The sequence below is a fragment of the Amphiura filiformis genome, chromosome 15 (assembly GCF_039555335.1).
Source record: "Amphiura filiformis chromosome 15, Afil_fr2py, whole genome shotgun sequence".
NCBI classification, from domain to species: domain Eukaryota; kingdom Metazoa; phylum Echinodermata; class Ophiuroidea; order Amphilepidida; family Amphiuridae; genus Amphiura; species Amphiura filiformis.
Window position 1 is genome coordinate 21,959,260 of NC_092642.1, and position 71,002 is coordinate 22,030,261.

The window sequence follows — 71,002 nt, forward strand, 5'->3', positions numbered from 1 at the left end:
CTCAGTGTCATGAAAATTCGGTTCAAGAAGGGTATTTTCAATAATTTTCTCGAAAAAGTAAAAATTTGCGAAAACTTTCAGTCCAAAAGTTGATACAATTTTGGGTCTGTTTTTTTCAAATTTGGTTTAAAATCGTACCGTAGTTTTTCGGAGTCACAGCCTCACATCCTTACCCAAACCAGCTTGAGAAGGTTCCCCAGGTGTGTGCAAATTTGTAATTTATAGGCCTACACTCGTTATTTAAGCCTAAAATCAAAGTGTTAATACCATTAACACTGCCATGGCCCGTTTTGTCGTGATGACTGGCTTCCAAAATGTAGGCCTATTTTAAATTATAAATCTGGTCCCGCTAGAGGTGTGTTTTTACCCGCGGAGGTCTCTCCCTCGGGTTCGTGGATGTGCCACAGTTTTGGGGTAGGCCTACCTTTTCAACGACTATGATGGGTGGGTTTACAGCGAAGACCAACTTTTGGGCGCATTTTGGCAAAAGTGCCCTTAAAAAAGCGTCAAATTAGGCCAAATTTGGATGACTTTGATCCCCGCGGTACAAATGTTATGAAGAGACCCGCCCGAGGTGTTTTTATTTAAAAAAATTGTCGGGCCTGCTAAAAACCTCCCGGAATCAAGCATGGGTAGGCCTACCAAAATGCCTTGAGACCCCCCCAACCCAGCGCCGGGACCTACATGACATGATATTCTCCGCGAGTCCACCAGAAAATATAAAAATACAACATTTTGATAGGCCTAGGCTACTATATTTGTCTGTATAAAGAGCTAGGCGTACCGGGATTTGCCGACTCCAATGTTCATTTTGAACCATTAATATTTGAGCCACGGCGCTCGGGAATGTGAAAAGAAAGCGGGGGGGGTAGGAGCAACAAATTATTCAGGACGATGAGATTTTACTCATTTTCCAGCTTTTTGCGTGAGATTTATTACCTAGGCGTGAGATTGTACTACCTTGGCGTGAGACCGTGAGAAAGTGACCCAATGCGTGAGACTCACGGCCAATGCGTGAGAGTTGACAGCCCTGCTTGTAGGCCTACCGCGTATGTCTACCGTGATGACAGTAGCGTAGCTGCCGGGGGGGCAATTGCAAAATTGCCTATTTGGGCCCCCGCCCCCTAGGGCAAGGAAAAAAAGAGGGGAAGGGGGGGGAAAGAGGGAAAAAGAGAGGAGAGGGTGAGAGGAGGGGCAGAGAGATGGGGAATCCAAACGATATGCAATACAGCTCAATAGGCCTACCATATACGATTATGATAAGCCTGGCAAAAATTGTCTATTTGGGCCCCCGCCCCCAGTGGGAAATTTGGTGGATTTGGGCCCCGCCCCATAGGGCCTACAGTCTTGCCCCTCCTGGAAAAAATCACAGCTACGCCGCTGCGTGATGATGTTGCAAAGTTGCGGAAGTTCATTCATAAATTTCCCATTTCCACTCGACAACAACAGACCAGCACGCAGCGCGCAGTAGCTAATCCCCGAGCTAATCAGAGACATGTGCGTTTCTCTTTCAACAGAAAATAATGTGACCATGTGACTGACACGATGTACGCTTCAAATAATTATGCTCTCGGCGTCAAAAGTATGATAATGGAAAATATTTATAATGAACACTCCTTATTTAGCCACACCTTTCTCGTGTTGCCTGGTATATCAGCAAAATCCTACACTATCGCCTTCCCTTGGTAAAATCCCTGATAAAAACTCGTGATATTGAAATTGAATTTCAGCGCCAGAACTTCCGTCATTCTAGCATCATGGATGGATATGCAGTGGCGCCGCTAGGGGGGCAGTATTTCCCCAATATTTTTTCTTTCTCATCCAGTTTTTAGGCAAAATCCCCACAATTATGTAATTTTCCACTTTTTGCGGCAATTTCAAGTGCAATAAGTGCCCCCGTCTCAAATTCACTTCCCCCCGGGCCCCATGCCCGGAAAAAATTCTGGTTCCGCCACTACGGGTATGGCTATAGCTAGGGGGCGCCCCCCGTTGCCCTTGGTTATGCTGGATGAGAAATTTAGAGCTTGTTCAATTCCGCCAATTTTAGAAATTTTAAAGGTAGGCCTATATACAGTGTAGGCATGTATATAGCCTATAGAAAAATGGATCACAGTCAAATAAAATATAAAAATCGTAGGCCCAATAATTTTACTAATGGCATTTATTGAGCTGCTCACTTCTTGAAAATCCTATGGTTGAATATTGATATTATATAATTGAGCTCCTTGTCAAGCTCCTCAGTAGGCCTACACATAGGAGAGTGACTAACTGAGCTCCCGCTATTTTCAGAAATGAAGGCCTGGCCTATTAAATGAATAATTAGGATTGAGGCAGCCTTTTGTTTCATTTTACAGAACTTTTTAATCCCCCAAAATTAGTGGGTTTTTTAATGGGGAGTAGGCTTTTTAAAACGAAATTCAAATTTGGCAATATTTTCCATTGCTTAATGAATTGATCTGCGTGAAAATGCCTAAACATGTGGCCAGAGCAGGATGACTGGTATAAAAATCTTAACTTGTGAGAAAGGACGTAGGCCTATGGGGTTGTATGAGGCTGTGGATCACGAAATGCCCCTTTAATGTGTGCTAGGTAAAGTCATTCTTCCTTTCGACCTGCCAAAATTTAATTTTATTCCCTCCCCCGGCCCCGGCTTGCCAAAAAATTGCTTTCTCGAAAGGCTGTGCAATCAGTACCGGTATTAGCCCACTAATTATATAATTTCCAAGCGACTCGCTAAAAATCGCTTGCCTCCCGTCTCGGCCAGCCGAAAATCGCTTGTCCGCACCCCCTGGACTGCCAAATTTTTGTGGCCCCTCCCCTTGGCCTGCCAAAATACCCCATCCCTTTGCATATAGCCTATATATAGGCATATGCCAATTTTTGGGATCCCCAATTTCCATACCCATACCCATACCTTAAATGGATTTCTAAATATCTACCTGTTGCAAGCGCAGCATTGGCGCTGGATTTTAAGCTAGAAAATACCTAAATATTTTAAAATCCAAACTCGGCAACACCACTTGCCCTCGGCAACACCACTTGGCAAATACAGCCCGTCGTAATGTCGTACGTAAACAACGTGTTTTAAAAAGAAATGAGAGTGTCACTTCTGTCCAAAAAATTTCGAATTTTGGCCTTGAGCAGCGACAATCAGAGGTAAGAAAAACACAGTATGACGCAGCTTGAAATATAGAATCACTATATCAATTTTGAAGTTTGTACTTCAAAGCACAAGCCGAAACGAGGTGAAATGGTTCGAAAAAAAATTGATTTCGCTGTATCTTTTTATCGCGAAACTAGACAATTTGGCAGCAGCGAGTCGGAAAAATAGCAAATATCTCAATTTTCTGCTATCGAAATGAAAATTTAAATAGCACCTGCATGCAGAAGAGGGTTTATAGAAATAATGTAGGTCAGAATTTTGTCTATGAAATCTTGCACGGAATTATTATTACTGGTTACAAAACGACATACAAGTGGAGGCCATTTTACTTCAAATTCGGCCAACATTTTAAGCTTACATAAAAAATCGAGACAACCAATATCAAGAATGAATATGCACATTCTTTTATTGACTTGTTTGTAATGTGCGTCGAAGTTCCCAACAAAATCGCCACTTCCAATGAGAAATTATGGCCGTGTTCCCAAAAATCTTGATGCTCCGGATATTGAAAAAAATTTGAAATGTTTGAAAAGTACATTTCATTTTGAGCCAAGTGGAAAATTCAAGCATAATAATGACCCTTACACTTTCAGCTTTTAGACGTAGTTTGCGTTTTCTCTCTCCGATATTTATTTCCAGAAATAGATAAGTTTAAAGGGGGCTACGTGCATCCCATTTTGCTTCTGAAAATGGCAAAATTGTGTATAACCTTAAGACATCCATTGGCAAAATTATAAAATTATGGAGTTTGAAGTATTGGCATATTTACGGCTGCTTCGTATTAGTTTAGCTTTCATCAAAACACTCTATATGCTTGTAGACGAGGTTTTACGGTATTATATTAAGTAAAAAAACATGTTTTCAAAGCCCGATAAAATGCAAATTTGTACCGCATATGCCTATGAAGCAACATATTAAGTCATGAAACTTACACCAAATTAAACATTGCGTTTTTCTTTACACCCATTACCAGCAAGTGCCTCTAAATACCATTGTATACTGTAAAATGTTCTTGGTAATATGAATTGTTTTAGAGCTTTTTAGAAAGCAGCAATTAAATATTACATTTTATTTGCAGTTTACGGAATTCATGTAGCAACTAAAAACTAATTTCACTTTAATAAAAGCGTTATTTCCAGCTCAACGAGTCGTTGATCTGTCCCAGGTGCTTCATAAATATTTTGCTTGCAAACAGTTCAAAGTACAATGTAATCTATGAAGGACATTGTGTGTGAATTGATATTAATATTTTATTAATTATATTAAAGGTGAGTAGTCCGATTATAACACATGATGTTTTGTACCTCGTATTTGAGGTCCATCACCCTAACATTATTAAACCAATTTTTGAGTTTAACCCATAATGTACTATTTCCATCTCATCAAATTTCAAATATATTATTCTTTACTCTCAAAATGCTGAAATAATATTATCCCCCCGGCTACGCTACGCTACTCCATTTTTTTTATAATTGATTCCGCGCAAAGTTTGACACGGCTTACAAAATTAGCCACCGAATCCTTATTAATGGTCACACTCCAGCGATTTTACAGTTGTGGGAGGACAAGAAGTTGATTCATCAAGCGTTCTTTGAAGAACACAATCACAAAGGTTCTTTATTGAACCTCTAAAGGTTCTCCAATTTTGTCCCGTATATGGAACCTTTCGGTTCTTCAAAGAACCTTCATGATAAGAGTTCTTTGAAAAACCCTATCAAAACGGAACTTTTTTGAACCTTTAAAGGTTCTTCGAGTTTGTCCCCATATATGGCTCCTATGGTTTTTCCAAAGAAGCTTAACAATAAGGTTCTTTGAAATATTGTGTGTATTTGCTTGAAAATATAAAATCCGTAGTGTTAAATAGCGTTTCAGTAGTATGTAATACGTGCACTAGGAACCCCCTTTCAAGTAAAACGGCGGTTCCTAAAGCTGTGAAGAACCTTATTTTCACTGCGATAACCCCATTGAGACTTTTAACGAACCTTTGAAGGTTCTTCAAGCGCATATGGTTCGTGAACGAACCCTATATTATTTTGAAGAACCTTTGAAGAACCCTTTTTTCTTAGAGTGTATATAGGCCTAGTCCTTAATAGTTTCTTAATGGTATAAAATCTTAATTTGTTTGGAGTAAGTGGGGGAAAAGCTACCCCTTTAACAGTTTAATCCTTGTAACGGTGATCAAACATGCAAACAGTTAGGGTGGTACAATAATTATGTGTACCCCAGGAGGTGAATTATGGGGGGAGGCAAAGATTTTTGGCAGGCCAAAATGGGGGGGCAAGCATTTTGGCAGGTCAAAGGGCGATTTTGGCAGGTCGAAGGGGGGGCAAGCGATTTTGGCACAGAAATGTTGGGCACCATTTCTATATTAGGCCCCTACACCCTAAAAAGGTTTAGGAAAACATTAGGAACACGTTCAAATATGTAACATTTCCTGTTCGCTACACTCGCATTATAAGAAAAGACAATTAAAGGGTTTAAATTCGGGTTCCCCAAATTCTTAGTGTATAATGGGGTCAAAGATTTTGGGCACGTCAAAAAGAGATGGGGGAGGTTTTTGGCAAGTCAATGGGGGAGCAAGCGATTTTGGCAGATCACTTTGAGAACTCACCAGTTACCACTTAACACAAAATTATTGCACAGCCCCTTAAGGGATCTAGAATGAGCGTTTATTGCGTTTCGACAGTATTTTTTGAGGGACATGAGAGCACCTCAGACCTATCGAATTGCATTCTGAATACGAAGCATGTCTTTCTGATATGAAATAATTTTCATTTTTTGAAAATCACAATATAATACAAATGTTATGACAAATTATAAAAATTTAATATTTTTCAAATTTTTGATATATAACAGTCCTCGAAGTAAATTATATAAATCTAATGATATATTCTTAAAGTGTATGTAGCTGGGAGGAAAAGCCGACGGTCAATTGAAAATTTTGACCTTTCATATTGAAGATACCTATGGATTTTTTTCCCAAAAAGACCTCTTTTTTTTTTGTTTTTTTTTTAAAAAATCCATATCTCCAATACGAAAGGTCAAAATTTTCAATTGATCGTCGGCTTTTCATCCCACCTACATACACTTTAAGTATAAATCATCAGATTTGTAAAGTTTACTTCGAGTACTGTTAAATATCAAAAATATCAATATAATGATTTGCCATAAAATGTGTATTAAATTGCGAATTTCAAAAATCAAAATTATTTGATATCAGAAGGACATTCTTCGTATTCAGAATGCAATTCGATATGTCTGATGTGCTCTAATGTCCCAAAATAAATACTGTCCAAACGTTCATACCCCAGCCCTTAACAAGCAAAAAATATTCAGAAGACTGTGCAAAAAATATTGAAAACACATAACATCGATTTAGATATACACGTACTTACCACACGATGCCGTTAATCACGTAGGCTACTAATAGAGTTTTATCAAAATAATATTCGACATATAGGCCTAGCTTTATTTATTTAAAAAGCAAGCCCCGGGTACATGTAGTATAATTCGTCTCTCCCATATCAAAGCTGAAAGTAAAACATACACCGTTTGGATTATATTTCCCTGGTTTAATATGAACGTGTTTACAGGCCGCGGAAAACCCCAGGTGGTGGCCGTATTGCATTCTCTAAATTCAGTAAATTTTCATCGTCAACCGTGTAATTGAATGGGATTAATTTGAAATTTTAAAACGCTTGAAATCTCACAAACAAATAGGCCTATGTTGATAAATAATATAAATACAAGCTAAAACCGTTGGGGTTCGATAATGAACCCCACAAAACTAACCGACTATATTGGAAAATGCCATACGACCGGGCGGTTTCACAAGTTGCCGGCTCGATCATGTCATCCGCCGCCTGGAAAAACCCGTCCATATTTGGCATATCGTGACAATATTGTCGTCCCCAGTTTATTTTCTTACGTTTTACACGGACTAAATCGTATACGATATGTGACGTCAGGTGTTTTATGAACGTGCCTGATAATACAGAAGTGTGTTACTATTTTTAACCAGTGGGAAAACTGTATTGCGACATAATGGGAAAAACCCATACGCACAGCTAATTTAAAGTGATACATTCCACATTTATTTGCAGTATGTATAACCTGTAGCCTATTTGGCATGGCAAAACTTGGAATAAAAACTGAAATTCAAAGCTATTCAACATTCCATACCCAGATAACATATACTTATTGGGCCAATATTGGCAAAAAGTTGTATTGGCATTACATCAGTATATAATATTGGGCCAATATTGGCTCACCATTCATTGGCAGCTGATCTCGGGCCAATAATAAACCAATCATTGGTTTAATGTTGGCCTTTTATATATCATTTGATTGGCATTACATCAGTATATAATATTGGGCCAATCTTGGCTTTCAATTGGCCATTTTTACATTGGCATCATGTTGGCAGCCAATATAGGTTATCACACCAATTTCGGTAACAAATTGGGTAACAATATGGTAATAAATAATTATTGTGATGAGTACTAGTGTTTGGAAGACCTTATTTAAATCCTAAATATTATACTAAGTTGAAATAATAGGAAACAAAACCACGGATGATAAAACGCAGGGCAAACGCTATTTAACACCACGGATTATTTATTTTAAAGAAAATACACAAGAATTTTCGGCAATTTCAATTCTAAGACCATACTTTTAAAGATAATTTCTAAAGTACGTGTCACCATGCTATCAAATACTCTTGATGGCTATTCAACACCACGGTGATGAGTCGTGTTCCTCTCTTACCGTGAAGCGGGCAAGAGATGATACATATCGTCCGAGCCAATAACATCCAATAATTAAAGTAATCCATTGCATCAATATTGGCCCAATACTAAAATTACATATTGTTAAAACATTGGCAGCCAATTGTTTGCCAATGAGAAATAGGTACAGGCCCAATGTTGGTTCAATAACTGTGACAAGGTTTGGGCCAAGCTGGGGCCAACATTGGCCCAAGCCCAATATTGAGCCAACCTTGGGCCCATGAGCAAAACATGATTGGCCCAATACTGTCAGCCAATGTTGGGCCAATTGAACTCAAACATTGGCCCTTCTTTGGGCCACCATTGCCATGCTATCTGGGTAGGTTGGAGATTAAAGTAAAAAGCAAACAAATATTTTCGCTAAATTCGAAAAATAGCCTAATTGTTTTAATAAAAAGTTTGTGCTCAATCTACAAATTTTTGACAATTTCGCTAACTCAAATATCTAACTGGTTAATAAAATTATAAGTGCCTCATATGAACAGGTTTGGCTACAAAAACGATTCTTTTATAAATGCAACTACGCACAGCTTCCACCTCGTTAAACGCCTCGTGGATTATTATTCAAGAATTGAGTGAATCATAATATAATATTAGAAGGGTATTATTTCTATTTTTTCCAAGAAATATATTTAATTATTGCATTTAAATTCAATTGTATATGTATTAATTGATATACTTGTTTTGAACATTGAAACCTGTTCAATTGACCTTTTCGGTAAATCCCATAAGCCTCTGCGGGTAGACCTGAGATGTCGTCATTTAATCCCATAAGCCTCTGCTGGTAGACCTCAGATGTCGTCATTTAACGTAACGAATTGCGCATTTCAAAGCCGTGAAATACGCAATGTGCGTATCAGCGTGAGTCTGCGTGACGACATTACAAGCCTTCCAGTAAAGTGTTATAGGATTTACCAACAAAGTCAAGTGCAAGATAACGTTATAGATTACGAGTTCTATAATTGCTTACAATTGTTGCACATAATAAATTGATATTGTTTTAAGCACAGATGCACACAAGAAAAGGTCGATTAAAAGAATAATTGCCTTTCTTGTTAAAAAGAAAAAGAAGCTTCAATTGATGGATTGTGTGGTTCCTTTACGTGTGAACTTACCGAGTTGTACGGGCAACGGTCCAAATGTTTTCTTAGCATATTGAGCTACTAACACCTCAGCTATTTGGTTGTCACATGGAAAGTAACGACCAAATGTTCCTCATTTCTCGCCATTTAGATTTTTTTGAAACGACAACAAAATGTGCATCACCTGATTCAACTCTTCCACACGTCAATCTCTTACACAAGACATACCACCACATTCTTGATTGCGCATTGAGTTTGTGACCAGTAAATATAAAATGTCTGCCGGCAGTTCTTTCAGATGAACAGATGATATTAAATATACGGCATGACCCGACTGACTAGTGTCAAAAAAGCCCTGTCCAGTGTATTGAGGTCCGAGAAAGGCACGGTTGTTTGATGTGATCATTTATTAAACAAAACATTATAAATGTCCAATTCTAGACCTGGAAAATACCAACAGGTGGTATCACAATAATATGTACATTATATTGCCAGCTCTTTTTAACATTATATTTTTTTTCCAACTTATTCATCTTTTTCTACTTTTTGTGGTATTTTCTATTCTATAAACTGTAAATTTGTGTGCAAATTGAGGGCGCTATTTACATATATTTTGAATTTAATTTAGCCAAATAATACAAGTTATTCCTAATATTTCAAGACAAAAAAAAGTCTTTTAAAAAATTTGTTGCTATTTGTTACTTTTTTCTGATGTTTTAATGCCATTATACCCATTCTAGAGATGAAAACATGCTTTAAGATCAATAGCGCCATCAGTGTTTACCATTTCTTAAAAATGATGTAGTTTAACATGGTATCAAACAACCATGAATAGGCCATACTTTGTATTGTGAAGGCAATATTTTAATTGTCTATATCTTAAAATGTTAAAAGAGTTAAACAACTCCCATGTATGAGAACTGATGTTTACCATGCGCCAGGGATTTAACCTATAGGGAGATTTCGTTTAGCTTAAAACATAGACGCAGGACGTCTCTTTTCCCAGTCACTTATTTTATCATTTTGGCCAACACGTCGTCTTAAACCACTTAATTTGGGAAATTTGGCGAAAATGTCCTTTCCGAGCATAGTTGCTATGTTGGTATATTGGTTGTAGAAATGGATATCGGCTAGAGTCATCTGCAAGGAAGAAAGACAAAAAGTATTTAACAGTAATATACAGCAATCCCGTGATTTCGGCACAACACCGTTGTTGACAGAACAAGGTAGCTTGGTTTTACCAGTTGCAGTTTTTGCTTTGTTAATAATTATTGTTCTATGGGCGGTACAAAATGAGATTTTTGAAATCTGTAACCCCTGGGCGATTCGAGATATCAAAGGTCAAAGTTTATACAGGGGTCAAAATTAAACACTGGTCCAATTTTGTCCAGAGGAGGCTTAAAGGCATTCCTACAATGCACTATGATTGGGAAATTTGATCAATATAACCTAATTTTAAAGGCAAAGTCCCCATTGCCACACACACAAAATGGTCATTTTAAAACTGCAGCCAACGAGCTAATAGTTGAGACTTAGGACTGATATTTGATTTTCTTACAGGAAACATTCATATTGTCCCACTGCATTAATTTTATTCCTAAGTCTCGATGTTATGAATGTTAAATAATAGGATGAAAACACCAGATATTTGCACACAATTCCAATGCAAGGCATGATCAACTGTACCATATGTGTACAAAAGCCAGACATACAAGGTCAGAAACCCCATTGGGTTGTGGGAATGTCTTTAAACATCCTCTGAATTTTGTCCAAACCTATGTCAAATTATTCCTCTTTTTTTTTTAAACGGATTAAAGTTTTGGTTTTTGGTAAAAATCGTTTTAATAACATTAAATGTCGGGTTATAATAAAGGTCATGAAAAGCTTTTTTAGAGTTCGTTGAATAAGTTCATCAGGTTTGTTGATTAAATAAAATAACTGACATTATGCTTGACAAAACCAAGTGAAATTATAACTCACTACAATATTTCGTCCTACGCATCGGAGGACTTCATCAGGCATGACTGATCTGGTCATCTGATCCACTTGAGACTGGTTTCCGGTGTTGTTTAACCTCTTTTCCAGTCTTTAAAAGTGGGTCGTAAACGTGGCTTAGGAAGTATCTGACCATCTTAACACTATTGATCAAACAGACAGTATCAAATTCACTTTCGAAGAAGAGAAAGAGGGCAAAATCCCTTTTTTGGACACTCTTATAATCAGAAAACCCGACGGATCCATAAAACTGCTTGTTTACAGAAAGCCCATACTGATCAGTACCTTGATTTTAGTTCAGAGCAATGGGAGTGATCAGAACCCTTTTTGATCGTATGAACTCTTTCGTCACAGAAACAGGTGATAAAATCAAAGAAGAAGAGCATATACGTACAGCCCTAAAAACTGTGGCTACCCGAAATGGACGATGGACAAAGTGAAAGATCAAATGCAAAACAAAATCCAAAACGCCAATAAACCAAACCCGAAGAAAAGTAAGACCACTGAAGATCGAAGCAAAGGTATGGTGGTTATCCCTTATGTGAATGGCTTATCAGAGCGGATACAAAGAATTTTCAAAAACATAAGGTAGATACAGCCATGAAACCCCACCAAACTCTTAGACGCATTTTAGTCCACCCAATGGATAAACGAGATAAGGAGAAAACAGGAAATTGCATCTACGAAATTGGATGCAAAATTTGTGATCAGTCTTTTTGGCGAAACTTCGCGCATGTTTGGAACTAGAATGGCAGAACACAAAGCTGAAGTCAATAAGGCCACCAACAAAAATACACCCGCTCAGAACGCAAGTTATCAGAAAAGGAACAGACTAAATCAGCAATATCTGATCATGTTGCACGGGCCAACCATGTAATAAATTGGGATGAATCAAAGATCCTTGGGCGGGAGCACGACAGGAGGTCTAGAGAGGTTCGAGAAGCCATGGAGATAAGAAGGGTGAGTAAGACCTTGAACAGAGAGTTCCTAAGCCACGTTTATGACCCACTTTTAAAGACTGGAAAAGAGGTTAAACAACACCGGAAACCAGTCTCAAGTGGATCAGATGACCAGATCAGTCATACCTGATGATGAAGTCCTCCGATGCGTATAGGACGAAATATTGTAGTGAGTTAAAATTTCACTTGGTTTTGTCAAGCATAATGTCAGTTATTTTTTTTTAGAGTTGAAAGGTATTTTGTCAACACTTTTACCATTATGTTATAATTTCTGCAGCAAGTTGTCAAAATGTTTTTGAATGTTATTTTACATGCTCTTTACAAAACCCGACATTTAAACGTTTTTCGGCAACATTTTCTAACATTTTGCGAATAATGTTGAGAACGTTTTTTGTTTGGAACTCCACAGGAGTTAAAAGAGAAAATTGCTCAAAGTTTGATAAAAAAAAATTGCCTCAAATTGTTCGTTCTTTGATAACAACTCTAAAGAGTTTAATGATGGATCATCAGTCCATCAGCAATCGGGCATTACCTAGCCGGGACACCGGCTAGGTCTTGAAATGCTACCGGATCTTTCTTTCTTCTGGCAACAAATTTCAAAATGCTTCTTCCCTTACATGTTACATCCTACAATGACGTCACTTGCACATATGCATCGTCTATATCCAGTGTCTATAGGGTGTTCACAGATTTGGGGTCAAAGGTCATTAAGGGGTCATTTCCGGTATAAAACCAAATATCTTCAAAATGCTTCTTCTTCCACAAATTACATGTGATGGTGACATGCTTAGATCATGTGACTTGACTTTGGTCGGTGTCTATAGGGTGTTCACAGATAAGGGGTCAAAGGTCATTAAGGGGATCATTTCCGGTTTTAAGCTAAATAACTTCAAGAATTTTTATCTCCATAATTAAGCATAGTAGATTTTTTAAATTTAAACTGTAACAATGCATTTTCTCGGTGTATATGAGGGTTTTTTTATATTGGGGTCAAAGGTCATTAAGGAGGTCAAAACGTCAAATTTGCAAAAAAAATATTTAAAATTACGGAAAAGTAGCTGTATCTCAGCCTATGGAAGACGGATAAAGCCCCTACATGCTACAGTGATGCACCATTAATGGTGTGAGATGTCCATAATAGCCGGTCAAAGGTCAAACTTTAAGTTAAGACTGGCATTTCCGGCCCCAGCTAGGTCCAGATCTGTAACCAGATCTAGTTATACCTTTTTCCGACAAAATATCCATCGCCTCCGTCGTTCTCTGATAGTATCTTTTCCAGGTCACCAAGAACCTTTGTTGCTGTCTCTGTGAATTCAGCCACAGCCTTTTCCTATAAACAAGGTAAATAAACACATCGAGTAAGTCAATTTGAGATTCTCTACCATGTTGTTTCTGAGCGTTCAAAGTGTTAGCACGACTAAATATCCAGAACGTTTCATAAGGCCAAAAAAATTGTTGTGTTGCCCTCAAGTGGGAAAATGGGAAATTTGGGTCGGACGGTCGGATTTTTTTTTTTTTTAATTTTTTTTAAACCTTCAGTTTTTAAAATTCCCCTCAAATATTAAATAATGCTTCTTCAATTAGGGGACATTTGTCAATTTTGACTTCTGGATTCCTGTTAGACATCAATTAAAGACTAGTCTTTCAATAAAATATTAATTTTAAGTGAAAAACATTGAGTTTTTGAACAAATCTGTAAAAATCATCATTCAAAAAAAAAAAAAAAAAATTGCGACCCTGATTTTTCAGGATTTAGGGTCGGACGGTTGAGGGCAACACAACAACTTTTTTTTTTTTGCCTAATAAGGCAAATACAGGGTGTATCGAAATTATTGGAACCATCCAGTGAGCATGTTTTTTGCGGGTGATGTGTCGGGTTTTGTTGTTGTTGTTGTTGTTGTATTTTTTTACAGAAGAAAGAAACGTCTCAAAATCAATAAGACTCCGGGTTCTGATGGATTGACTCCAGAATTTTATAAAACATTTTGGGATGACATTAAATACATGTTTGTTAATGCAATCAATGAAGGTTTTCAAGAGGGACAACTGTCGTATACACAGCGTAAAGGAGTAATAACCTTACTATACAAAAAGGGTGATAGATCGAATTTAGATAATTGGCGTCCTATCTCATTGCTCAATTATGACTATAAAATATGTGCGATGGCTCTAGCACTGAGATTACACAAAGTTCTTGATAAAGTGATAAATCCGGAGCAAACAGGGTATGTGAAGGGTCGTTTTAGTGGCCAAAATATTCGTCTGATAGAAGATGCGATAGAATTTTGTACGAATAATAAACAGGAGGGTGCAGTATTATTTGTTGACTTTCGAAAAGCTTTCGATACGCTAGAAATACCGTTTATTGATAAATGTTTAATCAAAATGGGTTTTGGTGAACAGTTCCGAAAATGGGTATCTACTCTATATTGTAACATTAATAGTTGTGTTTCTGTAAATGGATGGTTATCCGAATCTTTTACAATCAGCAGAGGTATTAGGCAAGGATGTCCTCTCTCGGCCCTTTTATTCATAATAGCGGTAGAATTTTTATCTGGGGATATTAAACAAAACCAGAAAATACAGGGTATCGAAATTGGAAATGAGTCTGATTTAGAGATTAAGTTAGTCCAATTGGCTGACGATACTACTTTACTTGTCAGAAATGAAACATCAGTTGTGAAAGCATTGGAAGCAATTGAAAAATTTAGTGATTCTGCGGGAATTAGGCTTAACAAAAACAAAACAGAAGGTATTTGGTTGGGAGACAGTCCCCCTAACATTCCTCAAACAACTATCTCGTGGTCAACACAACCTATTAAAAGTCTAGGTATGTACTTTGGAAAAGATATTGAGAAATGTCATAAATTGATATGGTCTGAAAAATTAAAGAAAATGGAACTTGCTTTGAACGGATGGAAAGCCAGAAAACTATCATATTATGGTAAAATATCAGTTGTCAAGACTTTCGGTGTTTCACAACTACTATATTGTGCATATTCTATACATGTACCAGATTATGTGATAAAAGAAGCAAACAAAATGCTCTTTCAATTTATTTGGGGTTCAAAGAGGGAAAAAGTCAAAAGAACGGGATACATGGAATATGGTGGCTTGAAAATGATAGACCTGCAAAGCCAAATAAGAGCTCTAAAAATTAAATGGATTTCAAGATTACTTTGCGAAAATGATCATGGTATTTGGATAAAAATAGCAAAATTTTGGTTTAATCAAATAGGAGGCCTAGATTTTGTACTTAATTTGGAATGTAAGTCCTCTAATGTATCGGAAGTAACAAAAGAAAAAATTCCCAAGTTCTACACAGAGATACTAAAATCTTGGTTTATGTTGAAAAAAAAGAATGCTGATGCCTCTTTACACGAAGCAAGAGTACTTCATGATCAAATAATCTGGTACAATAATGACATAAAATTTAGAAATAAGTTGCTTATGTTTAAGAAGTGGAAAGATGCTGGTATAATGTACTTAAGTGATATTGTAATCAATAATCGTTTATAACTCTTTTGAGCTAAGACAAATAGTTCGGTGTCCAAATGATGTTTTTAACTTGCATACATTACTGACAGCAATACCAAAAGAATGGAAAACGTTAATTTTAAATAATCATGTAGATTTCAACAAAACAAAGGGCAATGATCGATTATTTCAAGTTGGGAAAACCAAACTACACATTTCAAAGCTATCCACAAAACAAATATATAAACTTTTAATGCCATCAGAATGCGACCCAATTTGCGTTAAATATTGGCAAGATCACTTCAATTGTAATACAAGTAAATCATCTTGGAGACAAATCTTCACTTTTAAAATAAAAAATAGAATTCGAAACAAATTTGGACACTTTCAATATAACCTTTTATATAACCTAATACCGTGTAAGAAAAACCTATTGAAATGGAAGATTAGTAATTCGGACGAATGTTGTTTCTGCAATTGTCGTGAGGACTATGAACACTTTTTCATATCATGCAGGAAAAATACATCATTTTGGATTTTCTTTAAAGAATGCGTGTTAATTACAACACACACACTCATACTCGTAGCGCAGTCTAAATGAGGAGACAGAAAAGCATAGTGTGTGAAGTGTGTTAAACTGTGCACACTTTACATACAATACGAGGAGTTTTCACAGGAATGTGAGGAGGTGTGTGAGGAGAACTTAGCACAAATACAATTATGGATCTCCTCGAATTGAAGGCAAAAATGCCAGAAAAAGACGTCCTAACCCCCCTATAGGGTTCTCCACTTTGAGAAGCTTCTCGAATTACTGCTTTTTGGGTCTAACCTCCTCGAATTCCTGTGTTTGTAAACACTCAACTCCTGGTTTCGCACGCGCTACACACGCACACTTGAACGTGTCTCTAGAACATATTATTTATGGTTGGAACAAGAAAGACTCACATTTTGATTTTGTAAACCTGCTCTTAATTATAGCATCGTTTTCAGTTTACAAGGCCAAAATAAGATATAGTGAAACCAATATATTTACTCCTATACCAATGCTCTTTATTAATGAAGTAGAAAGATTGAATGAAATAACAACAAATGCAGAAAATGTGCCAACAATTATAAAAGAAAATCAAAATGTCTGGGATGAACTTAAGGTTCATTTGAATATACTGTAATAAGTTATACATAATGTTTTGATAATGTTAATTTACATGTCGTGGCTATTGAGCCGCAATATTGTGGAATAGCAAGTTTTTGAGCTTGATATATAAACTAAATAAAATAAAGGCGTTTCGCCAACCTCACTGAGGTATAAAGAGAAAAAAAAAAAAAAAAAATCATTCAAAAAAAAAAAAAAAAAAAAAAAAAAAAATTGCGACCCTGATTTTTCAGGATTTAGGGTCGGACGGTTGAGGGCAACACAACAACTTTTTTTTTTTTTTTTAATTTTTCAAATACAGGGTGTATCGAAATTTTTGGAACCATCCAGTGAGCATGTTTTTTGCGGGTGATGTGTCGGGTTTTGTTGTTGTTGTTGTTGTTGTATTTTTTTACAGAAGGGGCATTTGTTCGAACAATCCATAAAAACAGAGTATTTCTTATGCTTACCTTTTCTTCACCGGAGCCAGTGAGAATTACAAACATCTTAGGATAATAAAATTCGTCCAGCATGTCCACAATGGAATCAATTTGAGCGCAGTCCCAGTTAGATTCACCATAAAAACCTTCAATTGTGGGATTCAAAATGAAAGACCAACATTGTTATATATATCTATTTGTGTAGGTTCCACTACATTCTAAGATTGCAAACATGAGTTTTTAAGGATTTTAGTGGAATTTTGACCGGATATCTTTATTTAAGGAAAATATTGAGGTGGCCCCCCTGTGCTAATTTTACTAATTAAAAGTAACATACATGTCAAGGTTACGCATATACCTTGCTTTCTAACCATGCGGGCCATTATTATATTGAAACTTCATTAGTTGCAAGTCCTCTCTATGGGAGTTTCCGGCCTCAGCCCTAGCGGCCTTGATGTTTTTTTCCCAATATCAACAAAAAACATCAAGGCCGCAAATCCGGCGAAAACTCCCATAGTGAGGACAAGTTGCAACTAATGGAGTACCAATATAATAATGGTCCGCAGGGCAAGAAAGCAACAGTAATCTTAATGTAAAATTGCCAAACAGAGGGGGTAATTTAAACGTAGAGTAACCTTAATGTAACACTGACCAACAGAGGGGGTAAATTCGACTCAATTTATTCAGTCTCATATAGGCTGATTACAAATGTGGGCTCGGTGTGATATAGACTGGTTACAATATTAGAGAGACCAGGTTGTCTTTGTTGCATGCAGAAATCAAGACGATTCCTATAAATAAAAAAAACCATGATAATAATAACTATTTTCGGATATTTTTGAACTTACCAAATCCTCTAGCTAGGTACCTAAAAATTGCTTTACTTTGAACTATTATTCTCCCATCTATGTCAAGCACAGGCAGTGATCCAAACGGTGTTTCTGTTATATATAAAAAGAAAAATTATTTATTATCACTTTTGTCCAATATATATATACTTAATATAGGAAAATGAGTGATATTAGAGATTCAAATAGATTACCAGAACAATGTGATGACTTTGTTTTGACAAAATCATCACGTACACAACATACGTGATTTGTGAGGTTGCGATTCTTTGCCTTGGTGCTTATACTGCTTACGCCCGTTTAAAGCTGTATTTATACTACATAGCTGAGCGATAGCGATTGGTTTTGGCCTATGAGGAAGAGCGCCTTTTGTCACTCAGCGATAGAGTATATATTCAGCGTAACTACCACTGATCAGTGGTAACTACATGCAGGAAAGTTGCTCTCTCAACTTTCCTGATACATGTATTCAGATTGCTCTCCAAGACGTGGAATCGAAACCTCTTAATTAGGCCAAAAATCGTTTTGCCCTCCGTGGAATGTTTGGGGTGGGTTGGTAGGTCGGTCAATATTTATTATGTTATTATTTTATGACACATTTTCGTACATGACGATAAAGTCGGAAACGTAAGAAGCAACGTTTCTAAGAAATGTGCGGCACGATGCGTAGCCTTGTTCAAGGCCCTCTAATTTCCTCCCTCATGCAGCATTTGAATCCTATCGCTACTTTTGGGCTCGCCAAGCCCATGAGGGGCAGACTGCGGTTACCTATAATCACGCGTAAGTTGAACGACGGAACTCGGATTGAACCTACGAGCCTACGAGCCCGTCAGGGCGAGACGTTTTGGCGGTTCCGAGCTCGATTTGTCAGTATACACCAATCCGAGAAGCGTTTACTGTATTTGGCCCTCTATTGACGGTAACACAGATGTACCAGAGCGGGAGATTTAATTCGTAATTCAATACTTATGATCGTGTATTGAATATCACTGTTGTGTACAATTCCCGGATACAATTCTGTGTAGCACACAATAAATAATGGGTGGAAGGTGGAACCCCCGACCTCGGGACACCGCAGTTTTACATCGGGGACACCGCAGTAATGGCGAAGTCGGATTGGTGTATACGCACGGTCATTAATAGCCGTAATCTGTGGCCCTCACCTGCTCACTGACTTCGCGAGCCCAAAAATAGTTCAAGCAGGGAGGAAATCTTAGAAGGCCTCTACGGGCGAATTTCTCGACGGGTGGCTTAGCAATTGGCTTGTCTAGCCTCAAGGCTTAAGAGGTCGTAAGACCAGGCTTAACTGAAAACGTATTTCCCGAAGCACGGCTACCATAGCCTCGAGGCTTCGTTAGCCCGTGGGCCAGGCTTGTAGGATTAGCCCCAGGCTTCAGTAAAATTTGCATTTCTCGAAATTAGTCTTCTGTAGCCGTAGTCTACGCAAGCCTGTTAGACCAGGCTTAGACATACCTTAGACATACCTTAGATGCCACACCTTCACCTTCTTCTGAGATGATAATAGTGTGGCAGGGTTTGGGGGGCTTTTTTGCCCATTAAAAACCCACAGCGGCTTTTCTCGGCTCTTTAACCTCATATTTGGCCATTTTAACCCATTCAGGCCTCTATTCATACAGTGATCAGTGGGCAGTGATTTGGGTATTGTCAAAATTATCAATACTCGGTGTAGTAATCGCTACGCCTATGTTTACTGGGACTTTTTGTTGTGGCGAAGCGCGCAAAAACAAGACTATTTTAGCCCAAAATACAGGGGCGTAGCCAGTTTTCTTGGTCGGGGGTGAATAAAATTTCAGGGCACAGACGAAAAAAGAAATTGCAGTTGCAAATACATATACTGGTTTTGTTTTTTAGAGAGACTGATGTACATGTATTTGAGCGTAAATGTATTTGAGCTTCCAAAAAAGGCTTTATTGGGACAAAACGCGTGCAAAAATTGTGTATTTCGCCCATGATGGGATGAAAATGCCTTTATTGTGGCCATTTTCACAATTTAAGGTTAAATAAATTGCATTTATCCCACTTTTGTACCATTGGCCTATATGTCACCAACTTTAATAGCTTAAATATGGCATTTGTACCATAATTATTTTTCAATTCCACCTCCACCCCCCCCCATGTCAAAAAAGAAATCTACGCCAATGTTCCGGGGACACATTCCAAGCAGATCCCATAACTCCTCAGACCCACTCCACCCTTACAAACCCAAACAGCATGAACGATGCCTGCCCTCATTTATTATGTTTGCACCCGCTTTCCCCCACCCCACCCCCAAATGAAAATGTCTAGTTACGCCACTGTGGGTAAATTGTTCGATTTAGTTGAACATTTCAGCATTTTATTTTAGTGTTCATTTGAGTTAGTTGAATTTTTTTAAGTAGCTGTTGCTATCATCATAAGACCTACACATTTTGAATGATATTTTTAACAACGAATATAATTTTTAAAACATTCTTTCATCATCATCATCATCATCATCATCATCATCATCATCATCATCATCATCATCATCATCATGAACTATATGATACCACCTGTCCCTATCCAAGCCTTAATAAGTAGGCCTATTATTATTATTTTGGAGTGCCTATATTATACCAGGTTGGACATCAATTTAATACAATAGAAGAAGGACAAAATTGGTAAAGATATAGTAAATATTTGACACGAAACAATAATGCATGCAGTATTAAAACTGAATTTACGGATAAGATGCATATAATATTGCTATATCTTCTACTTAAATAATTATAAATATTGTACCAACAGATAACTTCATGTGAGATCTGAGAAGACTACTGATATCAGCAGTAGATAGCACGTTGGTTGCTTTCCTTTTTAGGGGAATCACAGATTCCTTTCCATTAGGCTTACAGTTTTACCCTTTTTAGGATGCAAAGAAAAAATCACGAGTATAAAGCATAGACGTATCATTCATACAAGTTGGACTCATAAAAAGCCAAGTGGAAATAAAATAATACATAAAAGACACAAAAACAGACACAATATTCTTGCATCAAGTTGTGTACGGTATAAGCCCAAGCACAAGACCGCGGGTCCAGGCTAGTCTTTGCGCCGGGAACATTGCGATAATGAGACGGCAACCTTGTTAGTACGGTAAACCGTGAGGACCGCAGCTTATATACATCTACCTCCAACAGCTTATACAATTAAGTCGCTGGTTGAAAGGGACGAGGTTGTCAAGCGTTAAGCCTGGAAGGCCACTAAGACTAGGTTGAATTTGCGTTGAAGAAATCCGGCTAGAGTTAAGACTCGGGCTTCGAGAGCGGGCTAGGCTTAGTAGCCTCAAGGCCACCTTAAGACTACGGCTTAACGGGTTATGCCATTTTAAATCGACTTTCGAAAAGTTTTTTGATACATTCATTGATTTCTCAAAAGGTAAAAATCGCAGTTTAACAAATAACGGTTCAAATGAAAGCCGTTATTGGGGGCTAATTGTTGTATCACTATGATAGGCAGCTATAGGCCTGACACCAATATAAACACTTGTTTCGGTGACCCAAGTTCATGGTCATTTCTGCTCACGCACTTTTTTACAGATGGCCTGGAATTTCATATTTCGGTTTCAGCGATTGCCCGAAAAAGGTGGTATGTTTTTGAAAAGCGTTTCCGCTTGGAATGTAGATAGTTATTGTTGCTATTACTCTTCGCGATTTTAATTTATGCCCTCTTTAGCCGACAATTTTCAATGCACTTTACACAATAGATACGTCGCTTGCATAAATACCGCTATTTTTAACAGTATCGTTTTGTTAACCAACATAACATCAAAAAGAGTTCTCAAGACTTTGATGAGACCATAGATACCAAATCGGACTACATGTGATGAACAGATTTTACACTAGAATCAAAAGAAGCAGCGTAGGCCCTCTCAAAATGTACTTTTTAATAATATCGCGTGGTGATAAAAATGACTGCCTTTTCCTTGTTTTTTATAACAAGGAAAAGCTTTACTTACCTCAAACTTCAAACGTAGTGCTGTCTCGGTGTCCGTTACTGGTTAGTATTATTCCGATTAAGCGATTTTCATGATTTAGGCCTACTTAGCCTACAGTTGAGCAACTATTTGCCCACACCGTGTACGAATATATTCCAAATATGGCGCTGCATTCAGTATCACGCTAACGACAAGGTTATACTAAGATGTGTAAGACTTTCTGACACTATATTCACGGTTGTTCTAATGGCTATTCAAACTTATGACAAATTTGGCTGGTTTGCGTTGTTCAATACCATTTCACCTAGTCTTGGTACCAGCCGGTTTGTGCTCCTCCGTCACTAACGGTGACGGAGGAGCACAAACCGGCTGGTACCAAGACTACATTTCACCCTGATGTGACAGTGACGTCACATCCGGGGTCACGTCACACACCGACACCGCCTGGCTAATAATTATTTGGTGCAGAAGGGACACTAAAATGAATACACGGGATCGATACACGTGAATTGCTATGCACGATTTTGATATCAGACGAAAATCTTCTGATACCGGGTTAGAAAATGATGAATATCTCCCGTCATGATTTTTTCTCAAGAAACCAGATTTGGTCTCATAAACTTGGAAATACGTGTTGAACAGATATGATAGTCGCTAGAATGCGCTTTGAAAATTGGCCGTGCGCTTTGAACTCAAAATTTGACCATTTTATATTGCGTTGGTCCTGTTATGGACTACAGCGTGCAGCGTGTAGTACAGCTGCACTCACTGTAGGCAGTATAAAGTCGATGACCATTGACCTCAATGGGGTATACAAGCAATCACGCACAACCAAGATCGATTACCCGGCTATTGTGAGTAGCCTTAGTTATGTCCCTCGACTAATTATTAGTTTAAAAGAGCTTTAAAGGTTTGAACCAAATGGCTAATCGTGGCTGTGGATTTATCCTACCATGGCGATTCCTGCCATGAAGATATAGGGTCGAAGACACTGTGCGTCAGTAAGCTGGTTTCCACAGAGGAGTACTGGTTTCATACTACCATGCCGGTTGCAATGAGCGGCGTGGCGCACGCGCATTGCAGACAAACGGACACAATCAAGACTTGTCATTGGTTGAAACGCTCTGCCGCTTGCCGGGTGTTCGTGATCGCGCGCCATTATCGTGATGATCGGGGATTCCTTTTTTGTGATGAAGGCACCAGCCGAAATGTCCGTATTTCAGAATGCAATGAACATAACTCTGTACTCCCCCGGGGAGATGATGTATTTTGCGACACTCATGGCGGGAAAGAGATATGAAACGAATTTTATTAGGTGCAGCCCCAGACAAACAAGCATCACTCGCTGGAGTTCGATGGCGCTGGTGTACATACGCACGCGCTTAAAGACACCGCATAGATGCGCGAGCGAAACAGCTGTTCACAACGCGTTGACATCACTGCCACATCGGGGTGAAAAATGGTATAGGTAATAGATGACTATGAAACCTCAAACTCGCCCCTCGATAAAGGTTGGCAATTGAAGCAGGCCTCAGTTTAGCGAACTTTGTCTAGTTTAATGCGATGCGAGCGCCGCTCAGACTGTGAAGGTTTCTGGATACCGAATATGGGTTTAGATTAGGCCTATATCATGTCCTCTAGGCCATACATGTATAATTTATTTTTGGAAAGGAAAGTCTAATCTCGGAGCCTATTCAATTGAGAAGGGACTGGATTTTGTCATAATAATATAAAAATTAATACTTAATGCCTCGCGATTTTTTTAATATCCAGCCATAGTATTTTAATTGATTAAACTGAACATAAAGCTATATCTTTACTAGCTTCATGCACTAATTTGCAGACCCGCCCGGCCTTCTACATGTAGTGAGTACCACATTAGATTGTGTTTACAAGAAATAATAAGCGCTGCCTCCTCGAAATTTCTTATGCCATCAGCTTTGATGATTAAATATTATCTACAACTCGGCACCTGTGTTCAAGGCCTTTCTTTTATCTATTGACCTCAAAAGAAAGGATTAGAATGATCAGAATGCCGTCCCTGACCCCTTTCCACACATTAATAATGAGTCGGTAAGGGAACGTTCTACCGTTATACTTCAATGAGTACGTTTGGCTACTACGCAGTTCAATGGCCTTATTGTGATCTGGCGGGAGTTTTAAAAGCACGGTCCCTGACTGCGTGGGCATATTTCCGGACAAGGAACAATAGAGACCGATTGCCTGGCAATGACGTCACATGTAATCCCAGTCTATAGTGTGATTAGAACATTATAGGCTGGTGGTCACTTATAGTACGATCAGTACGAAAAGTCCAATGCGATTATTAATGTATTTTCTAAAATTAAAAGAACCACTTTTTAGCGGGAATTTTTGTAAGTTACACAGCTGAAGTTGTGAAAGGGTTGAAAGACTACAATATTACGGCTTAAACAAGAATTTCTTTGTTTGGTCGTTATTCCTATAGACTCATCCCTTAATAAGACTCCTGTCGGGAAACTCGCCCTACAAGGCTACACGATGCGCGGGGAACCGTGGCTCCAGAAATGAACAGTTTTATGCATTTACAGTGTGATCTATTTCTCAACAAATGCCGTTGGCCAGATTCAACTTTTTAATCAAATTTACACAAAAACGTTCTCGAACTGATTTTTTTTTAAAAGACAACGCCATGTATGAAGATCATGTTTCATAATTTTGCTTTGACATGTATTTGGAATGGTAGTATTTTTGTGTCATAACTAACCGGGTTGGAAATATCGGTATTACCACGACATACTAGGAAATACTCAAGAATTTTCATGTTGAAAGCTAAATTGAAAATGTGTGCTAAATAGGTCTATATTTAATTCCTACTTGTAACAAAGGTCTCAATGGAAGTCACATCCACCGAGTTTCACTACAATCCAACAATCTATATTCAGACGACCCTCAGAATGTTTGCTGCTCAAGGGTGATCATATCAACCAAGTTTCATGATAATCCAACTATTCATTGTTATTAACCTTGATATGACCTTGATGGTTTTGACACTTAATAGTGATTACATGCACCACGTTTTTATGACAATCCGACCATCAATATTCAGTTCACATCAACAACCTTGACACCACTTTGAACATTCTGACAATCCAACAATATATTTAGTCTACCTCAAATGACCTTTAAATTTTGGCGCAGAATTGTGATCGACAATCTATACTCAATTCAAACTCAATTCAACCTTAACCTGACCGTCAACATTTTTGCGCTTTAATACACCCATCATGTCCATAACAATCTAAGGAGGTATCATTTTCTCTGGATGGGGGGAGCTATGCTCCATAATGTTGTACACTACAGTTTCTTAAAGGAGTATTTCGTCATCTAGCATCCTCTTTTTATGACATTTTTCAGTAGATATCCACAAAAAAAAAATCTTATTCCAAAACTTTCAGTTGATTCCGATTTTGCGTTTGCGAGTTATGCAAGATTATTTGTATTACACTGCCTGAAGAGGTTTATCAGGTCTGTTGATTAAACAGCTAATAAAAGTTATTTGGCAAGACCAAAGATGATAGGAGATGATGCTGTGTAGAGGATGATGCTGTGGATCTTTCTTGATAGGGAAGAAAACCGCAGGGCAAGATGGGTCAAGGAATCAGTATGGATTCGCAAGAGAGGAGACAACACCATGAACAGAGACGAGGGGACATTCTTTCTAAGCTACATCTTTGATCCTCTGCTCAAGACCAACGTAGGAGACAGGAGTACTTCCGGTAAAATAATTACATCCGGCCGGGATTCCCGCTCTCAATAACAACATCAATCGCTTTGAGAAAGCCAGAAGGTTTCTGGCGAAACTCTCAGCAGAAAACGCAAGTTTTTCCTTTGGACTTGACAAAGAACTTTTATTACCGTATTACACTGCTCCATAGACAATGTGTTGTAATTTCGTCCTGGTGTACCAGAACGTAATACAGTTTTCAAGATATTTTTGCTGAACGAATTAATATGCAAGAAATTGTCTGTCACTATGTAGCCAGAGGTTTCAAGTGGAATAAAGATCTCAACTTTTTTTGTTGCTGAGAAAGGTAGGGGATGATGCTGTGGATCACGAAATGCACATTAAATGGCTAAAACTGAAAAATATAGCTCCTGCAATCCCTTAAAAGCATGGCATTTTATTAAAAATATGTTTAATCGCAATATATAGTTTACTGTTAGTTACAAGCACATTATAATCAAAAAGACTGATTGCTCAATCCAATCTTGTATTTTCTGAATATATTGACTATAATACTTTTGCAAAGTTATTATGCAAAAGTAGTGTTTAATGTCAAATATTATAGATCCTAAAAAGAGTTAAAATGTCCTAAAACTGTTTATGAACAGATTGTCATCGTTGACAAAACAAAATGTATTTTTAATATATTATTTCATTGATAGCATTTTGCTTAGTTTTCGTCCATAAATAATCACAGAGTATTATCTGTTTACAAAATAAGCGTTTTTAGCTGGATGCCCCCGACCCTCTGGGTCCCCGATACCATGTACGTCCCTATGGTAGTTATGAGCCTGGCTCAAACTAAACTACTTCCAAACCATGCCGGGTTTTCTCCGTTAACTTCAAACTATAGAATTCAACCTTTAAAACTTTTCCCCATCTCATGATTTAAAAAAACCGCACTTACTTGGTTTGTATTCAGGCCAGTCTTTCATTTCAATTCTATGATCTTCAAAAGCGACTCCTGCCAGTTTGAAAAGCGTACGAGCAGTTTCAACTCTTCCTCTTCCATTGAAGTAGGTCAGTTTGTAGGAAGCCATGATGAACAACTTTGGGGTGTTTTTGACCGGCTGACCGATATTCCAAGACCACCTTACCCACCTGAGGTCCTTGCAGTGTGTGATTCTATGTGCAAATATGCATACTGTCGAATGACTTCGCACTTTATGTGACATACCTTTGGACCCCTTAAAGGCCCTTTCAGGGATTTCACAGGAACATTAAAAAAAATGGAAATTTGTCAGAGTTGCTTAGAAATAAAGAATAAGTCTACAGAATTTCATTAAACCACTTTTCCCCTGAATTACATCGACAAATTAGTCAAAAACAGAAGTTTTAGAAAGGTTTTCTACTTCAACTCTGAGAAAATCGAGATTTTCGTACAGTGCGCCACCAATCGACTGGAAAAACTTCCTAGTCCAGTGTTTCTAACACGGGGAAGTAGAGTCTAAATTGATTTAAAACAGACGCTTTTAAGCTACAATTTTGTAGTAGAAAACAAAATAAGCAATTAAAGGTCATCGAGGCAAACTAACGGTCAATTCAAATATGAAAAACAGTTAAAATTGTGTATTATGTTTAAAATAGTAGCTACTGATGTAATAAGTAGTAGAAACAATACGCAACGCGTGTTGGTACGTGGAGAGTGAGCTTCTTTCGATCTCGAGTCGGACTTTTTGTACTGTCAGTATCAAAAGTCCAGAATCATGCAAATGCTCTATTTTGTCTAAAATACACGGCTTTCGACCGAACCACTAGCAGGCTATGTTAGCACATCTATGCCAATTACAAAGGTACCAAAATCTGAATTTTGATGATTTTTACGATCGTCCGGATGAGCAAATCACTGAATGGGCCTTTAATGTAATAGATGTTTGATGAGGTTATCTTAAGATCCCGGCTTAAGATGCAATATCAATATACGGTAAGTGGTTTAAAGGAAATACAAATAGGCCAGTCGTGGTTAAGGTGACAATGTTGACCCAGTGCGCAGCAAAATAATGGGAAAACAACAAGAACTGTCTTTAAAAAAGACAAATCAACGGGTACCGGGTGTAGATAACGCTTCATAATATTAAATTTGCACTGAAATGTTTTATTAGTTTTTATGTGTAGCTATGTGTGGAGTAATTTATCGGGTGGGAAATAGAGGTCGCGTTATACGGTAATCCCGATATTAGAGAGTTGCGATTTCCAAACGTACGTATCGAACGCCTGTGTAATCTATTCAATTCCCGTCACAGGAGAGTGATTTTGAATAGATTGCACGGGCGTGACGTTCGAAAAGTACTTTTGGAAATCCCAATCTATGTATTGTCTTTTAAATACGTACAATGTTTTGGAACCAAATAACCCAGCAAACACAAAACGTTTTCGACATCATTCGCAAAAGGTTAGAAAAGGTTGCCAGAAAACGTTTTAATGTCGGGATGTTTGTGCCAAAAAATGACGAACATTTGCACTTTTCTTTCCATTACTGTTACATTGTGAAAAATCATATAGCTGTGGTGTTGGTCAAATATGTTAAGAAAATATTCAAACCGATGAAACCCTGTTGCACTGGCTAAATAAGCTTCAGACAATTCTTGTCGGAATTTCGCCATTTTAATTTTCACAGACGACTTGACCTTTTGAGGTCATTTAGTAGACTTTTTACCAGTCGTTTTGTTTTCGTAACATTTAGGTGCAAGTTGGAACGTGTGTAAATATTACACAAATGCACAAAAAATCAGGTTTGAAAAAAATTAACAAATTTCATATTCGAATGTAAGTTCATACGTGCTGGTAATAAACAATTTCCAAAAGTTTAAACTGACTTTCAGCACAAAAATTCACTAACCTTGAATTTTCGATGTGTGACACACATCTTCATCAGAAGAAGTCCTAAGATGTTGTGATGGACTTGCCCTCTTGTTGATCATTGGCAACTTTTGGTCGAATGAGGGCGTTGTATAAGGTTGGCAATTCCAGTCCTTGATCGCGATTTAGTTCTGGCGATTTCTTCTTGATCAAGGACTGGAATTGCCAACCTTATACAACGCCCTCATTCGACCAAAAGTTGCCAATGATCAACAAAAGGGCAAGTCCATCACAACTTACATCTTTATAGGACTTCTTCTGATGAAGATGTGTGTCACACATCGAAAATTCAAGGTTAGTGAATTTTTGTGCTGAAAGTCAGTTTAAACTTTTGGAAAAAATTTCATATTATAAGATCGTACATTATGGCTTTTATAAAGTTCTCAAAGCATTTATGTTTATGTTACTTTGCTTTTAATTAATCACAGACTTTTTGTGTATTAGTACAGAGTCCACATAGTCCACTAAGATTTAGTTCACACTCAAATAGCCTATAATAGATTGAGAACTTGTTGAGAGCAGTTAGATTATGAAAATTGATATCAACAATTTTCTCTGATTTATCATATCCCTGCTTTTCTAAACCATGACCAGCTGTTTCCTTTAAAATAAAATGAGCACATTTGTTGTTGACAGTGGCGTAGCCAGGACCATTGGGTACAAGGTGGGGTACAGGGGATGAAAGTTTTGACAAAAATGGTCAAAAGGTCAAAAATTGTCAAAAAATCTAAAATTCTTTGGCGTGCAACATCTCACATGTAGGGGACAAGGGGAAAAGATGTTCCCACACGGGGGGACCTGCCCATCCCTTGCCCCTGGCTACGCCACTGACTGTGGATAACCACAAGACCTCTTAATATCGACAAAATATATCGCATCTTAGGCCTAGTAAGTTATACAAATAAAAAATTATTTTTACGTGGAAAAATCACAAATCAAGATATTTGACACACTGAAAAATCATACAATTGTATTAATTAGGATGTTTACATTAGAGTGTCAAGTTTTCCGTGTCACGGAAAAACGGACAAATTCACGGAATTTAAGAAAAAAACGGAAAACACGGAAATTCGCGGAAAACGTGTTTTTTCCTGAGAAAAAATAATGAGATGTGAGTTTGAAGTAATGAAAATGAAGTCCGTCTTTAAAGATATCAGGCTTAAAACAACTAAAAAGATAATGCAAGTAACTTATTTTTACCCCGAATGTGAACACGGAATTTAAATTAAATCACGGAATTTAATATTTAAAACCACGCACGGAAAATCGCGGAATTCGGTGTTTTAAATCACGGAAAACTTGCCACTCTAGTTTACATGACCGTTTGTAAATCACATGTCAACATAAAATCAATTTTTGTGTGACATTTCATGGCTATTTTTGCTAAAAGGTAGGCAATCTTCCTCACCTTTTAAGTGTTTAATTGCATCAACATGTTCTGTAATGAAATGGTTTGTATTAAAATACGTTCCCGGGGATACGTTTAACATGTAGATGCAGAATTTAGTTATTCACATCCCATTTGCTATAGCAACAGCCATTTTCAACCATTTCCATTCACGGTAGGCATCAAAATTGACTACAAACGATCTTAGAGCGACAAAGTTTCAATTCATCTTAAAATGTAATTATTGGTCAAAGATCCTTCGACACTATCAGTCTGTGTTCTGCGCTGGATTTAGTATGACAGCGGTTTTTGCTCAATTTTTTCACCCTCCATTTTTTACCAGTTTGAACGCACCATATCAACTATAAGAATGACTTCGGTCTTGTTTTTATCCATGACGCTATTCGATCAATTGATTCCACATTCGACCTTATAGCAGACAGTTTTGGATATTTATGAAGCAGTTCATTGATGGGTATCTCTGCGACAATGCTGGCCAGCTCAATGTCACAATATGCAATTAGGTCAGCCACAGTAAGCTGTAATCAAATCAGATGGAGATAAAAGTTAAATCCTATATTTGTAGCTCTTTGTTTACATTTAAAAACTATGTCAAGCGAGATGTGAATCCCCATTATCTTGGCATATGACTCAATGACTCCCAGATGACCATTGCATTGCATCATATTATGAAAAAAAAACTCGTGTTTAATGTGGATGAGAGAGAATGAGCTGTTAATATAATGGGGTTTCTTTAGTACATATCAAAATGTAAACATGATTTCGGGGCAGATTTATGAGAGTACTCCAGGTGTCATCTGTATAGGATTGCAGCTCCTATATGTATTCTCATATAATAACACTTGTAAACCAGTCAATTTTGTGTAAGTGAAAAGCTACTATTCCGGCCATAACGAAGGGGATTTGATGTACGCCAAAAGTGCCCATCTTTCACAAAAAAGGAACTTGTATCTTCATTCGACTTGCTGAAGTCTAGTGTCTGAAGGAACACGTATGTCAATGGAACTGAGTGGATCAATGCCTGTTCTGTTCCTGAAGAAAGTGAGTGATCATGGTGAATGGTGAAAGCAGTACTGCCTTTGGAAATTATCATATATGCACGGATTTTGTACGCAACGGATATATAACGTAAGTATGTGATCTACGCTGGGCAATTTTGATTCGGGATATAAATCAATTGCCCGAACATGGAGTGCAACAGAAAGTTTATAATCAACAACAAGAACAATCGGATATACAAGATCATTGTCCAATCATACTCTAATAAGCCCATTCGCCATTCTAACTTCCGGTTTTTGAGAGCAGTTTTGGGACACTTTGACCTTTGAAATAATATATCGGAAAAATTGACGTAATTATTATTAATTTACTTATTATTGTCACAATGTTATCATTATAAATACTTTAATAATTAATTTATACAATAATAATATTTTTTATATTTGTTTCAATTATTGTAAAACATTTTGTACGTACAAAAACCCAATATTTCTGAATTTTCCCAATAGGTCAAAGGACAAAGTGTCCCAAAACTGCAAAAACTGTCCCACCATGCATTGCAAACTTCCAATGCCGATTTGGCTTATTATTAACAATTACGATACATACAGTGTGTTTTGTTATGAAGTGTTCTTGGGCATTGTTGGTAAAAGGTGTTATTATGTATTGTGATCCATAGCAATAACAAATTCTATTGTATCTTACCTTTTCACCCATGAAATATTTGTGCCCATCCGACACTTGTGACTCCAAACCTTTCAGAATCTGAGGCAATGTTTCTTCTTGGTAGGTCTGTAACAATTTTGCCTAATGAAGAAATCACATTAAATGCAACGTAAAACAAGTACAAATGCTCTGCACCATTTCCTAATTGATTTACCATCTACCTCAGTAGATTAAACTTGAATTACCTTTTCACTACCTTCGGATCGCAATATTGGAACAACGGGCGTGTGGAATTGCTCACATGTGTCCATGATCCCGTCAATCTTTGCACATTCCCAGTTGGATTTTCCATAATAACCTGTATATATAAAATAAAGAACACAATCAAGATCAAGTGAAATTATGATTATGAAACAGCGACCCTTCACCATATCCAATCACATCGCATTGGACATTGGAAATATAACTGAAACTGAACTGATGGTAGTGTTCAGAAACGCCTTAAACGGGGTCGAAAATAATGGGAGTCTTAAAGGGCTTTCTTGCCAAACTCCGGCCCAAACATTTCCCCCAAATTGCCAAAGGTGGGCACAATTTCCAAGTCATCCCGTTGACTGGCTGCCAGACTGACCTTTGCCGAGACAAATGCACGTGAAGCGCACGAACATTTGTGAGGTTAATGCGTAAATGGATCGAAATGAGGTTATATGGCCAATACGATGGTACCGCACACCGACATCGCCCGGTTAATAATTACATTATACAACCAGAGACACTGAAATGAATACACGGGATCGATACACGTAGATGTGCTATGCACGATTGATATTCAGACGATAAATCTTTGGATACCGGGGTGGAAAATGATGAATATCTCCCGTAAATGATTTCGTATAAAGAAACCAGATGTGGTTCCTTGCACTTGAATATATATTTTGAACAGATATGATAGTCGTTAGTTTGCGCTTTGAGAGAGTAGATTGCGTCTTGAGCTGAATAAGTGACCAAAAACGGACGATGGAACTAGAAGTAAAGCAGCAGGTGGTTTAAGTCATGTTGGTGAGCCTATGCATATACACGTATACTTACCAAATTCCCGGGCAAGATATCTGAATATCGCTTTACTTTGAATCAGTCTTTGTCCATCTACCTCTAAAATTGGTAACTGCCCTAATGGTGTTGCTGTGTCGAAATAAGAAATACTAGAGAGTTAAAATTGTCAAATATGACATTAAATGGGGCAATATAGCAACATATCAATTAATACAGAACAGCAACAAAACTGAACTTTTAGCAAAGTACTTTGGGATCAATGTTTACTTTAAGGTTCAACGCACTTTTTATTTAATTGTTTTGTTCTATGGTTCCCTATCATACTAGGAAGTTGGGACACGCACCACACAAATTACATCAATACCCTAATACCAGCAGTAGATAGCTACTTCATCAATACCCTAATATCAGCAGTAGATAGCTACTTCATTAATACCCTAATACCAGCAGTAGATATCTACTTCGTCAATACCCTAATATCAGCAGTAGATAGCCACTTCATTAATACCCTAATACCAGCAGTAGATAGCCACTTCATCAATACCCTAATATCAGCAGTAGATAGCTACTTCATCAATACCCTAATATCAGCAGTAGATAGCTACTTCATTAATACCCTAATATCAACAGTAGATAGCTACTTCATCAATACCCTAATACCAGCAGTAGATAGGTAGTTCATCGATACCTTAATATCAGCAGTAGATAGGTACTTCATCAATACCCTAATATCAGCAGTAGATAGCTACTTCATCAATACCCTAATATCAGCAGTAGATAGGTACTTCATCAATACCCTAATATCAGCAGTAGATAGGTACTTCATCAATACCCTAATATCAGCAGTAGATAGCTACTTCATCAATACCCTAATATCAGCAGTAGATAGGTACTTCATCAATACCCTAATATCAGCAGTAGATAGCTACTTCATCAATACCCTAATATCAGCAGTAGATAGCTACTTCATTAATACCCTTATATCAGCAGTAGATAGGTACTTCATTAATACCCTAATATCAGCAGTAGATAGCTACTTCATCAATACCCTAATATCAGCAGTAGATAGCTACTTCATCAATACCCTTATATCAGCAGTAGATAGCTACTTCATCAATACCCTAATATCAGCAGTAGATAGCAACTTCATCAATACCCTAATATCAGCAGTAGATAGCTACTTCATCAATACCCTAATATCGGCAGTGGATAGCTACTTCATCAATACCCTAATATCAGCAGTAGATAGCTACTTCATCAATACCCTAATATCAGCAGTAGATAGCTACTTCATCAATACCCTAATATCAGCAGTAGATAGCTACTTCATCACCTATATCAAGCTCATCAGCACTAAGCTACTTCATCAAGTAGTTACCTGCTATAATACTCTCAGCAGTAGATACCCAACTACTTCATCAATATACATGATATAGTGATATAGTGATATCAGAAGTATAGAGGCTACTTCATTTTGATATCAACAGCATGTAGCTACTTTATCAATACGCACTCTTATCAGCGGTAGATAACCACTTCATTATTTTCAAGAGTAGGGCCTAAATTGGCTTAGACAGAAACTCTTTCTTACAGATATTATACTATATTATTTTCAGCATTTTGGGTATAAAAATAACAAATTTATTATGACGAGAATCGTACCATGTGGCTTCAAAAACCCGTGGTGGTATTATTATAGTAACCATATACAAACATGTGATGTACACACAGCTGTATAGCAACATAACAATTAATATTAGTCAAAACCGCGCATATAGCAAAGTACTTTTGGTCAATATACTTTAAGTCAAAGTGTCAACGCACTTGGTTATTTGTTCATTTGTTCTATGGTTCCAACTTCATAGGATCATAGGAAGTTGGACACGGATCACATTTAGTACCACCAAACAGAAACGATTGCAAGATCTGTTAGTGATCGTGGTGATGCTGTCATTTTCAGTTAATGATATTGCTTACTTGGTTTCATTTTTAGCCATTCTTCACTTCCATATTCCAATCGAATATCCTGGAATTCAACATGTGCCAGTGTAAATAATAAACGAGCTACTTCTCCTCTTGCTCGTGAATTGAAATAGATAAGCTTATAAGTTGGCATGGTTTGACGTGTCAAATCACTGCAAGTTGAATCTCTATAAAACAAGGAACTGTGTGATTGCGCCTTAATTTGTCACCAAACCACACTATAGGCTTAGTTTAGCCTACTGCATTTTCAGTCTGCATAGGCGCAGGTTTCCACAGTCAATAGTATAAAAATCTTAGCCTATAACGGTGTTCTGTTTACACGTGCGGCACACAATTGCAAAATTCGGATATTATCAGAATTGTCCATGCATGCACGCTGAATTCTCCGGCAGCTGAACTTTGCTCTACAGTTGAAGGTTCAAAGATCATGGAAAAATTAACTGCAGCTGGATTATGTTTTACCACTATGCAACGATATTTATAAATATATAAATAGATAAATAAATAAATAAATAAATAAATTTCTCACAAATATAAATAAATATATATATATATAATTAAATAAATAAATAAATAAATAAATAAATAAATAAATAAATAAATAAATAAATAAATAAATAAATAAATAAATAAATAAATAAATAAATAAATAAATGAATATCATCCTTGTTGAGGCAATGAGCAATTACCTGACCAGACCAGGATCAGAGACCAAGTACTAGAGAGAGGGGGGGGGAATAATAACCAGTAATTGGCAGTGGCGGCGCCATGATTTTTGGGGTCATTGGGTGGGGGAAAAAGTGAATTTCGGGGGAATTTGCAAATTTTGCGCAAAGAAGTGGAAATGTACGTGATTTGGGGGGTTTTGCCTCAAAAGTGGGGGAAACTGGGGGGAAGAAAAATATTGGGGGGGGGGCAATGCCCCTTCCCCCATAGCGCCGCCACTGGTAATTGGGGGTAGATTAGTGGCTTAGATTTTATGTCCTTTTTTATTTTGCAAAATTGCAATTTTTCAATAAAAAAGTATCACGTATCTTCAGTTATTCCTGATCTTTATTTTAAATATAGAAGGAACAATCATACATGCTTATGAACTAAAGAAAAGAATATACAGATTATACACACATATACAAAATAGAACTTAAACCAGTAGTGTTGTGAATCGAAACTTACACGAGATCCATCAATTCTCGCTATTCGCAATAAGGGCGCCGCCAGCGGTTTGTGATGTAATCGTGATGTATCATGGGAAAAGGTCGACATCCAAGTCCGCGCAATACGAATATTACCATGCTATTACATAGGAACACGTGACAATATTTTTTAGTTTGTCAAAATAAAGGTGTTACACGCGAATCGATACTCAATAATACTTAATAATGTGATTTGAAATGTGCACAAATAATTTTTTCTCTATCGATTTGCGTGTAATACCGTTATATTGACAAACTAAAAATATTGTCACGTGTTCCTATGTAATAGCATGGTAATATTCGTATTGCGCGGACTTGATGTCGACCTTTTCCCATGATACATCACGATTTTCCCATGATACATCACGATTACATCGCAAACCGCTGGCGGCGCCCTTATTGCGAATAGCGAGAATTAGTTATTCTGGTGAAAAGCTGTGAAAGATAGATTTCACACCATAATAGATGACCGATGGATCTCAAAGTTTCACGGGTAAAGACTCGCTGAATACACGAAGAAAAAATACCCGGATAAGAAAATATCACTTCACAATAATCTTTAATTCAATCTTTAAAACAAATTCCGCACCATTATTTCAAAAAAGTATCATAGATTATGGATTGAGTACGCTTGCGGCGTGTCTCCTACAACAGCTGGCCATCGACTACCAAGAATCGTAGGCGAGCGTGTTTGACGAGAGAAAGACCGCGGAGCGATATATTTAAATAATTGATAAATCGAAAGAAATAGCGCCATAACAATAGCATGCACAGAGGGGGACTGGGGCAACGGCCGGTCGACTGATAAACTGAGTCCGAGGCCGCGGCCCCAACTCAGTTTATCAGTCAGTCGGGGGAATTGGAAATGGACCCAGTTGGGGGAAATGCACCTACAGATTTAAAACAGGGGGAGAGTTATACGCCATTTTTGTCAAGTCAGTCAGTCGGGGAAACTGAACCCAGCCTATCTAGGGCGAAATGCATCTGATCGGGGGGAACTTTATCGGGCCAAGGTTAAGAAACAATGGTAGGCCCTATAATTTTGTGCCCTAAATAATTTAGGGCACAAAATTATAGGGCCTACCACTAATTTCAATTGAGAAATGTGCGCAGGGTATTCGGCTTCCTCCTAAGGGTGGCGCCCTTGTCGCCACTGACCTCTCCTCCCCCTACCTCTCCTTCTCCCTCCTTGTTCTCACCCTCTCTCTTCCCCTTCTTTTTCCATTTTTCTTTTCTTTTCGACACCCCTGGCGATCCCTAAAAAAAGGGAAAAGAAAGAAAAGAAAAGAAAAGAAAAATGGAGAAAGAAGGTAGGCATCAAAATTTACTTAAAATTGATTTCAGCACGACAACGGGTCAATTGATCTTAAAATAATTCGCCAAAGATCCATTGGCCCTATCATTCTGCGTTCTGCGTTGGATTTAGTAGAACAGCGGGTTTTCAATTGTGTCACTCCATTTTTACCAGCTTGAACACACACCAAGTCAACTATACGTATGTTTTCGGTCTTGTTTTTACCCACGACGCTATTCGATCATTTGATTCCACATGTGATCTTATAGCAGACAGTTTTGGATATTTATGAAGCAGTTCATTGATGGGTATCTCTGCGATAATGCTGGCCAGCTCAATGTCACAGTATGCACTTAGGTCAGCCACAGTAAGCTGTAATCAAATCAGATGGAGATCAAAGTTAAACCCTACTTTGTAACTCTTTGTGTACATGTGTACATTAAAAACGATTTTAAGAGAGATGGAAATCCGCACAATAACAAAATCAGTCAGGTCTATTATTATCTTGGCATTTCCCAGATGACTCAATGACTGTCAGATGACCATTGCATTGCATCATTTTATGAAAAACCCCGTTGCTTAATGTGGATGAAAGATAAAAGCTGTTAATATAATGGCGGCTTTAAGTACATAACAATAATTATGTAAACATGATTTCTGGGCAGATTTATTACTATTAGAGTGTTCCAAGTATCTGCTATATAGGATTGCAACTCCTTAATGTACATGTATAATATATGTATATGTATAATGTATATTTCTCATATCGAGGGTTGAGAGCCAGAAAGCTCAACTCACAATCACCTGCTGAGCATTAAGTCGCCAGGTCAATATAAAAAAATACAGTCCATTAATCATGACAAAATTCAATAGAAAACAAAAGACATTATGGAGGAAATGTTGATTTTTGAGACCAAAGCAAGGAGCCAACTTTATGCTCATTTTGTGAGAGATGGTCATATTAAGTTACGGCTTTCTGGTTTTGAACCTTCTATATATAACACTTGTACACCAGTCAATTTTGTGTAGCTGAAAAGCTACTATTCCGGCCAGAACGAAGAGGATTTGGAGTACGCCAAACGGTAGCACGTCTTTCACAAAAAAGGAACTTGTATCTTCCACTTGTTGAAGTCTAGTGTCTGAAGACAAGCGGCCACGGGACGCCAGGTAACCTCGGTATTTTCTTGTCAACCTAACCCTAACCCCCAATTAGATGTCGATTGACAGGATAGCGGTCAACGGATTACTGCTTACTGTGTAACAATAATAGGTTAGCCGCTTCTGTCTGAACTGAAGTGACACGTATGTCAATGGAACTGAGTAGATCGATGCCTGTTCTGTAACTGAAGAAAGTGAGTGAACATGGCGAGTGCTGAAAGCAAGCAATTATCATATGTGCAAGGATTTTGTACGCAGGGGATATAATTATACAGAAGTCTGTGATCTTCGCTGGGCAAGAGTCTATGATCTTCGCTGGGCAAGTTTAAATCAGGATATGCAGTTGCCCGAACATTGAGTGCAACAGAAGTTTTTAATCAACAACAAGAAGAATCGGATGTCGGATGTGCAAGATCATTGTCCAATCATGCTATAATTTTTATTAACGAAACATACGGCAATTTATTTTGTTATGTATTCTAAATTATTCTAGGGTTAAAGATGCTTTTGGCTTTGTATCGTTAATTGCATTCCACAGTAATAACAAAATTAATTCTAATGTATCTTACCTTTTCACCAACGAAATAGTTGTGCCCATCTGGCACTAGTGACTCCAAACCATTCAGAATCTGAGGCAATGTTTCTTCTTGGTAGGTCTGTAACAATTTTGCCTAATGGAGAAATTACATTAAATGCAACGTAAAAACAAGAACGAATACTGTGAAGCATTTCCTAATTGATTTACCATTGATTGAACTTCCCCCACTTTCCAATTGATAACACGAGTCAACCTAAACAAGTCTCCTCAGAGCAAAGGGGTAATCTGCATTATTTGACCATGTACCTAGCTACCGCCTAAAAAGAGTAGCTAGCTGTTTTCCGTGTCAAAAAATGACAGAGGATTTCTAGCGCACTTGTGAATAATATTTAAATGGTTTATCAAATATGGGCATTATGACCAATATTTATGAATTTTTGCATGGTACCGGATGGTGTCCAAATTTGGCTAGAATATACTTTATGGTCAATCTATCCAGTGAGTTTGATATTTTTTATGAATGAACTGTAGTATGAATGGCAGCACGCCGTCATCCATATTCACTACGAAACAGTGAAATGCTTGGTTGAAATTACATCAGGTACCTGTGTCGGTTTTTTAATTTCAAAAACATTTTTTGCATGTAATATGAAGATAACATATTAAAATCAATATTAATTGTGATATTTTGGCCTAAATACATTCGTTTAGCAAGTTTTCGAAAGGAGTGGATACGAGCAATTTGCCTATACCCTTGAGTGTGTGATTATTACGTAGTCAATTCACCACACACGGTGAATGGGAGATGTCCTTTAACTTTTTCTAATGGCAAATTCTGTCTGACATGGCTGAAATTAGCGGCGATTGCGAGTTTTTGGTCGATTATGACGTCATTCTGGGGGTATTTGTACTGGTGTTGGTATTGATCAATGGAAAGTGAAAACCCATACCTATTTATTGGTACAACATTTTATAGCAAAAATCCAGAAGGGGCCCACCCATTCGTTAGACGTGTTACCAAAAATACCTCAGTTCTACAATTAAATTTGAATTACCTTTTCACTACCTTCGGATCGCAATATTGGAGTAATGGGAGTATGGAAGTCCTCACATGTATCCATGATCCCGTCAATCTCTGCACATTCCCAGTTGGACTTTCCATACACTCTTGTTCCGGCAGTTAACAGTCGCCAAGTATAAGAAGAAAAGTTTAAGATTTTTAAACAATTAATGTTCAAAGGCGTGATTTTGCGCTTAATCTGCAAAGTTTAACGTATGCATACTGCAGTTACTGTCCGTTTTCCTATACACAATACACAGTGCTCTTTCCCATTGACGCGTGACCTTTACAAATAGCCCTACGTTAACAGTATGGGGATATGACTAGTTAACGTCGCTGTGTGAAAAATAACCGGCCAATATTAAAAGTACTCTTCTAAAGTTCTAGAAAAATAAGTTTTTTAACATGTCCTAATTTTTAGCTAATTTAGATGTTTGGAAATATTCGTACTTTGGTGTTTTAGTTAATGTTATAGGTAATAGTACATTGCCTAGTTAACGTCGCTGTGTGAAAAATAACCGGCCAATATTAAAAGTACTCTTCTAAAATTCTAGACAATATAGTTTTGTAACATGTCCTAAATTTTTAGCTAATTTAGGTGTTTGGAGAGGTCGTACTTTTGTGTTTTAGGAAGGACATGTAAACGACAGATAACACCAAAAATATGAAGAAATTATTTCCAAACCGTGTTAATTCAAAAATCATTATGTTGCTCATTTTCAAGAATGCTGGTTTACAAAAAGCACGCCATTGTCTGATTTCGTGAACAAAGCCACACATAACATTGTTTCCTTTCGTTTCCTTTATAATCGGTTACCCAACTGAAGCTATGAATACCAGCTTTATTAGCTTTTATTGCGATATCGCGCATGAAAACAGTCACTTGTGCACAACCAGAGAAGATCCGATTTAATCAGTTGAGCTGTTTCAATGAGTGTTATCTTGGTTTAATAGCTTTTAATGGGGTTAAGTCCTGCAAAGGTCGAGATGAATTCTACTGTAGACATGACTGCATCATGGCTAAAAGACTGTTAAACTCGAGCGCATTTTATTTTTTGTTACGTTAAAAGGCGTTAAACTGTGTAATGTTTAGTGGAATTGTACTTTACCTGTTTAACGATACATCTCGCGCCACGGAATTTTAACCAATTATTGTTTAAAATGACAAAAGCAAATGGCGGCCACGAGTGAATGCTGGTCGTGCTGCTTATGGTCTCATGAAACTTCGTTCAAATAGGTAGGTTTGAGTCAATCAGTTTGCACCTAACTCGAGATTCGTTTGATAAGTTATGCATAGACATCGTTGAGACATACAGGATGGATATTGATGCGTTCATTTGCTAGATTTAACAACGTCATTGGGATTGACATTCTAGCGATACTGTACTGTACTGTTCTACGTGCACGGTACATGTATATCACCAATGTGTGTACCGCGATGTTCAGTTTTGGGCATACGTACAATAGCTTACAATGTAGACGAGATGCATTGAAGTATCGGTATGCTGGATACCGTATCGAGTGTGTGAATTTATTAGCGTTGATGTATTGTATTTTAGCATTGTATCGTAATGCATGCGAGAGAGAAAGGCTTACTAGATTTTAATTTTTACTCGGATACATTGCCCGGATACATAGCGGGTTGAACTGATAAAAAACCAAAATACTTTATGCATGAAATTGTATTTTTGAACGAATCTCACAGTTGACCAAGATCTGATGACTTCAAATCTATCATGAATTATGCTTCAGTATAAAATTTTTAAAAAAAGAAAGAAAGAAAGTCCCAATCATAATTAAATCCAATACAACCATTGATTAAGCAGTTGTATTTCTTAAACAATCCTTAGATAAAATAGAACATATAAATCATTATCTGTTTAGAGTTATTAAGCAAATATTGATTAAAAGACCTTAAACAACATAGTTGGTTAAGCACTTAAACTTGAAGCTGGTTAAAGTGCTATATGCATTTATTGGTTAAAAGTTTTAACCAACTATTGATTTGAGCCTTAAACAACAAGAAAATTAAGGGCTCTTAACCAATATTTCGACGAGAGGACCACGTAACTAACACGAGTTTAAGATTGATTAAGATTGTTTAAGACTTTTTTAATTGGCGAAATAAGAGAACCTGCATATAAAATCAAGATCAAGTGAAAATATGATTATGAAACTCAACATCATATCTAACAACATCGCATTGGACATTGGAAATAAAACTGAAACTGAAACACCTTAAACAGGTTCGAAAAAATGGGAGTCTTAAAGGCTTCCCAAACTTTCCACAACATTTCCAAAGGTGGGCACAATTTCCAAGTCATCCCGCTGACCGGCTGCCAGAATGACATTTACCGGGACAAATGCTCATGAAGGCACGAAAATAAGTGATTTTAAAGCGTAAATGGGTCAAAATGTGGTTATATGACCAATACCATGCACGTTAATGCATGGAGATTATTTTGTTTTTCATGGAAAATCTCGGGACCCCTTTTGGAAGAGTCCGCGACCGCTAGACGGGTTGTGACCCGCAGTTTGGGAACTGCTGGTATAGTAGTGCCGCCACTGCCGGGGACTGGTTCATGATTTTGACACAACTAAGTCCGACCTTCAAAGTAATATAATATGAGCCGTCCCATGTTCAATATAATGCCTTCTACATGTACCGGGCACACCGACATCGCCTGGTTAATAATTACTTGGTACAGCAGAGACACTAAACTCAATACCCGGGATAGATATACACGTGAATGTGCTATGCACGATTGGTGAGCCTGTGCATGTACACGTATAGGCCTACTTACCAAATTCCCGGGCAAGATATTTGAATATCGCTTTACTTTGAACCAATCTTTGTCCATCTACCTCTAAAACTGGTAACTGCCCTAGTGGTGTTGCTGTGTCGAAATTGGAAACAACAGACAAAATTAATGTTGGTTAATTTAGCTTATTGACATTATGACATTAAATGGAGCAATTTAAAAACTGAGCAATCAATCAACAGCACATGATTTCTTCATCAAACCATACTGCAGTTACTGTCCGTTTTCCTATACACAATACACAGTGCTCTCACCATTGACGCGTGACCTCTACAAATGATGTATGTTGGAAGAATGGACACTTGCCTAGTTAACATCACTGTGTGAAAAATAACCAGCCAATATTTAATTTATTCTCCAAACTTCTAGCAAATATGTTTCTCTAACATGACCTAAAATTACAGCTAGGTTAGATGTTCAGAAATGGTCGCACTTTTGTAAAATATGAGTGAGGGCAAAGCATAGCTAGTTCATAGCTAGCCAACTCCCCGTGTTAATTGAATGGAGATTTGACCGAAAATATTGAGCTATATTGGTAACGGACCGCTCCGTTCTGAAGGATGCCACAAAAAAACGGTACAAGCTTCATTTAAACTATTCTAAATAGGTTCTAGAAAATATAGTTTTGTAACATGTTCTAAATTTTTAGCTTATTTAGATGTTTGGAGAGGGTCGCACTTTTGTGTTTTAGGAAGGATATGTAAACGACAGATAACACCAAAAATATGAAGAAATTATTTCCAAACCGTGTTAAGTCAACAATCATTATGTTGCTCATTTTGAAGAATGCTGGTTAACAAAAAGCAGGTCTTTGTCTCATTTCGTGAACAAAGGTACACATACCATTGTTTCCTTTCGTTTCCTTTATAATCGGTTACCCAACTGAAGCTATAATACGGTTAATACCAGCTTTATTGCGATGTCGCACATGTAAAACAGCTTAAAACAGACACTTGTGCACAACCAGAGAAGATCTGATTTAATCAGTTGAGCTGCTTCAATGAGTGTTATCTTGGTTTAATAGCTTTTAATGGGGTTTAAGTCCTGCAAAGGTCGAGATGAATTCTACTGTAGACATGACTGCATCATGCTAATATTATAGCAATAGATATAGTAACCTCATTAATACCGACATGCAGCAGCAATAGGCGGGGTGGGGCTTAAAAAGTGCCAATTTTACTCCACTTTTGCATCATATTTCACCAGTTTAGCTTCAATATGCCAAAAATTTTCGCACGCTTCGCGCGCATTATGTCGCCAGAAGGTGCTATTTTCAAGTATTTTTACAACCCCCTCATGTCAAAATAAATCTACGCCACTGGTTTCGTTCTATTGTTATCTATCATACTAGAATATTGGACACGGACCACTTTAACTACTTCATCAATACCCTAATAGCAGTAGATATAGCTACTTCATCACCTTTATCAAGATCTTAACAGCACTATAGCAGGTAGCTACTTCATCATTGATATCTACTTCATCAATGTTGGTATCAGTAGTAGATAACAACATTTACAGGATATGGGCCGTAGACCTACTATAGTACTTCATCAATACTGAAATCATTATCAGCAGCAGATCACTATACTTTTCTCGTCTTGCAACGCCTCGCCCGATCAGTGTGGGTGAGTTATTGACATGCTTGCCCATCCTAAGATGTTGATCAAAACCAGCACCAAGATTTCTGACTTGGGGATTGACAGCGGCTTCACCTATACCCTTATCACCAGTCGATAGCTACTCCAGCAATATACATACTACGTCAGCAGATAGCTAATTCATCAATACCCTAATATCATCAGTAGATAGGTACTTCATCAATACCCTAATATCAGCAGTAGATAGCTACTTCATCAATACCCTAATATCAGCAGTAGATAGGTAATTCATCAATACCCTAATATCAGCAGTAGATAGCTACTTCATCAGTACCCTAATATCAGCAGTAGATAGCTACTTCATCAATACGCTAATATCAGCAGTAGATAGCTACTTCATCAATACCCTAATATCAGCAGTAGATAGCTACTTCATCAATACCCTAATATCAGCAGTAGATAGCAACTTCATCAATACCCTAATATCAGCAGTAGATAGCAACTTCATCAATACCCTGATATCAGCAATAGATAGCTACTTCATCAATACCCTAATATCAGCAATAGATAGCTACTTTATCAATACCCTAATATCACCAGTAGATAGCAACTTCATCAATACCCTAATATCACCAGTAGATAGCTACTTCATCAATACCCTAATATCAGCAGTAGATAGCTACTTTATCAATACCCTAATATCACCAGTAGATAGCTACTTTATCAATACCCTAATATCAGCAGTAGATAGCTACTTCATCAATACCCTAATATCAGCAGTAGATAGCTACTTTATCAATACCCTAATATCAGCAGTAGATAGCTACTTCATCAATACCCTAATATCACCAGTAGATAGATACTTCATCAATACCCTAATATCAGCAGTAGATAGCTACTTTATCAATACCCTAATATCACCAGTAGATAGCTACTTTATCAATACCCTAATATCAGGTGTTACCTAATATCAGCAGTAGTAGATAGCTACTTCATGACCCTTATCAAGCTCGTATCAGCACTATAGCAGGTAGCTACTTCATCGATACTCTTATCAGCAGTAGATAGCTAGCTACTTCATCGATATACTGATATCAGCTATCATGATATAGAGACTGCTTCATTAAAACTTGTATCAGCAGCATGTAGCTACCTCATCAATACCCTTATCAGCGGTAGATAACTACTTTCATTTCAAGAGTACTGGGGGTAATCACAATCTTAGAGAGTACCTGCGCATCAGTTGTGGACTTGCGGAAACGGAAATGATTCTGATATATCCCAATGGCAGCGGAATAACTTGTTAAAGTGTGCTGGCATGGTACTTAGGTGTAGCGCACGTTAAATCACCGACATTTACTTTATTTAGTTAATAATAGTGCTTACTTGGTTTCAATTTGATCCATTCTTCACTTGGATACTCTATTCGAATATCCTGGAATTCAACCTGTGCCAGTGTAAATAATAAACGAGCTACTTCCCCTCTTGCTCGCATGTTGAAATAGATAAGCTTATAATTTGGCATGGTTTGACGTGTCAAGTCACTGCAAGTTGAATCTCTAAATAAGGCCAATAACATACAGAATGATATAAAATTTCATTTACAGAAACTAATATTGCACTTTTAAAATAGTATCAACAAATAAAACGAAGAAAGAAAACATTAAATAAAATACACTTCAGAAATGGGGGATTGCACAGCCACTGTGCATGCAGGATACAATGAGCATAATGAATAAAAAAATAAGCACTTCTTGTTTAGCAGGTTCACAAAAGCTCACAAAGTAGTGTATGGCAATATTTTGGAAGCGGGCGGTTCTGAATCGCAGCTGGGTGAATTTATGCGCATTGCGAAGGTCTAGATGGAGGAAGGAGATCTTTAGTACGGTCTGAGTCGGCAAACCCTTCGGTCAACCTTCGACAATGATCTTCTCTTCTATCTGACAGGCGCTCAATTCATCAAGGTCGCAAGCTTGCACCGCACCACCTCAGCATAAGGCCAAAAAAAAAATTGTTTGTTTGTCCATAAAGGCTTATGAAATAGTTGGGTCGGTAGGTCGGATTTCTTTTTTTAATTTTTTTTTTTACAGATATTGCACTTGAAACTGACAACTGACAAGACTGGTAAATAAGTCCAAACACACAGCACTTCACTGGTTTAACTCTTGAGATGGTTCTTAAAAATACAAAACATCTTAATTTTTTTTAATTTTTTTTTTTTAGGTCAACCATGAATGATCCTAGCATTTAGGTCTAGGTCCAGGGACACTACAAAACCGAAAAAATAAAAAACTTTAAAAAAATCTTTTTTTTTTTTTTTTTTTTTTTTTTTTGAAAAATTCCAACAAAAAAAAATTCCAAAAAAAAAAAAAAAAAACGGTCGGGACCAGGGTACACGGTCGGTCGGACGTGGACAAACAAACAATTTTTTTTTTGGGCCTAATTTATGATGCAAATCTCTGACCTAAAATGATCCTGCATGCACATCTTTGGAGTTGGTCAAGTGAGTTTGTTTGATTTGTTGTTAATGAGGAGTGCCAGGTCGGGTGCCAGGTGAGTCAAGAATACGGCGCACATAACCTTTGTACACAGTAATTACACACTAGTCTCTGGCTGAAGATGAAGATCAAGGATGTGAATGATGAGATGTGAGGGCACGGTGGCTCAGTGGTTACGGCCTTGGACTCAATCTGAGAGCTTGCTTGACGTGCGTGGGTTCGAGTCCCCGTCCCGCCACCGTGTTGCGCCCTTGGGCAAGGCGCTTTGTCTCGCTTGCCTCACCCCACCCAGGTGCAATGGGAAGCTGTTAGGGGTAGTCACAGTCGTTGTACTGATGAACCTTGCGCCATTTGTAGGCAGCAAACGTGGTTCCGACATATTCTAATAACGGCGGAATAAATGTAAATCGCTTTGAGGCTGTTTACGGCATAAAGCGCTATATAAATATCTACATCTACATCTATAGAACATCAATGACAAATCTCATCTGCCACATCCTTGATCTTCATCTTTTTATATGATACGATTCACTTTAACAATTTCCTAATATCACATCACATCCTTGATCCTCGAGCTCTTATAGAAAATCAATGAGAAATAAATATTAATCTCATCCTTCTTCATCTTTTTATATGATACAGTTCACTTCTACAATTACATAATATCCCCATCACATCCTTGATCTTCGAATTTTATACAACATCAATGAGAAATAAATGTTAATCTCATCCGTCACATCCTTGATCTTCATCTTTTTTATGATACAGTTCACTTTCAACAATTTCATAATATCCCCATCACATCCTTGATCTTCGAGCTCTTATAGAACATCAATGAGAAATAAATGTTAATCTCATCCGTCACATCCTTGATCTTCATCTCTTTATATGATACAGTAAATTCGCTTTCAACAATTTCATAATACTCCCATCATATCCTTGACCTTTGAGTTTTTATAGAACATCAATGACAAATCTCATCCACCACATCCTTGATCTTCATTTTTTTATTTGAAACGATTCACTTTAACAATTTCCTAATACTCACATTACATCCTTGATCTTCGAGTTTTTATAGAATAACAATGACAAATCTCATCTTTTTATATGATATGATTCACTTTAAACAATTTCCTAATATTCCCATCACATCCGTGATTTTTGAGCTCTTATGAAACATCAATGAGAAATAAATGTTAATCTCATCCGTCACATCCTTAATCTTCATCTTTTTATATGATACAGTTCGCTTTCAACAATTTCATAATATTCCCATAACATCCTTGATCTTCTAGCTCTTATAAAACATCAATGAGAAATAAATATAAATCTCATCCTTCACATCCTTGATCTTCATCGTTTTATACGATACAGTTCGCTTTTAACAATTTCATAATATTCCCATCACATCCTTGATCTTTGAGCTCTTACAGAAAATTAATGAGAAATAAATATAAATCTCATCCGTCACACCCTTGATCTTCATCATTTTACATGATACAGCTTACTTTCAGCAATTTCATTACATTCCCATCACATTTTTGTTTTTATAGAACATCAATGACAAATCTCATCTGCCACATCCTTGATCTTCATCTTTTTATATGAAACGGTTCACTTTAACAATTTCTTAATATTCACATTACATCCTTGATCTTTGAGTTTTATAGAACATCAATGACAAATCTCATTCGCCACATCCTTGATCTTCATGTTTTTATATGATATGATTCGCTTTAACAAATTCCTAATATTCACATTAAATCCTTGTTCTTCGAGTTTTTATAGTAGGACATAAATGATAATCTAATCATTCACATCCTTGATCTTCCATATGAAACGGTTCACTTTAACAATTTCTTAATATTCACATTACATCCTTGACCTTCGAGTTTTGATAGAATAACAATGACAAATCTCATCCGACACATCCTTGATCTTCATCTTTTTATATGAAACGATTCACTTTAACATTTCCTAATATTCACATTACATCCTTGATCTTTGAGATTTTATGTAGAACATCAATGACAAATCTGTTCCGCTATATGCTTGATCTTCAATTCTTCATCTTTTTATATGATACGATTCACTTTAAAGAATTTCCTAATATTCCCATCACATCCGTGATTTTTGAGCTCTTATAAAACATCAATGAGAAATAAATGTTAATCTCATCCGTCACATCCTTGATCTTCATCTTTTTATCTGATACAGTTCGCTTTCAACAATTTCATAATATCCCCATCACATCCTTGATCTTTGAGCTCTTACAGAAAATTAATGAGAAATAAATATAAATCTCATCCGTCACATCCTTGATCTTCATCATTTTACATGATACAGCTTACTTTCAGCAATTTCATAATATTCCCATCACATCTTTGTTCTTCGAGTTTTTATAGAACATCAATGACAAATCTCATTCGCCACATCCTTGATCTTCATCTTTTTATATGAAACAGTTCACCTTAACAATTTCCTAATACTCACATTACATCCATGATCTTTGAGTTTTTATAGCAGGACATTAAAGATAATTTCATCATTCGCATCCTTGATCTTCAACTTTTTATATGAAACGATTTACTTTAACAATTTCCTAATTTTTGCATGACATCTTTGATCTTCGAGTTTTTATAGAAGATCAATGACAAATCTCATCCGCCAAATTCTTGATCTTCATTTTTTCATATGAAACGGTTCACTTTAACAATTATCTAATATTCACATTACATCCTTGATCTTTGAGTTTTTATAGAAGATCAATGACAAATCTCATCCGCCACATCCTTGATCTTCATCTTTTTATATGATATGATTCACTTTAAAGAATTTCCTAATATTCCCATCACATCCTTGATCTTTGAGCTCTTATAGAACATCAATGTGAAATAGATGTTTATCTCATCCGTCAAATCCTTGGCACAATTCATTTTCAACAATTTCATAATATTCCTATCACATCCCTGATCTTCGAGTTTTTATACAACATCAATGACAAATAAATGATAATCTCATCATTCACATCTTTGATCTTCATCTTTTGATATGAAACAGTTTCCTAATATTCACATTGCATCTTAGATCTTCGAGTTTTATAGAACATCAGTGAAAAATCTCATTCGCCACATCCTTGATCTTTATCTTTTATATATGAACGGTTCACGTTAACCATTTCCTAATATTCACATTACATGCTTGATCTTCGATATTTTATATAACATCAATGACAAATCTCATCCAGCACATCCTTGATCTTCCATCTTTTTATATGAAACGATTCACTTTAACAATTTCCTAATATTCCCATTACATCCTTGATCTTCGAGTTTTTATAGCAGTACATAAAAAATAATCTCATCATTCGCATCCTTGATCTTCAACTTTTTATATGAAACGATTTACTTTAACAATTTCCTAATTTTTGCATGACATCTTTGATCTTCGAGTTTTTATAGAAGATCAATGACAAATCTCATCCGCCAAATTCTTGATCTTCATTTTTTCATATGAAACGGTTCACTTTAACAATTATCTAATATTCACATTACATCCTTGATCTTTGAGTTTTTATAGAAGATCAATGACAAATCTCATCCGCCACATCCTTGATCTTCATCTTTTTATATGATATGATTCACTTTAAAGAATTTCCTAATATTCCCATCACATCCTTGATCTTTGAGCTCTTATAGAACATCAATGTGAAATAGATGTTTATCTCATCCGTCAAATCCTTGGCACAATTCATTTTCAACAATTTCATAATATTCCCATCACATCCCTGATCTTCGAGTTTTTATACAACATCAATGACAAATAAATGATAATCTCATCATTCACATCTTTGATCTTCATCTTTTGATATGAAACAGTTTCCTAATATTCACAATGCATCTTAGATCTTCGAGTTTTTATAGAACATCAGTGAAAAATCTCATTCGCCACATCCTTGATCTTTATCTTTTTATATGGAACGGTTCACGTTAACCATTTCCTAATATTCACATTACATGCTTGATCTTCGATATTTTATATAACATCAATGACAAATCTCATCCAGCACATCCTTGATCTTCCATCTTTTTATATGAAACGATTCACTTTAACAATTTCCTAATATTCCCATTACATCCTTGATCTTCGAGTTTTTATAGCAGTACATAAAAAATAATCTCATTATTCGCATCCTTGATCTTCAACTTTTTATATGAAACGATTTACTTTAACAATTTCCTAATTTTCGCATTACATCCTTGTTCTTCGAATTTTTATACAACATCAATGACAATGCTTATCCGCCACATCCTTGATATTCATCTTTTTATATGATACGATTCACTTTAACAATTTCCTAATATTCACATTACATTCTTGATCTTCGAGGTTTTATAAGCCATCAATGACTAATCTCATCCGGCACATCCTTGATCTTCATCTTTTTATATGAAACGATTCACTTTAACAATTTCCTAATATTCGCATTACATCCTTGATCTTCGAATTTTATTAGAACATCAATGACAATGCTCATCCGCCACATCCTTGATCTTCATCTTTTTATATGAAACGATTCACTTTAACAATTTCCTAATATTCACATTACATTCTTGATCTTCGAGGTTTTATAAGCCATCAATGACAAATCTCATTCGCCACATCCTTGATCTTCATCCTTTTATATGATACGATTTACTTTAACAATTTCCTAATATTCACATTACATCCTTGATCTTTGAGTTTTTATAGAACATGAATGACAATCCCATCTGCCACATCCTTGATCTTCATCTTTTTATATGATACGATTCACTTTAACAATTTCCTAATATTCACATTACATTCTTGATCTTCGAGGTTTTATAAGCCATCAATGACTAATCTCATCCGGCACATCCTTGATCTTCATCTTTTTATATGATACGATTTACTTTAACACTTTCCTAATTTTCGCATTACATCCTTGATCTTCGAATTTTATTAGAACATCAATGACAATGCTCATCCGCCACATCCTTGATCTTCATCTTTTTATATGAAACGATTCACTTTAACAATTTCCTAATATTCACATTACATTCTTGATCTTCGAGGTTTCATAAGCCATCAATGACCAATCTCATTCGCCACATCCTTGATCTTCATCCTTTTATATGATACGATTTACTTTAACAATTTCCTAATATTCACATTACATCCTTGATCTTTGAGTTTTTATAGAACATGAATGACAATCCCATCTGCCACATCCTTGATCTTCATCTTTTTATATGATACGATTCACTTTAACAATTTCCTAATATTCACATTACATTCTTGATCTTCGAGGTTTTATAAGCCGTCAATGACAAATATCATCCGTCACATCCTTGATCTTCATCTTTTTATATAATACGATTCACTTTAACAATTTCCTAATATTAACATTACAGCCTTGATCTTCGAGGTTTTATAAGCCATCAATGACAAATATCATCAGCCACATCCTTGATCTTCATCTTTTTATATAATACGATTCACTTTAACAATTTCCTAATATTCACATTACATCCTTGATCTTTGAGTTTTTACAGAACATCAGTGACAAATCTCATCTGCCACATCCTTGATCTTCATCTTTTTATATGATACGATTCACTTTAACAATTTCCTAATACTCACATTACCTTGATCTGCGGGTTTTTATAGAACATGAATAACAAATCTCATTCGCCACATCTTTGATCTTCATCTTTTTATATGAAACAGTTCACTTTAACAATTTCCTAATACTCACATTACCTTGATCTGCGGGTTTTTATAGACCATGAATGACAAATCTCATCTGCCACATCTTTGATCTTCATCTTTTTATATAATATGATTCACTTTAACAATTTCCTGATATTAACATTACATCCTTGATCTTAGAGTTTTACAGAACATTAGTGACAAATCTCATTCGCCACATCCTTGATCTTCATCTTTTTATATGAAACAGTTCACCTTAACAATTTCCTAATACTCACATTACCTTGACCTGCGGGATTTTATAGAACATGAATAACAAATGTCATCTGCCACATCCTTGATCTTCATCTTTTTATATAATACGATTCACTTTATCAATTTCCTAATATTAACATTACAGCCTTGATCTTCGAGTTTTTATAAGCCATCAATGACAAATCTCATTCGCCACATCCTTGATCTTCATCCTTTTATATGATACGGTTCACTTTAACAAATTCCTAATATTCACATTACATCCTTGATCTTCGAGGTTTTATAAGCCATCAATGACAAATCTCATCCGCCACATCCTTGATCTTCATCTTTTTATATGAAACGGTTCACTTTAATTATTTCCTAATATTCACATTACATCCTTGATCTTTGAGTTTTTATAGATCAGTGACAAATCTCATTCGCCACATCCTTGATCTTCATCTTTTTATATAATACGATTCACTTTAACAATTTCCTTATATTCACATTACATCCTTGATATTCGAGTGTTTATAGTAGGACATAAATGATAATCTCATCATTCGCATCCTTGATCTTCAACTTTTTATATAAACGATTTACTTTAACAATTTCCTAATTTTCGCATTGGATCCTTGGTCTTCGAATTTTATTAGAACATCAATGACAATGCTCATCCGCCACATCCTTGATCTTCATTTTTTCATATGAAACAGTTCACCTTAACAATTTACTAATACTCACATCACATCCTTGATCTTTGAATTTTATTAGAACATCAATGACAAATCTCATCTACCACATCCTTGGTCTTCATCTTTTTATATGATACGATTCACTTTAACAATTTCCTAATTTTCGCATCACATCCTTGATCTTCGAATATTTATAGAACATCAATGACAATGCTCATCCGCCACATCCTTGATCTTCATCTTTTTATATGAAACAATTCACTTTAACAATTTCCTAATATTCACATTACATCCTTGATCTTCGAGGTTTTATAAGCCATCAATGACAAATATCATCCGCCACATCCTTGATCTTCATCTTTTTATATAATACGATTCACTTTAACAATTTCCTAATATTCACATTACATCCTTGATCTTCGAGTTTTACAGAACATCAGTGACAAATCTCATTCGCCACATCCTTGATCTTCATCTTTTTATATGATACGATTCACTTTAACAATTTCCTAATATTCACATTACATTCTTGATCTTCGAGGTTTTATAAGCCATCAATGACAAATCTCATTCGCCACATCCTTGATCTTCATCTTTTTATATGATACGATTCACTTTAACAATTTCCTAATATTCACATTACATCCTTGATCTTCGAGGTTTTATAAGCCATCAATGACAAATATCATCCGCCACATCCTTGATCTTCATCCTTTTATATGATACGATTCACTTTAACAATTTCCTAATATTCACATTACATTCTTGATCTTCGAGGTTTTATAAGCCATCAATGACAAATCTCATTCGCCACATCCTTGATCTTCATCTTTTCATATAATACGATTCACTTTAACAATTTCCTAATATTCACATTACATCCTTGATCTTCGAGGTTTTATAAGCCATCAATGACAAATATCATCCGCCACATCCTTGATCTTCATCTTTTTATATAATACGATTCACTTTAACAATTTCCTAATATTCACATTACATTCTTGATCTTCGAGGTTTTATAAGCCATCAATATAAGCCATCAATGGCAAATCTCATTCGCCACATCCTTGATCTTCATCATTTTATATGATACGATTCACTTTAACAATTTCCTAATATTCACATTACATCCTTGATCTTTGAGTTTTTATAGAACATCGGTGACAAATCTCATTCGCCACATACTTGATCTTCATCTTTTTATATGAAACAGTTCACCTTAACAATTTCATAATACTCACATTACCTTGATCTGCGGGTTTTTATAGAACATGAATGACAAATCTCATCTGCCACATCTTTGATCTTCATCTTTTTATATAATATGATTCACTTTATCAATTTCCTAATATTCACATTACATCCTTGATCTTAGAGTTTTACAGAACATCACTGACAAATCTCATTCGCCACATCTTTGATCTTCATCTTTTTATATGAAACAGTTCACTTTAACAATTTCCTAATACTCACATTACCTTGATCTGCGGGATTTTATAGAACATGAATAACAAATTTCATCTGCCACATCCTTGATCTTCATCTTTTTATATAATACGATTCACTTTAACAATTTCTTATATTAACATTACAGCCTTGATCTTCGAGGCAATGACAAATATCATCCGCCACATCCTTGATCTTCATCCTTTTATATGATACGATTCACTTTAACAATTTCCTAATATTCACATTACATTCTTGATCTTCGAGGTTTTATAAGCCATCAATGACAAATCTCATCCGCCACATCCCTTGATCTTCATCTTTTTTTATATGATACGATTCACTTTAACAATTTCCTAATATTCACATTACATCCTTGATCTTCGAGTTTTTATATTAGAACATTAATGATAATCTCATCATTCGCATCCTTGATCTTCAACTTTTTATATAAACGATTTACTTGAACAATTCCCTAATTTTCGCATTACATCCTTGATCTTTGAATTTTATTAGAACATCAATGACAAATCCCATTTGCCACATCCTTGATCTTCATCTTTTTATATGATACGATTCACTTTAACAATTTCCCAATTTTCGCATTACATCCTTGATCTTCGAATTTTTATAGAACATCAATGACAATGCTCATCCGCCACATCCTTGATCACGTTAACAATTTCCTAATATTCACATTACATTCTTGATCTTCGAGGTTTTATAAGCCATCAATGACAAATCTCATTCGCCACATCCTTGATCTTCATCCTTTTATATGATACGATTCACTTTAACAATTTCCTAATATTCACATTACATCCTTGATCTTTGAGTTTTTATAGAACATGAATGACAAATCTCATCTGCCACATCCTTGATCTTCACCTTTTTATATAATATGATTCACTTTAACAATTTCCTGATATTAACATTACATCCTTGATCTTTGAGTTTTTATAGAACATCAGTGACAAATCTCATTCGCCACATACTTGATCTTCATCTTTTATATGAAACAGTTCACCTTAACAATTTCCTAATACTCACATTACCTTGACCTGCGGGATTTTATAGAACATGAATGACAAATCTCATCTGCCACATCTTTGATCTTCATCTTTTTTATATAATATGATTCACTTTATCAATTTCCTAATATTAACATTACATCCTTGATCTTAGAGTTTTACAGAACATCAGTGACAAATCTCATTCGCCACATCCTTGATCTTCATCTTTTTATATGAAACAGTTCACTTTAACAATTTCCTAATACTCACATTACCTTGACCTGCGGGATTTTATAGAACATGAATAACAAATGTCATCTGCCACATCCTTGATCTTCATCTTTTTATATAATACGATTCACTTTAACAATTTCCTAATATTAACATTACATCCTTGATCTTCGAGGTTTTATAAGCCGTCAATGACAAATATCATCCGTCACATCCTTGATCTTCGAGGTTTTATAAGCCATCAATGACAATGATCATCTGCCACATCCTTGATCTTCATCTTTTTATATAATACGATTCACTTTAACAATTTCCTAACATTCACATTACATCCTTGATCTTCGAGTTTTTATAAGCCGTCAATGACAAATCTCATCCGCCACATCCTTGATCTTCATCTTTTATATGATACGATTCACTTTAACAATTTCCTAATATTCACATTACATCCTTGATCTTCGAGGTTTTATAAGCCATCAATGACAAATATCATCCGCCACATCCTTGATCTTCATCTTTTTATATGATACGATTCACTTTAACAATTTCCTAATATTCACATTACATCCTTGATCTTCGAGGTTTTATAAGCCATTAATGACAAATATCATCCGCCACATCCTTGATCTTCATCTTTTATATAATACGATTCACTTTAACAATTTCCTAATATTCACATTACATTCTTGATCTTCGAGGTTTTATAAGCCATCAATATAAGCCATCAATGGCAAATCTCATTCGCCACATCCTTGATCTTCATCCTTTTATATGATACGATTCACTTTAACAATTTCCTAATATTCACATTACATCCTTGATCTTTGAGTTTTTATAGAACATCGGTGACAAATCTCATTCGCCACATACTTGATCTTCATCTTTTTATATGAAACAGTTCACCTTAACAATTTCCTAATACTCACATTACCTTGATCTGCGGGTTTTTATAAAACATGAATGACAAATCTCATCTGCCACATCTTTGATCTTCATCTTTTTATATAATATGATTCACTTTATCAATTTCCTAATATTCACATTACATCCTTGATCTTAGAGTTTTACAGAACATCACTGACAAATCTCATTCGCCACATCTTTGATCTTCATCTTTTTATATGAAACAGTTCACTTTAACAATTTCCTAATACTCACATTACCTTGATCTGCGGGATTTTATAGAACATGAATAACAAATTTCATCTGCCACATCCTTGATCTTCATCTTTTATATAATACGATTCACTTTAACAATTTCTTATATTAACATTACAGCCTTGATCTTCGAGGCAATGACAAATATCATCCGCCACATCCTTGATCTTCATCCTTTTATATGATACGATTCACTTTAACAATTTCCTAATATTCACATTACATTCTTGATCTTCGAGGTTTTATAAGCCATCAATGACAAATCTCATCCGCCACATCCTTGATCTTCATCTTTTTTATATGATACGATTCACTTTAACAATTTCCTAATATTCACATTACATCCTTGATCTTCGAGTTTTTATATTAGAACATTAATGATAATCTCATCATTCGCATCCTTGATCTTCAACTTTTTATATAAACGATTTACTTGAACAATTTCCTAATTTTCGCATTACATCCTTGATCTTTGAATTTTATTAGAACATCAATGACAAATCCCATTTGCCACATCCTTGATCTTCATCTTTTTATATGATACGATTCACTTTAACAATTTCCCAATTTTCGCATTACATCCTTGATCTTCGAATTTTTATAGAACATCAATGACAATGCTCATCCGCCACATCCTTGATCTTCATCTTTTTATATGAAACGATTCACTTTAACAATTTCCTAATATTCACATTACATTCTTGATCTTCGAGGTTTTATAAGCCATCAATGACAAATCTCATTCGCCACATCCTTGATCTTCATCCTTTTATATGATACGATTCACTTTAACAATTTCCTAATATTCACATTACATCCTTGATCTTTGAGTTTTATAGAACATGAATGACAAATCTCATCTGCCACATCCTTGATCTTCACCTTTTTATATAATATGATTCACTTTAACAATTTCCTGATATTAACATTACATCCTTGATCTTTGAGTTTTTATAGAACATCAGTGACAAATCTCATTCGCCACATACTTGATCTTCATCTTTTATATGAAACAGTTCACCTTAACAATTTCCTAATACTCACATTACCTTGACCTGCGGGATTTTATAGAACATGAATGACAAATCTCATCTGCCACATCTTTGATCTTCATCTTTTTATATAATATGATTCACTTTATCAATTTCCTAATATTAACATTACATCCTTGATCTTAGAGTTTTACAGAACATCAGTGACAAATCTCATTCGCCACATCCTTGATCTTCATCTTTTTATATGAAACAGTTCACTTTAACAATTTCCTAATACTCACATTACCTTGACCTGCGGGATTTTATAGAACATGAATAACAAATGTCATCTGCCACATCCTTGATCTTCATCTTTTATATAATACGATTCACTTTAACAATTTCCTAATATTAACATTACATCCTTGATCTTCGAGGTTTTATAAGCCGTCAATGACAAATATCATCCGTCACATCCTTGATCTTCGAGGTTTTATAAGCCATCAATGACAATGGTCATCTGCCACATCCTTGATCTTCATCTTTTTATATAATACGATTCACTTTAACAATTTCCTAACATTCACATTACATCCTTGATCTTCGAGTTTTTATAAGCCGTCAATGACAAATCTCATCCGCCACATCCTTGATCTTCATCTTTTATATGATACGATTCACTTTAACAATTTCCTAATATTCACATTACATCCTTGATCTTCGAGGTTTTATAAGCCATCAATGACAAATATCATCCGCCACATCCTTGATCTTCATCTTTTTATATGATACGATTCACTTTAACAATTTCCTAATATTCACATTACATTCTTGATCTTCGAGGTTTTATAAGCCATCAATGACAAATCTCATTCGCCACATCCTTGATCTTCATCTTTTTATATGATACGATTCACTTTAACAATTTCCTAATATTCACATTACATCCTTGATCTTCGAGGTTTTATAAGCCATCAATGACAAATATCATCCGCCACATCCTTGATCTTCATCTTTTTATATAATACGATTCACTTTAACAATTTCCTAATATTCACATTACATTCTTGATCTTCGAGGTTTTATAAGCCATCAATATAAGTACATCAATGACAAATCTCATTCGCCACATCCTTGATCTTCATCCTTTTATATGATACGATTCACTTTAACAATTTCCTAATATTCACATTACATCCTTGATCTTTGAGTTTTTATAGAACATCGGTGACAAATCTCATTCGCCACATACTTGATCTTCATCTTTTTATATGAAACAGTTCACCTTAACAATTTCCTAATACTCACATTACCTTGATCTGCGGGATTTTATAGAACATGAATAACAAATTTCATCTGCCACATCCTTGATCTTCATCTTTTTATATAATACGATTCACTTTAACAATTTCTTATATTAACATTACAGCCTTGATCTTCGAGGCAATGACAAATATCATCCGCCACATCCTTGATCTTCATCCTTTTATATGATACGATTCACTTTAACAATTTCCTAATATTCACATTACATTCTTGATCTTCGAGGTTTTATAAGCCATCAATGACAAATCTCATCCGCCACATCCTTGATCTTCATCTTTTTTTATATGATACGATTCACTTTAACAATTTCCTAATATTCACATTACATCCTTGATCTTCGAGTTTTTATATTAGAACATTAATGATAATCTCATCATTCGCATCCTTGATCTTCAACTTTTTATATAAACGATTTACTTGAACAATTTCCTAATTTTCGCATTACATCCTTGATCTTTGAATTTTATTAGAACATCAATGACAAATCCCATTTGCCACATCCTTGATCTTCATCTTTTTATATGATACGATTCACTTTAACAATTTCCCAATTTTCGCATTACATCTTTGATCTTCGAATTTTTATAGAACATCAATGACAATGCTCATCCGCCACATCCTTGATCTTCATCTTTTTATATGAAACGATTCACTTTAACAATTTCCTAATATTCACATTACATTCTTGATCTTCGAGGTTTTATAAGCCATCAATGACAAATCTCATTCGCCACATCCTTGATCTTCATCCTTTTATATGATACGATTCACTTTAACAATTTCCTAATATTCACATTACATCCTTGATCTTTGAGTTTTTATAGAACATGAATGACAAATCTCATCTGCCACATCTTTGATCTTCATCTTTTTATATAATATGATTCACTTTATCAATTTCCTAATATTAACATTACATCCTTGATCTTAGAGTTTTACAGAACATCAGTGACAAATCTCATTCGCCACATCCTTGATCTTCATCTTTTTATATGAAACAGTTCACTTTAACAATTTCCTAATACTCACATTACCTTGACCTGCGGGATTTTATAGAACATGAATAACAAATGTCATCTGCCACATCCTTGATCTTCATCTTTTTATATAATACGATTCACTTTAACAATTTCCTAATATTAACATTACATCCTTGATCTTCGAGGTTTTATAAGCCGTCAATGACAAATATCATCCGTCACATCCTTGATCTTCGAGGTTTTATAAGCCATCAATGACAATGGTCATCTGCCACATCCTTGATCTTCATCTTTTTATATAATACGATTCACTTTAACGATTTCCTAACATTCACATTACATCCTTGATCTTCGAGTTTTTATAAGCCGTCAATGACAAATCTCATCCGCCACATCCTTGATCTTCATCTTTTTTATATAATACGATTCACTTTAACAATTTCCTAATATTCACATTACATCCTTGATCTTCGAGTGTTTATAGTAGGACATAAATGGTAATCTCATCATTCGCATCCTTGATCTTCAACTTTTTATATAATACGATTCACTTTAACAATTTCCTAATATTAACATTACATTCTTGATCTTCGAGGTTTTATAAGCCATCAATGACAAATCTCATCCGTCACATCCTTGATCTTCATCCTTTTATATGATACGATTCACTTTAACAATATCCTTATATTCACATTACATCCTTGATCTTCGAGGTTTTATAAGCCATCAATGACAAATCACTTTAATGAATTTCCTAATATTCCCATCACATCCGTGATTTTTGAGCTCTTATAAAACATCAATGAGAAATAAATATAAATCTCATCCTTCACATCCTTGATCTTCATCTTTTTATACGATACAGTTCGCTTTCAACAATTTCATAATATTCCCATCATATCCTTGATCTTTGAGCTCTTATAGAAGATTAATGAGAAATAAATATAAATCTCATCCGTCACATCCTTGATCTTCATCATTTTACATGATACAGCTTACTTTTAGCAATTTCATAATATTCCCATCGCATCTTTGTTCTTCGAGTTTTTATAGAACATCAATGACAAATCTCATCCGCCACATCCTTGATCTTTATCTTTTTATATGATATGATTCACTTTAACAATTTCCTAATATTCACATTACATCCTTGATCTTCGAGTTTTTATAAGCCATCAATGACAAATCTCATCCGCCACATCCTTGATCTTTATCTTTTTATGATATGATTCACTTTAACAATTTCCTAATATTCACATTACATCCTTGATCTTCGATGTTTTATAAGCCATCAATGACAAATATCATCCGCCACATCCTTGATATTCATCTTTTTATATGAAACGGTTCACTTTAACAATTTCCTAATATTCACATTACATCCTTGATCTTTGAGTTTTTATAGAACATGAATGACAAATCTCATCTGCCACATCCTTGATCTTCACCTTTTTATATAATATGATTCACTTTAACAATTTCCTGATATTAACATTACATCCTTGATCTTTGAGTTTTTATAGAACATCAGTGACAAATCTCATTCGCCACATACTTGATCTTCATCTTTTTATATGAAACAGTTCACCTTAACAATTTCCTAATACTCACATTACCTTGACCTGCGGGATTTTATAGAACATGAATGACAAATCTCATCTGCCACATCTTTGATCTTCATCTTTTTATATAATATGATTCACTTTATCAATTTCCTAATATTAACATTACATCCTTGATCTTAGAGTTTTACAGAACATCAGTGACAAATCTCATTCGCCACATCCTTGATCTTCATCTTTTTATATGAAACAGTTCACTTTAACAATTTCCTAATACTCACATTACCTTGACCTGCGGGATTTTATAGAACATGAATAACAAATGTCATCTGCCACATCCTTGATCTTCATCTTTTTATATAATACGATTCACTTTAACAATTTCCTAATATTAACATTACATCCTTGATCTTCGAGGTTTTATAAGCCGTCAATGACAAATATCATCCGTCACATCCTTGATCTTCGAGGTTTTATAAGCCATCAATGACAATGGTCATCTGCCACATCCTTGATCTTCACCTTTTTTATATAATACGATTCACTTTAACAATTTCCTAACATTCACATTACATCCTTGATCTTCGAGTTTTTATAAGCCGTCAATGACAAATCTCATCCGCCACATCCTTGATCTTCATCTTTTTATATGATACGATTCACTTTAACAATTTCCTAATATTCACATTACATCCTTGATCTTCGAGGTTTTATAAGCCATCAATGACAAATATCATCCGCCACATCCTTGATCTTCATCTTTTTATATGATACGATTCACTTTAACAATTTCCTAATATTCACATTACATTCTTGATCTTCGAGGTTTTATAAGCCATCAATGACAAATCTCATTCGCCACATCCTTGATCTTCATCTTTTTATATGATACGATTCACTTTAACAATTTCCTAATATTCACATTACATCCTTGATCTTCGAGGTTTTATAAGCCATCAATGACAAATATCATCCGCCACATCCTTAATCTTCATCTTTTTATATAATACGATTCACTTTAACAATTTCCTAATATTCACATTACATTCTTGATCTTCGAGGTTTTATAAGCCATCAATATAAGCCATCAATGGCAAATCTCATTCGCCACATCCTTGATCTTCATCCTTTTATATGATACGATTCACTTTAACAATTTCCTAATATTCACATTACATCCTTGATCTTTGAGTTTTTATAGAACATCGGTGACAAATCTCATTCGCCACATACTTGATCTTCATCTTTTTATATGAAACAGTTCACCTTAACAATTTCCTAATACTCACATTACCTTGATCTGCGGGTTTTTATAGAACATGAATGACAAATCTCATCTGCCACATCTTTGATCTTCATCTTTTTATATAATATGATTCACTTTATCAATTTCCTAATATTCACATTACATCCTTGATCTTAGAGTTTTACAGAACATCACTGACAAATCTCATTCGCCACATCTTTGATCTTCATCTTTTTATATGAAACAGTTCACTTTAACAATTTCCTAATACTCACATTACCTTGATCTGCGGGATTTTATAGAACATGAATAACAAATTTCATCTGCCACATCCTTGATCTTCATCTTTTTATATAATACGATTCACTTTAACAATTTCTTATATTAACATTACAGCCTTGATCTTCGAGGCAATGACAAATATCATCCGCCACATCCTTGATCTTCATCCTTTTATATGATACGATTCACTTTAACAATTTCCTAATATTCACATTACATTCTTGATCTTCGAGGTTTTATAAGCCATCAATGACAAATCTCATCCGCCACATCCTTGATCTTCATCTTTTTTTTATATGATACGATTCACTTTAACAATTTCCTAATATTCACATTACATCCTTGATCTTCGAGTTTTTATATTAGAACATTAATGATAATCTCATCATTCGCATCCTTGATCTTCAACTTTTTATATAAACGATTTACTTGAACAATTTCCTAATTTTCGCATTACATCCTTGATCTTTGAATTTTATTAGAACATCAATGACAAATCCCATTTGCCACATCCTTGATCTTCATCTTTTTATATGATACGATTCACTTTAACAATTTCCCAATTTTCGCATTACATCTTTGATCTTCGAATTTTTATAGAACATCAATGACAATGCTCATCCGCCACATCCTTGATCTTCATCTTTTTATATGAAACGATTCACTTTAACAATTTCCTAATATTCACATTACATCCTTGATCTTTGAGTTTTTATAGAATTTGAATGACAAATCTCATCTGCCACATCTTTGATCTTCATCTTTTTATATAATATGATTCACTTTATCAATTTCCTAATATTAACATTACATCCTTGATCTTAGAGTTTTACAGAACATCAGTGACAAATCTCATTCGCCACATCCTTGATCTTCATCTTTTTATATGAAACAGTTCACTTTAACAATTTCCTAATACTCACATTACCTTGACCTCCGTGATTTTATAGAACATGAATAACAAATGTCATCTGCCACATCCTTGATCTTCATCTTTTTATATAATACGATTCACTTTAACAATTTCCTAATATTAACATTACATCCTTGATCTTCGAGGTTTTATAAGCCGTCAATGACAAATATCATCCGTCACATCCTTGATCTTCGAGGTTTTATAAGCCATCAATGACAATGGTCATCTGCCACATCCTTGATCTTCATCTTTTTATATAATACGATTCACTTTAACAATTTCCTAACATTCACATTACATCCTTGATCTTCGAGTTTTTATAAGCCGTCAATGACAAATCTCATCCGCCACATCATTGATCTTCATCTTTTTATATAATACGATTCACTTTAACAATTTCCTAATATTCACATTACATCCTTGATCTTCGAGTGTTTATAGTAGGACATAAATGGTAATCTCATCATTCGCATCCTTGATCTTCAACTTTTTATATAATACGATTCACTTTAACAATTTCCTAATATTAACATTACATTCTTGATCTTCGAGGTTTTATAAGCCATCAATGACAAATCTCATCCGTCACATCCTTGATCTTCATCTTTTTATATGATACGATTCACTTTAACAATATCCTTATATTCACATTACATCCTTGATCTTCGAGGTTTTATAAGCCATCAATGACAAATCACTTTAATGAATTTCCTAATATTCCCATCACATCCGTGATTTTTGAGCTCTTATAAAACATCAATGAGAAATAAATATAAATCTCATCCTTCACATCCTTGATCTTCATCTTTTATACGATACAGTTCGCTTTCAACAATTTCATAATATTCCCATCATATCCTTGATCTTTGAGCTCTTATAGAAGATTAATGAGAAATAAATATAAATCTCATCCGTCACATCCTTGATCTTCATCATTTTACATGATACAGCTTACTTTTAGCAATTTCATAATATTCCCATCGCATCTTTGTTCTTCGAGTTTTTATAGAACATCAATGACAAATCTCATCCGCCACATCCTTGATCTTTATCTTTTTATATGATATGATTCACTTTAACAATTTCCTAATATTCACATTACATCCTTGATCTTCGAGTTTTTATAAGCCATCAATGACAAATCTCATCCGCCACATCCTTGATCTTCATCTTTTTATGATATGATTCACTTTAACAATTTCCTAATATTCACATTACATCCTTGATCTTCGATGTTTTATAAGCCATCAATGACAAATATCATCCGCCACATCCTTGATATTCATCTTTTTATATGAAACGGTTCACTTTAACAATTTCCTAATACTCACATTACATCCTTGATCTTCGAGTTTTACAGAACATCAGTGACAAATCTCATTCGCCACATCCTTGATCTTCATCTTTTTATATGAAACAGTTCACTTTAACAATTTCCTAATACTCACATTACCTTGACCTGCGGGATTTTATAGAACATGAATAACAAATGTCATCTGCCACATCCTTGATCTTCATCTTTTTATATAATACGATTCACTTTAACAATTTCCTAATATTCACATTACATCCTTGATCTTCGAGGTTTTATAAGCCATCAATGACAAATATCATCCGCCACATCCTTGATCTTCATCCTTTTATATGATACGATTCACTTTAACAATTTCCTAATATTCACATTACATTCTTGATCTTCGAGGTTTTATAAGCCATCAATGACAAATATCATCCGCCACATCCTTGATCTTCATCTTTTTATATAATACGATTCACTTTAACAATTTCCTAATATTCACATTACATTCTTGATCTTCGAGGTTTTATAAGCCATCAATGACAAATATCATCCGCCACATCCTTGATCTTCATCCTTTTATATGATACGATTCACTTTAACAATTTCCTAATATTCACATCACATTCTTGATCTTCGAGGTTTTATAAGCCATCAATGACAAATATCATCCGCCACATCCTTGATCTTCATCTTTTTATATAATACGATTCACTTTAACAATTTCCTAATATTCACATTACATTCTTGATCTTCGAGGTTTTATAAGCCGTCAATGACAAATATCATCCGTCACATCCTTGATCTTCATCTTTTTATATAATACGATTCACTTTAACAATTTCCTAATATTAACATTACAGCCTTGATCTTCGAGGTTTCAGAAGCCATCAATGACAAATATCATCCGTCACATCCTTGATCTTCATCTTTTTATATGATACGATTCACTTTAACAATTTCCTAATATTAACATTACAGCCTTGATCTTCGAGGTTTTATAAGCCATCAATGACATATCTCATCCGCCACATCCTTGATCTTCATCTTTTTATATGATACGATTCACTTTAACAATATCCTTATATTCACATTACATCCTTGATCTTCGAGGTTTTATAAGCCATCAATGACAAATCACTTTAATGAATTTCCTAATATTCCCATCACATCCGTGATTTTTGAGCTCTTATAAAACATCAATGAGAAATAAATATAAATCTCATCCTTCACATCCTTGATCTTCATCTTTTTATACGATACAGTTCGCTTTTAACAATTTCATAATATTCCCATCACATCCTTGATCTTTGAGCTCTTATAGAAGATTAATGAGAAATAAATATAAATCTCATCCGTCACATCCTTGATCTTCATCATTTTACATGATACAGCTTACTTTTAGCAATTTCATAATATTCCCATCGCATCTTTGTTCTTCGAGTTTTTATAGAACATCAATGACAAATCTCATCCGCCACATCCTTGATCTTTATCTTTTTATATGATATGATTCACTTTAACAATTTCCTAATATTCACATTACATCCTTGATCTTCGAGTTTTTATAAGCCATCAATGACAAATCTCATCCGCCACATCCTTGATCTTCATCTTTTTATGATATGATTCACTTTAACAATTTCCTAATATTCACATTACATCCTTGATCTTCGATGTTTTATAAGCCATCAATGACAAATATCATCCGCCACATCCTTGATCTTCATCTTTTTATGTGAAACGGTTCACTTTAACAATTTCCTAATACTCACATTACCTTGACCTGCGGGATTTTATAGAACATGAATAACAAATGTCATCTGCCACATCCTTGATCTTCATCTTTTTATATAATACGATTCACTTTAACAATTTCCTAATATTCACATTACATCCTTGATCTTCGAGTTTTACAGAACATCAGTGACAAATCTCATTCGCCACATCCTTGATCTTCATCTTTTTATATGAAACAGTTCACTTTAACAATTTCCTAATACTCACATTACCTTGACCTCCGGGATTTTATAGAACATGAATGACAAATATCATCCGCCACATCCTTGATCTTCATCTTTTTATATAATACGATTCACTTTAACAATTTCCTAATATTCACATTACATCCTTGATCTTCGAGGTTTTATAAGCCATCAATGACAAATATCATCCGCCACATCCTTGATCTTCATCCTTTTATATGATACGATTCACTTTAACAATTTCCTAATATTCACATTACATTCTTGATCTTCGAGGTTTTATAAGCCATCAATGACAAATCCTATCCACCACATTCTTGAACGAATTTCCAAATATCCCATCACATCCTTGATCTTCAAGCTCCTATAGAACATCAATGAGAAATACATGTAAATATTAATCTCATCCTTCACATCCTTGTTCTTCATTATTTTATATGATACAGTTCACTTTCAACAATTTCATAACATTCCCACCAAATCCTATATATTTGAGCTCTTATTGAGCATCAATGAGAAATAAATGTTAACCTTATTTTTCATGTCCTTGATCTTCATCTTTTTATATGATACAGTTCGCTTCATAATATTTCCATCACATTCTTGATCTTTGAGTTTGTATAGAAATATCAATGACAAATCTCATCAGCCACATCCTTGATCTTCATTTTTCTATATGAAACGGTTCACTTTAACAATTTCCTAATATTCACATTACATCCTTGATCTTTGAGTTTTATCACAGATGGTTTTATAGAACATCAATGACAGAAGCGTAGCGTGGGTCATCATATTGGGGGGGCATGATTGGGGTGGGTACTGGGTCTGATTGGGGTGGCACAAGCCGTTTTTTGGCAATTTTCCTATGGTTTTTTTTTTTTTAAATTTTGCAATCGATTGGGGCCACGTCCCCCGTGCCCCTATGACACTACGCTACTAATCAATGACAAATCTCATCCGCAACACCCTTGATCTTCATCTTTTTATATGAAACGGTTCACTTTAACAATTTCCTAATATTGACATTACATCCTTGATCTTTGAGTTTTTATACAACATCAATGACGGAAGCGTAGCGTGTGTCATCATATTGGGGGGGGGGGGGGCACCGACCATGATGGGGGGGGGCGGGTCTGATTGGGGGTGTCACAAGCAATCGATTGTGGCCACGTCCCCCGTGCCCATGTGACGCTACGCTCCTAATGAATGACAAATCTTATCCGCCACATCCTTGATCTTCATCTTTTTATATGATACGATTTATATACTTTCAATGACAAATAAATGTTAATCTCATCCTTCACAACCTCGATCTTCATTTTTTTATATGATACAGTTCGCTGTGTTAACAATTTCATAATATTCCCATCACATCCTTGATCTTTGAGTTTGTATAGAACATCAATGATAATTCTAATCCGCCTCATCCTTGATTTTCACCTTTTTATATGAAACGGTTCAAGTTACAATTTCCTAATAGTCACATTACATTCTTGATCTTCGAGGTTTTATAAGCCATCAATGACAAATCTCATCCGCCACATCATTGACCTTCATATGGACAGTATTTATTGTGGGACATTAGAGCACATCAGACATATCGAATTGCATTCTGAATACGAAGAATGGCCTTCTGATATCAAATAATTTTGATTTTTTGAAATTCGCAATGTAATACACATTTTACGGCAAATCATTAAAAATGGATATTTTTGATATTTAACAGTACTCGAAGTAAACTTTATAAATTTGATGATTTCTACCTAAAGTGTACGTAGGTGGGATGAAAAGCCGACGATCAATTGAAAAGTTTGACCTTTCGTATTGAAGATATGGATTTTTTTCCCAAAACACCAAAAAAGGTCTTTTGGGAAAAAAATCCATATATTCAATATGAAAGGTCAAAATTTTCAATTGATCGTCGGCTTTTCCTCCCAGCTACATACACTTTAAGACTATATCATTAAATTTATAAAATTTACTTCGAGGACTGTTATTAACACTGTTATATCTCCAAAATTTGAAAAATATCAAATTTTAATAATTTGTCATAAAATTTGTATCATATCGTGAATTTCATAAAATGAAAATTATTTGATATCAGAAAGACATTCTTCGTATTCAGAATGCAATTCGACAGGTCTGATGTGCTCTCATGTCCCACAAAAAAATGCTGTCGAAACGCTCAAAACGCTCATTCCAGTTCCCTTAAACAATTTCCTAATATTCACATTACATCCTTGATCATTGAGTTTTTCAAATATCCCATCACATCCTTGATCTTCAAGCTCCTATAAAACATCAATGAGAAATAAATGTTAATCTCATCCTTCACATCCTTGTTCTTCATCATTTTATATGATACAGTTCACTTTCAACAACTTCATAATATTCCCATAACATCCTTGATCTTCGAGCTCTAATAGAACATCAATGAGAAATAAATGTTAATCTCATCCTTCACATCCTTGATCTTCATCTTTTTATATGATACAATTCGCTTTCAACAGTGTCAAAATATTCCCATCACATCCTTGATCTTTGATTTTTTTTTATAGAACATCAATGACAAATCTCATACACCACATCCTTAATCTTCATCTGTTTATATGATACGATTCATTTGAAAGAATTTCCCAATATTCCCATAACATCCTTGATCTTCGAGCTCTTATAGAACAAGAACATCAATGATAAATCTCACCGCCTCATCCTTGATCACGTTAACAATTTCCTAATATTCACATTATATTCTTGATCTTCGAGGTTTTATAAGCCATCAATGACAAATCTCATCTGCCACATCCTTGATTTTCATCTTTTACAACATGATACGATTCACTTTAAAGAATTTCCTAATATCCCATCACATCCTTGATCGAGCTCTTATAGAACAATGAGAAATAAATGTTACTCTCATCCTTTACATCCTTGATCTTCATTTTTTTACGATACAGTTCGCTTTTAACAATTTCATAATATTCTTATCACCACCTTGATCTCTGAGTTTGTATAGAACATCAATGGGAAATCTTATCCGCCACATCCTTAATCGTCATCTTTTTATATGATACGATTCACTTTAAAGAATTTCCTAATATTCCCATCACATCCTTGATCTTTGATTTCTTCAATGAGAAATAAATTTTAATCTCATCCTTGAC

General features: G+C 35.5%; 3 protein-coding genes and 1 pseudogene across 3 annotated transcripts; 1 reads left to right on the plus strand and 3 right to left on the minus strand.

Moving 5' to 3' along the window:
• Window positions 1–7,825: 7,825 nt before the first annotated feature.
• On the plus strand, window positions 7,826–7,941 carry LOC140172261 (small nucleolar RNA U3; annotated as a pseudogene).
• Window positions 7,942–13,199: 5,258 nt separating this feature from the next.
• On the minus strand, window positions 13,200–26,726 carry LOC140170800 (glutathione S-transferase 1-like). Its single transcript, XM_072194020.1, has 4 exons — window positions 26,533–26,726; window positions 17,884–17,976; window positions 17,066–17,181; window positions 13,200–13,316 (listed from the first exon to the last, which is right to left on the minus strand). The coding sequence occupies exons 1-4, from the start codon at window positions 26,663–26,665 to the stop codon at window positions 13,200–13,202; spliced, it is 459 nt and encodes a 152-aa protein (XP_072050121.1). The 5' UTR covers window positions 26,666–26,726.
• A 1,349-nt stretch (window positions 26,727–28,075) lies between these two features.
• Window positions 28,076–34,960, minus strand: LOC140171391 (hematopoietic prostaglandin D synthase-like). Its single transcript, XM_072194636.1, has 5 exons — window positions 34,588–34,960; window positions 32,647–32,739; window positions 31,803–31,915; window positions 31,597–31,698; window positions 28,076–30,410 (listed from the first exon to the last, which is right to left on the minus strand). The coding sequence occupies exons 1-5, from the start codon at window positions 34,724–34,726 to the stop codon at window positions 30,234–30,236; spliced, it is 624 nt and encodes a 207-aa protein (XP_072050737.1). The 5' UTR covers window positions 34,727–34,960; the 3' UTR covers window positions 28,076–30,233.
• Window positions 34,961–36,349: 1,389 nt separating this feature from the next.
• Window positions 36,350–45,787, minus strand: LOC140170801 (hematopoietic prostaglandin D synthase-like). The gene is made up of 5 exons (XM_072194021.1): window positions 45,646–45,787; window positions 42,641–42,733; window positions 39,832–39,941; window positions 38,808–38,909; window positions 36,350–37,452 (listed from the first exon to the last, which is right to left on the minus strand). Exons 1-5 carry the CDS (start codon window positions 45,782–45,784, stop codon window positions 37,276–37,278), a joined length of 621 nt encoding a protein of 206 aa, XP_072050122.1. The 5' UTR covers window positions 45,785–45,787; the 3' UTR covers window positions 36,350–37,275.
• Between the last annotated feature and the right edge of the window lie 25,215 nt (window positions 45,788–71,002).

Coding starts and splice junctions, on each gene's coding strand:
- LOC140170801 (XM_072194021.1), bottom strand. CDS start 45,784: ATGCCAAATTATAAGCTTATCTATTTCAACATGCGAGCAAGAGGGGAA. Junction 39,942..42,640: donor ATATCTTGCCCGGGAATTTG/GTAAGTAGGCCT, acceptor CCGGAACAAGAG/TGTATGGAAAGTCCAACTGG. Junction 37,453..38,807: donor ACTATTTCGTTGGTGAAAAG/GTAAGATACATT, acceptor ATTTGATTACAG/CTTACTGTGGCTGACCTAAG.
- LOC140171391 (XM_072194636.1), bottom strand. CDS start 34,726: ATGCCAACTTATAAGCTTATCTATTTCAATTCACGAGCAAGAGGAGAA. Junction 31,916..32,646: donor ATATCTTGCCCGGGAATTTG/GTAAGTATACGT, acceptor TTATATATACAG/GTTATTATGGAAAATCCAAC. Junction 30,411..31,596: donor AATATTTCATGGGTGAAAAG/GTAAGATACAAT, acceptor ATTTGATTACAG/CTTACTGTGGCTGACCTAAT.
- LOC140170800 (XM_072194020.1), bottom strand. CDS start 26,665: ATGGCTTCCTACAAACTGACCTACTTCAATGGAAGAGGAAGAGTTGAA. Junction 17,182..17,883: donor GTACCTAGCTAGAGGATTTG/GTAAGTTCAAAA, acceptor CCACAATTGAAG/GTTTTTATGGTGAATCTAAC. Junction 13,317..17,065: donor CTGGCTCCGGTGAAGAAAAG/GTAAGCATAAGA, acceptor CCTTGTTTATAG/GAAAAGGCTGTGGCTGAATT.